The sequence below is a fragment of the Fusarium mangiferae genome (assembly GCF_900044065.1).
Source record: "Fusarium mangiferae strain MRC7560 genome assembly, contig: FMAN_scaffold003, whole genome shotgun sequence".
Lineage (NCBI taxonomy): Eukaryota > Fungi > Ascomycota > Sordariomycetes > Hypocreales > Nectriaceae > Fusarium > Fusarium mangiferae.
The window spans coordinates 945,354-997,407 of NW_024573923.1; the positions used below are offsets into that span (position 1 = coordinate 945,354).

The window sequence follows — 52,054 nt, forward strand, 5'->3', positions numbered from 1 at the left end:
AAGAGTGAGGAATGCGAGATTGTGCATCATGTGCTCTCTGTTTCAATCTGGGCATGGTGGTCTCTTTTCCATCATTGGTTGGCTGCCATCCCTTGATTTCTAGAATATCCGCCGGTAGCGCAAAGGGTCAGACGAGATGAGGGTGCAAAGTCGCCGATCCAATTACATGGTAAAGAGCACCATCTAATTGATGAGGCACACCAGAGGGACAGAAACTTCTGTTATTTGCCAGAAGAACGATGTATCTCTAACACACTTTCCAAGTTAGATCCTCTGTCCGCTAGCATCTGAGTAGATCGTCTCCAGTCTCCATAGTGGCGTGTGCTCAACATACATAAACAAATTCGAGACGGGCGATATTCATACTACAATGGAGCACTTGTTTCGCTTGTTGATCCCTTAAGGGTATGAGCGAGTCGTGACAGAACACACAATACGAAACCAGCGTTAACTGCTGCGGGTTCTAGGAATGAGTGAGGCAATTCAAGGCCATGCATTCATTGATTGCAAGTTTGAGGATGGATTCTTTTTGTCTGCTTCCAAGGACACTAGCTTCACTAGGCCGCGTCCAAGAGCTTAAATATGGAACGTGGCATGAGATGAGATATAAGGAATTTATATCTGACTCACAGTTTAAACTGTTTCCCCAGACTGAGGCTGTAAGGAATACGGTTCCTCAAGAATGTCTATCATCGGAAAAAGCAATTTTGAGACAACATGACTCGAACCAACAGTGTACATATACTCCATACAGATGCCTACACCAAGATCATGGTCAGTGCACGATAAGGATATCCTGGCTTTTAGACGCTGTGAACCCTTGTTTGTGTTGCTGGATCTTCCTGCCAGAAAGAGAGGAACATCTCCGAAAAGCGTTGAGATCTCGGCATATAGAGTTTGGGGCTTGTTGGTACGGATAACTACCTACTTCACGATAATTCTCGAAAATATGGCCAAGCATGGCCATCTGAGCTGCAATTGACGGCTGCATCCTGCTCAAACGCCGTCTGTGACCATGACTGCAGAAGGATATTCTCCTGCAGCAGCGGCTTATATGTCAAACGTATTATGCCCACCCAAGACATATTGCCGAATCGGGCAGGACGACTGATGTTGACTTGGGTTTCAATGGTCTAGACCGTTTCTCTGGCCGTAGATTCATCGGAGCTATCTTCAGAACATCTGAGTCTCGAGATGGGTATGGCGGTTTCGTGGTCTCGTTTGACTACTTTTCGACTTTGTTCGATAATATTCAATGGTGGACCAGTACCTATTGTTACGGACCGCGTTACGACTCTTGAAAGCGACACAGGATTTACTGGCGTCTTACTGGTAGCAAACAAAGCCATGCCGCCGAAATTCCACAGAGACTTGGCTTGCGTTTCTTGCGTAACAACACCATATTTGTTCCAGTCTCTGACATCGTAGGGTATCTACCACTGTAACGGGTATGCCGAACAAAGCAATACAGACAGCGAAGATGAAAGAGATCAACCGGTGTAGTTGTGGGCACCATAAGGTTTCTAGCAAACTGATACGACAAAAATTAAGCCGACGTAGCGATGATATAACACTGACCACCTCTTTAATTGTAGTTACGGCGATGCTCGTTAGCTTTGATTTTTTTTTTGTCTTGGCAAGTGTTGAGATTGTTTAAAGATCATCGTGAGTTTGAGCATTTTGAAATGGTTCAGCGGAGCGGGATGAGCATCCACTAATGGGCAGGGATGAAGAGAGCTAGCTCAACAGCCTGCAGGCCATAAGTATCCGCTACCTAGCATCGGGAGTGGAACTTGGACAAGGTACTCTCGAGGCCCTTCAAGCAAGATGACATTCGACTCCCAATCAGAGAATAATGTTAATGAGTTTTAGTGGAGGTATGACATAACCGCAGCGAAAACGCCAAGAGGATATGAAATGGCCAGAGGCTCCGCAAACTTCAAAGGCGCAGCAGAGATGTACAGTAGTAGAGGCGAGGATACCTAGTCGTGATGGACCATAACCTCGACAGATCAACCGCAAATGAGGAGAAGCAAGGAGTGCTTTGGCGGAAGAGGAACCATGTTGATAGAGAGAAAGCGTTGTTTTCCGCATGTTTAAACCTCATGACGGAGATGCGCGTGGCAGAAGCATAAGATGTTGAGGGAACTGTCCAGAATGTAGTCCGAGGTCTCGTGGCAGCGAATAGCTGTGCTGCGTGACGGCCGTGTCTTAGATGTGCCATCGATAGTCGTGACAGCCATCTGACCGTGACGCGTTGGGTTGCAGGTGGGTTCGGTGTTGATGTTCGTGTGATAGTGCTGCTGATAGCTACTGAATCAAGAAATGATGAAGCCATGGAATGGTCGAGTCGCTTGGTGGTGTGGGTGGTTGATCGACCATGATGTTTTCCCGGTGTTTGAAGTTGACAGCATCTTAACGATTGGCTAATCATTGCGATGTCCATCTAATATTATTATGAACCATATGCTGTTCCTTTGCATGCATTCACAGCAGTAATGGAAAAGTCATATCCGCCAGCAACATTGCTTGTTTGTTGCAACAGCGACCTGTATACATCGATATCGGGACTCTCGCTTCTTAAGGAGCCCGGCAGACATGGCGATATTTTAACGTGATGTGCGATGTCTTGTATCACAGCCGGGCCGTTATTGACCAGACAAGAGAGAAACACGCGTATCAGTTTAATCGGGCGCTGCATGTCATTCTTCTCCAGATGCTCGATGCATCATCTCTATCAAATGCCGGTGCTCCACTAGCAGGGAACCCCAAAACTTCGGTTGTCAAGGAACCATGATGCCATGTTGCAAAGAGAAAACGAAAAGTGCAGTAGTGTATTGCGAAGTTTCTGTTCATCTTGCAGATTTCTCATCTCTTTCTTAGGTAATGCTTTGTATGTTTGAGGACACCGCCGATATGAGCACAAGCTGTGTTGGATGATGGCGTGCCCGTCGCTAAGTAAACAACCAACGAAAACAACACAAAATCATGGTGTTGATGAGCCTGGTCGTCAATACCCATGGCCATGGTCCGTGAGACATTGGTCTCTGGTATGGAACGCAGGGCACAAGCAGTGGCTGATGTTCGTGCACGTACTTGATCTTTATCCTGACCATAGTGGCCAGTGTCCCTCTTATATCGTCGTAATGTTATTATCATGGTGGTTTGTTTACTGCTGAAAGGATTCAAGCCTGGACTGGTCCGCGCGGGCTGTTGGAAATGAAGGTCCAGCACTAAGAGCCCATCAGGGACTGGAGTCCCTACACTGCAACGTCCCTAGCCTCCCCTAAAGGAAATAAGCGGCTTGCGACTATCGCTGAAATGGCTATTTCAGCGGAACGGTTATCACCAATCTCAAGCGCAGCACTCGGATAGTCGTTTGTGACTCGTCCGAGTCCCTGTGCCTCTAGCCATGCCCTCCCTTATCCTGGTCAAACGCTAAGCACCCCCCACCAACGATAACCCCACCAAGACCTCCGAAGACTTGGCGGCGCGACTCGGTGATGCATGCTGTCTTCTGTCATTCACCACAAGATATCATGAGCTCGCTGCGTGCCCAGTACAACATCAACCTGACAGTCCTTATCCAGCCATGTTCTTCAGCCACTCCTGAACCTCAGCTAGAGTGAGGCATCAGATGAGGGGAGGCTTCAATTATGTCTTGCTCAGCTCTTCTTAAAACAAACCCCCAAATACGAAGGTGGCGGGGTTGAGTCAGACCTGAGGCCAGTATCGCATCATGGAAGATTAGACATGCTGCTGTTTGATGCGTGTGAAGTCGGCCATGATATAACCACGAGTCTTTTAGCTTGACCGACTTTGGCGATGAAGCATGTCAAGTATGAAGGAGGCGAATATGCAGAGTTGAGATCAGTGATCACAAAATTCCGGAGAGAAAAGTGATGAAGTTGATATGTGGTGGCACAGGGAATGGATTGGCTGAAAAGACCATTATAGACAGGCGAAAGGCTCTAAAGGCACGGACGGTGAGTGAAGACTGATGCGAGGGAAGCTAAGCAAGGTGTGAGGAAAGCCACGGCCGTTTTTTAGTCGATGTCGTTATCGTCGTTCTCATTGTAACCGGTATTACTTTCTCCATTTCAACCGCTGCCATATCCGTAAACTTCAATGCACAAAATCGATCGCTGATGACCTCACCTGCCAGCGCGTGCTGCGACTATAGCTGTGAAGAATGCATTCCCTCTATGAATCTGCAAGAGATCAAGATCCCAGAGCGCTGCATGTTGGAAAAATTTCAGGAACTGCTACTGGGCGATTCTTTGCTGAATGTGAATCCCTCGTCGCCGGCCTGGACCCTCGCTGGGATAAGTTGCAGAAGATCCATTCAAGGGTCCACCTCAATGGTCCACATCAACCAAAGAGGTCGCAATGTATAGGATACTTGCGCCCCTTGAACCAGTCAGCCGCCGTACGGGCCAGCCAGGGTACCAACCAGGGTGGTTAGAGGACAAACCCATTCTGCGAGAGGGTGTCCTGACTCCTGGGGTGGTGGAGGAAGGGTGTGCTGTGCTGCTCGCTGTACGTAGCGCCGCTATTAACGCTACCGAGAGTGAACCTGTGAGGTGAGGTGAGCGTGAGCCTCCCGTCGTGATGGAAATTGAAAACCCGGCCCCGTTCAATTGGCAACGAAAATCAGTGGGCGGGCGAGGTTCGTGAGGACGAGATTCCCATCTGATACACCCCTGTTGTTAGTTTCTATGGGTCTCTTCCCAGCACCCACACTTCACACTTACAAGGTAGGTACTTAGTTCTTAGACTCCCCTTCGTCTACTTCCTCTCTTACTTTCTTGGGTTCACGTCGACTTCCTTCCTCTACAACCTCGACCATTTCGTCGGTCCTTCGAATCCTCGAAGGTTATCGGACTCGCACTCGGATATCTCGAGTCGTAATAATCACCCCGTGTCTTTGGGTCGCCGAATTCCATTTCAACTGCTGCTGCTGCTGTGCTTGCGGCCGGTTCTCCTACATCAAACGAGGTGAGTACATGATGCTCCTGTGCCGGGTTTTTATTTTTGATCGCATTCCCATTGTGCCGGTATTTGCATCTTGATTTCGCTCAGCGTTCTTTTGCGTTTGAATTCTCCTGCTGTTCTGCGACAGTGATGGAGAGGGAAACGTGACGGTGATGAAAATGCGTCGCGGCTGCCTATCTTCCTCTGCATCACCCCGACTGCAACTGCCTGAGACAACCACCACTCCATCCATATTTGCATGGAACTTCCACCCGTTTGGCCCCTTCTGCACGCTTGCATTTACATCGATCCGCGCGTTCTAGTGCCTTGCTACAATTTACCGACAAAACTCTTGTGTCTTGATCCAAATCGACTTTATAATCGCTCCTTTGGCCGTCATCTCCCGCCCCATTGCGTGATTACTGCCACTAGCGATTTCTCAAATGCGTGTGACCATCCAGACTGCGATAGTGATCACGCCTAGCATTGCTACCTACGACGAGTGAAGAACGCGGCTCTGCTCAATCATTATTTGGCCTTCATACTAAACACAACCCTCATTTCTCCTTTGAGCCACTGGCAGTTGTCTTCCTGCTCGCTTGCATTTCACTTTGAGTGCTCGAGGACGACAGACATTGTGTTCTATTCGCCTCGCATCGGCTTTGCGTTTTGTACTTGGCCACCTTTTCAAACTTGACAAGTCACTAACTCGTTAGTGAAATAGGTCGACATTACAGCCCCTCGATATAATAGAAACGGTCCCTTTCCTATTCGGCATTGCTAATTCCACTCCTTCGTCCCCCGAACCACATATTCTTATCCTTCTCGGGCCTTTCATGTGTTGTGGGCAATAATCATGGATTCAGAAGACGGAGAACTGTTCATAAAGGTGGGCATTCAGCATATTTGCATTCTTGTTGATCACGTTAACTGACTGGTCATGATAGCAACTTGCCGGCTATGTTCGGACGCACGAGAAGGCTTTGGCCAACGCTCTTCAACTACGCCGCCAAGTCCGTCATAAGCCATCTCAGAGTACAGGCTCAGCGACCCTTCTCTCCCAAACTTCCACTTCGCTTCCCGAACGACCATCTACCTCCGCTTCCACATCGAGTTCGCTCGCAGCTGCATTGTCGCTCGGAACCCTAAACTTCACATCACATAATGCCAAATCTGTAAAATTGGCTCTCACGCCTCATCACCTATTTTACCTGCTCTCCCGCTTCGAAGAACTCGGCATCAGTGTCGGTCCTATGAAAGTCCGGCTTGAAAATCTCCACGACAGTTCATCCTCTGCCAACTATGTTTCTTTCCTCAGTAATACCCAGCGATCGAGGAGCAAAGGCTCGGATATTGATTCAATACACTCTGTCTCGAGTATACGAAGTGTCATGTCGGGCATGTCTGCATTATTGTCGAGTTTCGGCATCGGGGCCAGTATATCTGCTGCTCGGACCGAACGCCAAAAAGCCGCCCTGGAAGCTGACATGAAATACCTCTATTCTGCTTTTACCAAGATTCCTTGCTTGAGATTGGCTCCAGATTGGCGTGCCCGCCTGATTCGAGGTTATGAAGAGTTTCCATTTGATTCGGCTGTACCCCTATACGTTTTCAAGAACCTGCAGGCTCTCGAAGTTAGCAGCATCGACTTCAGGCAATTCTTTGGCTGGGATCGTCTGGCCGATCAGCTACGTTCTCTTACTCTGAAACGTGCTGGTATTGAGGACCCCGCGGACATCTTGATTGACATCGTCTTGGATGATATGGACAAACGCCGTCGACGAGTCTCCAAATCCCAGTCCTCGCCCACTTCAGTTTGGACGGGTAGTGGCAGTCCTCGTCGTAATATTGTCCACCCCGAGCTTCACCGAGCCGTGTCTGCTCCAAGCTCTCCTGGTGCACATGTCGACATGCGGGTCGGTTCGTTGACCCCAAGTGAACATGCTATCGAAGAGAGCAGCCGTAGGCAGTCTTTGAGCAAGGATGACGAGCAAGATGACACCCCACAAACTGTGCACAAATCTTCTCGTCCCAGGAGCAACTCACCTCCGCGCCCTACCAGCTCTCGAACGCAATCACATCCTGTTCGAGGTAACCATCACCGCATGAGGCGATCCGGATCTGGTAGCTCTCATTCCAGCCTTTCCGATTCTTGGACTGGTCATCACCATTCTCGAGGTAGCTCTGGTAACTTACTTGCCATGGGCGTCCTCCCCACTTCCAAGTGGCGCTTTTTACGACATTTGAGTCTGGCTGACAATTCCATGACCTCTATTCCGCAAAATAGTCTCTCACCCCTATCCAACACACTCTACTCACTGGATATTTCCTCCAACCTCTTCAGCCAGGTTCCAGACAGTCTGGCTACCTTGACCGCCCTCAGAGCTCTAAATTTGTCTCACTGTATGATCGACTCTCTCCAGTCATTGACCCGCAACCCTCTTCCTGCCATCACAGCTCTCAACCTTCGAGCCAACAGGCTCCAGAGCCTTGCTGGCGTTGAGAAGTTGGTTCCTCTTGAGAGACTCGATTTGAGAGATAACCGTCTAGTCGACCCAATGGAACTGGCGAGATTGACAGGTATCCCCGACATCCACGAGATTTGGGTTGAGGGCAATCCCTTCACTCGTACCCACAAGGATTATCGCATCACCATCTTTAACCTCTTCCGCAAAGCTCCAGGCTATACTGACGACGTGATTATTGATGGCAGTGGTCCAAGTTACGTTGAAAGACGATCACTGGTTGACCGCCCCCCTATCCCCGACTCCATCCCTGTCGTCAAGCCACAGGTCCCTGAGGTACCTACTGTCGATGTCAGCAAGCCTGCCATTATTTTCAACCCTCCCAAAGAGCCAGCTGTCCTCCGAAAGGAACGGCCTACGCCTAAGGCTGTCATGAGTGAAATCAACACCAGCTCGACACGTCGGCGAAAGACTCCAAAGAGGCGAATCGTGGATTTGGCCACTTCTGATACCCCATCCTTCCCAACCCCAGTCGAGGTTCAAGTAGCGAAGCCGGTCGGCAAGCAGCCCAAGTCTCCGCTCACTAACGACGGAAACTACCGGATATCCCAGCAACCTGAAGGCCAGGTTTTGTCGCCGCCCACATTATCGACCGACTCGCAAGTTGTCAGCTCACCTGAAGTACCACGAGTTGACACCAACATCTTCACCAACATCCCAGCTGCTTACTCATCTAACGATGACGCTTCCACTTGGAAGGAATCCCAGGACTGGGATGCCGGTGGTGAAATATACCGTCAGAAGATTGAGGCGTTGCGGAATACTGTCGGTAATAGCTACCTTTCTGTCTTGAGCGAGGAGACTTGGACTACCAGCCGCCCGGCAGACTTTTCGACACCTAGTGTCCCATCCGGTACAGCCATGCGCACAGCACATACTCCTATCCACGCCCCCCAGGCTCAAGCCATACATAGTGGTCGGACCTTGGGCTGAAATCGAAGATGCGATACCAGCAGAGTTAGACCTGGAAGACAACATCCATATGATACCCATATACCCTCTCTACTGTGGGAGCATGCTGGACTCCTCGGTATGATTCAATTCTTCTGTTGAGCTGAGTCTGAGGATTCAAGCTCGACCACTTCGTATTTTACTTTTTATTGGCATTTGCAACGATATCATGGAGCATAGCGAGGCGGCGTTTTGGGCAGATAATGCATCTGCATTTGTTTGAGTATAGGAACTCATCTTTACTTTTCATGGCTGCTTCTCCTTTCTGGAGCCTGCATGTTTCTCTCACCCTTGTTCTAGAGATATCACATCTTTCAGCGGCCTCTGATAGAGGGAAAGGGTTTGATATAAAGAATGCCTGTTGTTCTCATTCGAAATGAGATTGAACATGTACTGTTTTTTTTTTTTTTTTTTTTTTTTTTTTTTTTTTTGCTTTCACGTAGGAGTCTGGGCACGGCGTTGGAAGGTCAAGGGCATTTGCCCATATGCATTTTTGATTTACGGTATGGTTGGAAGAAAAAAAGACTTCACTTGGCTTGAAGGTTATGTGATCTGAGGCAATTATGCTGAAGAATTGGAGATTGTTGTAATACATGATATCCTCTATCTGTTCAAACCCTTGGTGCTTCTAGTTGTCCTCTTGTAACACTGTTGTGGTATCCTAATAATCAAGGATTGCCACTGTCCCAGAATATGGAATCCTTATCATGAATGTGCACAGATTGCAATGTTAACAAGGATCGTTTCAGAGGTCACTCGTCGTGGCTTATGAGCCCCTGGAGGGAAATGATATTTTTTTTTGCTCCCGATGATACCGTCGTGGAAGAAGCCAAGAGATGAGCAAGACTATTGGTTGACGTGACCAGGTCAGCCGGCTTTAGCCTGATGCCCTAAGTCACAGAGGGACCAAAGAGGCTTGGGATTAGTTTGGGTGTTAGGAGACTAGGAGTGTTGAAAGAGGACATGACCAGATGCTTATGGACGATTTGTTCCTGACACAGCTAGAACATTGAGATGGTGTGCTGGCTAAGCCGCCGGTATAAGGTACATAAGAACCTCAGTTGGTGTTGATGGAGGGGGCGGGCTGAGTGAGAGATTGAAGGGTTGGGAGGGTAAGTTTAAGGCTTGGCCAATATCTGAGCCATGAGGGGGCGTCATCATTCCTGGGCGAGGTGCGACATTGAATTTTGATGAAGCAGCATGGGCCAAGCTTAGTAGTGTTGGATGGCTGAGTCAATGCCCCAGATTCGAGGTCATTCGCATTCGTAGTTTCCATGCCAGTATCACGATGGCGACGAGGGTAGTGATAGCCTTCGAACTGGAGATTTCCAGACTGTGGCATGAGTTAGTAGTAGAGTCCTGGCTTTCTATTTGTGGTATTTCTCTCAGGTCGTTGGTATTGGTAGGGCATGTGATTATCCTTTTTAGTTTGTCGCTTCATGCTTCCCGCTACCCATGAGAGACGAAAGCAGATACTGAAAAGGTACATAAGACGATGTCCATAATATTGTTCCGGTGCAGTCAGAGAAGCCTCAACAAGTCAGAGCAAAGGGAGAGCCAAAAGCTACTATGCATAGTAGGTAACTCGGGCTGTAGACCAGGTCACCAGTATCAACCATAATGTCTGGAGATATCTTAGCCTGTGATACAAGGCTCTGATGTGGATTATCTATCAAGACAGGTAGTATCTATTCATCTGCGACCATTTGAATCGCCTGGCAAAGAAATGCCGTACTTCTTCGATGACATTTTATAGTGCTATCACCGTTATATGATGCAAGCTCTTAAGCTCAGAGCCACAGAGAACCATATAACGACACCACGTGGAACTGACGATGCATCAATAATCCTTGACTGCTCACAAAATCGCCAACGCCTGGATCCGCCCGAGTCGTGCCCGTTCTGGGGCCGCCGAGGCAACGGAGTGGATCGAAGCGGATGACCCCGCGGCCAGGGACAGGTACTAGGGTCGTTAGATCTGAGGCCATCGTGAATATGGATAAGCTCTCATGCACCTCAAGAGTCGGAGTAGTCCTCTGGGTGCGCTCAAATCAAGCTTTGCATTGCTATCGGCGATGTATATCTGGTGATATGGATGTTGCCAGGCGATGAATATTGTTCTCAACAATTAGGCATCTTGCAATCCTTTGACAGCCGATCATGAATGATAGATACTGCCATTGCATTGCATGTTAAGGAAAAGGCGGTAATGAGCTGCTGCACTGTCGACCCAGTTCGCTTACACAGACGTCAAAGTGTCAACAAGAGTGGGCATGAGGGGAGCGGAGCATATGATAGGATCTCAAATTAGACCCTGGGCAGATCTCTAGATCTTGTTTCGGCATTTGCTTCCATGATTTGCGGAGCCAAGAAGTCTTATTCAAAGTCCTTCTTTGCCATTGGAGTCACTAACAAGTCCCTGGTCGGGTGGGTGCAAGAGAGAGACAAAGCACTACCAACTGATGACTGACCTCTTTGGAAAGTTCTCAAGCAAATCATTGCAGGTATAGACAAGCTCAGGATCAGATAACATATGCTCATCATAAGGTCAGGCAGGAGATTACGGATGGTCTGGCCAAGTAAGGTAGTTATGTTTCAAGCGCCAGCAAGCAATGGTGATCTGCGACCTAGGGAAACCGATCTTGGCATTACTTGTAGTAAACAATAGGGACTTTTTTCCTCGGGGAGATCCTACGTCACTGGACGACAGCAGTGCCAGGAACAATAAGTCATGTCAGATCTGATCAAGCAATCCCACCAAAATGCTAGATCTACTTCCCCACGTTGCAGATGCGGCCCATGAGCTTAAGCCAGAAAGAGACAAACTGGCAGATGAGCTGCATAAACCAGTAACACTGCTGAAACATACTGAAAGTTTAATCCGAGCAACTCGCCGCTTGTATTGCCCGAGAAGTATCTTAGAGTCTGGTGACCTTTTTATGTCAGCCTTAACCCTGAACGCCGCTGACTAAACGGGGACCGTGCACGCCAACTTCACGCGTTCCTTGCCCGAGGCAGAACATCACCTCCTCTGCCGTCGCGAATTCCATCATCTTGTTCACCAAACAAGTCTTGCTTTGATCATCAACCCTACGGGAATAATAAAGAAAGCTCTTCTGGTGTGTATGGCGCCTTTCAAATGATTGGTGATTTCGCCAAGCTTCGGACCGAGCCTGCGCGCCACCTCCCCCTTGACGCGATTATCCATCTCAAGCTTGCGCCAGCGACGCTCCGATCTTCAAGTTTACATCGCCGTTAGTTTCGCTCAAGATGGCTCCGGCATCTCCGACTCCCAGGCGACCCGCTACCGGAAGACGTCGAGGTCGTCCTCCGGGTTCGACCAATGCTGCTCGTGCTGCAAGAGCAGCCCTCGCGGCAGCCTCCGCAACTGAACCACCACCGAAACGACGTCGATATATCCCAGGAGGGGCCGGTGGCGGTGGTCGCTTCGCTGATGCTGACTTGCTAACCACGCCGAATACCACTGGGCCTCCAACAGTCTCGAGGTCAAGAGCAGCTGCGCGCGAGGCCATCAATGGCCCTTCTCCATCCATAATGCCTCGGCGAGAGAGAGGCGCTCGCACGCGCGCTGCTGGCAATGATGGCTTGGAGGAAATGCAGTGGGGTTCAGCTGCAGCTATGGCGACTGCTGTGAAGCAGGCTGAAGACTACAAGCCCCGCGAGGAACGCAGCTGGGAGGACTTCCACCCTAACCTAGATATTGATGCTACATTCATGATCCTGCGATCTGAACAGGTTGATGGCATACCCCAAGAACAACCTGATTTATCAGTGGTTCAGGCATTCGGAACACCTTTGGACGAAACCCGAACCCCATCGAGACAACCCAACCCCGCATCAACTGGAAACACACCAAATCCTCAAGGCCGCTCAGACTCCAATGCCACCGATGTTCTTGGTGAAACACCTTTACGGCGCCCTCGTCGACCGACCCGAGATGTGGTCAGCTTTTACAGCAGCAAGCCTCTGGACTTTCTCTCAACACCGAAAACACCTAAAATCCTACCCATTCAGAACCAGACACCGAAAGAGAAATTGGATCTTAAACTACCGTCATATCGTAAAACCAACAGCATCGAATTATATGAGAGCAAAACTTTTGGCCAGGCTCGCTTTGTCGACAAGTCAATGAGTAATGTTGGCTATCAGGAGAGTGATCACTACCTGCGCCCGGAGCAAGCTTTAATCAAATCTTCTGATCTTACCATGGAAGATGATGCAGAATTGACCGATGCTGCTATGGCAGCATCTGACGGGCCGGTCCACCGTACCCGAATCGGTCGTGTCGAATATGATATGGATGAACAAGACGATATTTGGCTTGGGCGATACAATACCCACCGCAAGCAAAATGACGTTCCAGCTATAACCCGAGAAATTTTCGAAATCACTATGACAAAGATCGAAAAGGAGTGGCATGTGCTTGAGAAGAGAATTCCAAAACCCAACCCGAAGCCTCCACAAACACATCGCCCACGATCAAGCTCTGCCGCCGCCGTAAATGGTGAGCCGCAAGGTGGTGAAGAGCCTGACTCAAAATGCGCCATTTGCGACGACGGCGACTGCGAAAACACCAATGCGATTGTATTCTGCGATGGCTGTAACCTCGCAGTTCATCAAGAATGTTATGGTGTCCCATTTATCCCAGAAGGCCAGTGGCTCTGCCGCAAATGCCAGCTCTGCGGGCCTTCGGTTCCTGTAAGTCTAGCTCAGAACCTTTTCTCGAGTTGCCGTAATGACCCTAAGCAGACGTGTATCTTTTGCCCCAATACCGATGGTGCGTTCAAGCAAACAAATTCCTCGAAGTGGGCACATCTGCTTTGCGCTATGTGGATTCCTGAGGTTTCCTTGGGCAATCACACATTCATGGAACCAGTCATGGACGTGGAAAAGGTGCCGAAAAACCGGTGGAAATTGACGTGCTACATTTGTCGACAGCGAATGGGCGCCTGCATACAGTGTGGAAACAAGAACTGCTATCAAGCATTTCATGTCACATGTGCGCGGAGATCCCGGCTGTTTCTTAAGATGAAGACTAGCCAGGGTGCTCTCGCTGTGTTGGATGGCGGCATGGTACTCAAAGCCTTTTGTGACAAGCATTGCCCGCCTGACTATGTGCAAGAGCATAGTGTTCAACAGGCCACAAAGGCAGCTAAGAAATTCTATAAGAGAACCATGAGGAATCGTATTTGGGCTGATAACACCGCTGTTGCGAATGCTATTGCAGAGCAGCAGCGCAATGCCCTTTCAGAAAAGCCGTCGGATGAAACACAGCTTACTGGGACAAAGTCTGCAGCCGTTGGTGACAAAAAGAGAGGCCAGAATCCGAAAAACGTCTGGAAAACCCCTGCAGGTGCACCTATTATACCGCAGGCCGTGTTTGAAGTTGTAGACACTTCGATCCAAAGATTCGCATTACCCAAACGAAAGGAGTTCCTGAGCCAGGCATGCCGCTACTGGACCCTGAAGCGTGAGAACCGTCGAGGAGCGGCACTTCTAAAGCGCCTGCAGCTTCAAATGGAGTCCTTTTCCTCAATGGAACTTACGCGACGCGACTTCGCAGCTATGGGACCGAGCGGAAAGATCAGGCTTGCTAGACGCATTGAATTCGCCGAGAGTTTGATTATTGAGCTCGAGCAGCTCAAAGATCTTGCAGCCGAGCTTGTGGAACGGGAGCAGATCAAGGTTGCCGCGGGTGAACTTGAACAAGAATTTGTGGATGAGTGTTATTTCCCTGTCGCGAAACTTCTCAACCCTGCTGTTGACAGGGCAACATCGTAAGTGCATGTATTGGTCCGCTGATCTGACTTGGACTAATTGTTTCAGACTTGATAAAGATCTCTTCAAGGACGGCCTTGACAAGCTTCAAAGCCGCGTCAATGCCCGCTTTTATGTGACAGTAATGTCCTTCGCTTTGGATCTTTGCGATGTAATCAGTACTGGCATTTCTACAGCACCGCCTGAGTCATCTACCGTTGCAACTCATACTGAAGTTGTCGATGCATCACCTGCTAAAACCACTTTCTCGGATATACGAGAACGCCGAAAATTGGGAAAACGCATATTGAAGGCTGTTCAGCCACACCTTGAGACAGCCTTACGGATCGAGTCGGAGATCTCCCAAAAGCCTTTCGAGGGCTTGAAGAAGGAGCTGGAGAACATCATTGACAGAAGCGTAGACATCCGACCACTGACTGCGATGAGCCAAGATAAACCAACTGACCTCAGTGATGAAGCCAACGACACTATTATGGTTGATGCCGAGCTTCAAATTACTGTTAAGGCCAGTTCCACTGAGGGTGGAGATGCGATGGATACTACTTCTGATAATGGAAATATTGAGGTCAGCACCAATATTGATGTCGATACATCTGATCTCGCAGAGGCAGGTGCTGTCGGAAAACACGAATCTCTCCCCAACACTATCAACTCGTCCAATACACCCCCCGACACAGATGGTTATGTGTCGAAGCCTCAGCCGGCACAATCGGGGCCTCCCACACCGCCACAATCCAACGGCAGTCTTGGATTGGAACCCGCGGATCCTCTCACAGACGGAGGGATACTTTGGTACCTCAAGGGTCATGACCCCAAGGGAACATCCGTTCTCCAGGAGCGGTGGGCCGGGAGAGATGCCGTACGCATGCTCAGCGAGGACCTTACAGATTTAGATGACGAAGAGTTCAAAGGCTTGGGTATGGATGTTGACCACGCTGCAGCATCTGCCACAGTTGAGGCAGATGTGAAGGAGGAGGTAGAACCCGCGGGCGGTAAGACCAGAGCGAGTAAAGCAAAGAAGCGGAGGACATCAACAAGGAGAAGATGATCTTCAACGTATAGGCATATACCAAGCAAACGCTCACCACAACCGGCGCATTTTGATTGCTTGCCATTTTTGTCATGCGGGTTCATTTCAGAGAGTATACAGGGCCATACAGATGCACTAATGAGCTTGGCGTTCTGGGGAAGGACGGGAATCAAGTATTACAGGGTTAATACTTTTGAGAAGGAATTTATGGGATGGAAAAGGCGTTGGCGAAGGATTCCCAGATGGATTATGGGAATGAACAGACTTAGCTCAGCGATGGATTGCGGCTTGAGAATGTGTACGGCTAGTGGGATACGATACAAATGTATAAAATTAATGATGGTGGGATCTGAACCGAATAGTATGACCATGGGGCATAGTTTCACGAATACCGAGTCCAATAATATCTCGACCATGCTCTGACTGTTCCATGATGGCCCCTATGGAACCCCTTAGGATTAAAAGAAACCCGGAGCGGATATATTGAACTCGGTGACATGATTCGATCATGATATGTTGGAGTACACCTGTCATGATGGTGGAAAGCATTATCTTATAACTCTCCTTGGTGGCAGGCTGTAATGTCACGTGAATCACGGCCTGGATGTATGATGATGTAGCCACACTCGTCCATCCGTTTGCTTGCATCACCGTTTGTATTTGTACACTGGCTCCTGCGCGTCCTAGCGGGGCACGCGTACTGACGCAATAGACGAGAGAGAAATGAACGGTCGGTGAGTGATTTGAGGTCATTTTCTTCACCAGAAGGAGCTTGGGTAGCACAAAGATAGGCGTCTCGTTGTCTTTTCTGATATCTGGCTCGTCTCATCATTAAACAATAAAGCTGTGATACACATAATGTTGGCCGACATGCTCATCGAGCTTACGTGGGATGAAATGGTTAAATCGGAGCATCCAATGCTTCTTTTCACTCCCGGATGGAGCTGAGCTTAGCTTAGCTCTGCAGAGCTAGTTCTCTATGTGCACCAGGTTCCTGATTTTTGGTTGGTGTTTTTCGATCCTCCCTCCATACAAGACCTAGAAATGGATCAGCATCATGCAGCAGAAGAAGCACATGTGCTGTTGTGTGTTGCCTTGGGCATGAGTGGCAAGTTTCTTGCATGCGCAACTGAGAGATCCCATGGGGTTCATGGAGGAGTTGTTGAAGAGTGAATGAGGCGACTTTTGTGAAGCCTGAAGTCGGAGAGTGAGCTCTGCCGTAACCGTTGTCAACTGGAATGAAACGAGTGGATGTTACGTACTCGATCGCAATACGACTTTGCGGGCCTGTCTATCTTTGTACATATGTATCATATCCTGGTATTAAGGAACCCCTGTCCTCGATGCGCTTCATGTCGAACGAATCAGCTTCTCACATCGGCAACCTACACACGCGACAAGGTCTTCCTCATTCGTATGTACTTTGGGGTGATGAACTAATAAGGAAAGAGACTCTCTTCTCCGGGACTTGGGAACCGATGCTAATAAGAGAGCCGAGAGAGGCTGAGCCAGATGAAACTGATGTTTCCTTAACTTGGGCTCTATTACTTGGTACTTAGCCTTAAGCGCCGACGAATCCCGTCGCTAAAGCTATGCAGGAGCCTCTAGAGTCGAGACGCCCCCTTTTTTACTTCCTAGCGACAAGAGAGGAGCAATTTTCCCCTGGCGAAGCTGGCTTGTCAGAAAAAATCAAGGTTTTTGTTTAGTAGTTAGGGCTTCTTAAGACGCGATATGAGTGAGGGTATCCATACCTGGGCACCCAACGGGCAGCAAGCAAATGAGACTTACAGCGACAAGGAAATGAGACGGTGATTTGAGCCAAGCAAGCGAGACAAGAAACAAAGTCACCCAGGACGACAAGAAGCAAGTGAAGATGGGGCTCCGAAATGTCAAGATGAGTTACGTTCCAGTCTCTATTGTTGCATGGGTAAGCACAGATGCTATGTAGACAGGCACTGGATCAATGAGAAAAGCCAAGATTCTGTCTCTATCTATACCTAGGTAGGTCAGGTCACACTGAGGCATGAACAGGTGAGATCCAATGCAATTTATAGCGGCCTCCCACTAAAAATATAGCTACCCTCAGCAGCCCCATCACCGGAGTGCCACTGAGAGCCAGCTCCCCGAGTCCCGTACTTGTCCCAGCTCCATCCATTCCAGGTCCACATCCGGGCCCTGTGCTAGCGTTTTTCCAGACCATGGCAGGTACCGTTTAGTGTAGGCAGCCCAAAGCCCAAGCGTCCCGGTCGGGCCAGCTCTGTTTGGTGGTTGTGACGAGTCCACCTTCTCAGTGACTGAGCGAGTGTGAAAGCCCAGGAAAAATTGGAAAACTTCCCCCCCTTCCGTTCCCTCAGGTCAGAGAGGATAAACTTCAACCCTTCAACTCAACCCGACGACGACCGAGACGAAGACTCTATTCACGTGTTAGCCACATCGCCAACACTCTCTGCGAACATATTACAAACCGCTTGTCTCTGTGAAGAGCTGCTTTGCTTGTTACTTGATCCGCCATTTCCCTTTGGCCCCAGACGACGACTGACGAACCACCGTGTTCCGTCCCTGAACTCCAAATTCCCTGATCGCGCCCACTTTGGCTGCCCCAACAGACCAGACGACGATAACATCAATAAATAAAAAAGGCGAAGAGAACATCGTTTCTCATATCTCAAAGAAAATCATCATCAAAGTCGACGGTACAGAGGCCCTTTGCTGCACTCTGCTTATATACCCTACAAAGGCGACGAAGCGTCACATATTTGTCGACGCAATATTTACTCTTGCTTAACCAGAAGACGAGGATAGCAAAAACTCGCTCGCGCTGACGGTGTTTTTTGTCTCTCCCCTTCTGGCTTCTAGCATCTTGCTCGCCCCTCATTTTCTGACGCCCTGTACCTACCTGTCTCTTTCTGGTACAGCTATCAACAACCAAAGTCGGTGGCCCACTGCGGCAACCACGACGACGACTGTTTTCTCCCCATATCCAACGTGATCTGATTGCTTCTTTGTTGCAATTCAATATCGAACGACGACACAATTTGCTATTGCTGATCAACTTGCTCTTCTGCGCTTTCGATCTTCCGAAACGCAAAATCCTCCAATCGCTCGCTCCATTAGAGACGTGATCCCTTCACGGGTAAGTTCCCTTTTGGCGTTGGTACTGGTGTGCGCCCCATTCAATTCATTGCTCGCTCGCTCGCTCGCGCCGCGCCGTCTGTCTCCCCTCTTGTTCCCCTCCCGTACCCATTTCGCGCTCACAGCCCTCTCTCCATGCTTGTTCGGCTGCTTCCCCTCCAATTTTTCTAGACTTCTCTCGTTTCGTTGTTCCACCATCGCAACGCAACGCAACTCACCCGCAAAGCAAAGCAAAGCAACCTAACCCAAACTTGTCTTTTACCTCATATTTATCCATCCATTCATCGTCAAATTTTCACCCTCTTGTCGGTCGCGGCGTTTGCGAGTTTGGACACATTTTTCTTCGGCTTTTCTCTTTTTTTATTGCTCTGAATCTTCTTACTTCCCGGTTTCACCGGCTGACTCGGCCAGGTTTTGTGAAGTGTATTTATCTGGTATCATATTTCGGTCGACAAAGTTACCCCCGCAGTTGTTCTGATTAGCGATCTTGTCTGCCGCCTTCCTCCTCCCCCACGCGACCCTCCCTTAACTCTACTGCGGGCACCCTCTCGCCAGCAAATTCTCTCAAAATGGCAGACCAACACGAGGTCGATCTCGACTCCATAATCGACAGGCTACTCGAGGTACGAGGCAGCCGACCTGGCAAGCAAGTTCAGCTACTTGAGGCCGAGATCCGTTATCTCTGTACCAAGGCTCGTGAGATCTTCATCTCTCAGCCCATCCTCCTCGAACTCGAGGCTCCAATTAAGGTATGATCATTCGCGCTGCTTCGGTCTGAGAATTGGTGCTTGATACGGGCGCTTCTGCCCTGGGTCTTAAGCAGTCAAGAAAACCCATTTGCTGACTTGCCCGTGTCCTGATAGATCTGCGGTGATATCCACGGACAGTACTACGATCTCCTCCGACTCTTCGAGTACGGTGGCTTCCCTCCCGAGGCCAACTACCTCTTCCTCGGTGACTACGTCGACCGAGGTAAGCAGTCTCTTGAGACTATTTGCTTGCTCCTTGCCTACAAGATCAAGTACCCCGAAAACTTCTTCATCCTCCGAGGTAACCACGAGTGCGCCTCTATCAACCGAATCTATGGCTTCTATGACGAGTGCAAGCGTCGCTACAACATCAAACTTTGGAAGACCTTCACCGACTGCTTCAACTGCCTTCCTATCGCCGCTATCATCGACGAGAAGATTTTTACCATGCACGGTGGCCTCAGCCCTGACCTCAACTCTATGGAGCAAATTCGCCGTGTCATGCGACCTACTGATGTGAGTAGCATAGACTGCGCAAGATGGAGGCGCAGGTTGCTCCGAATGAGAGATACTGACAGATCTCTAGATCCCTGACTGCGGTCTTCTTTGCGATCTCTTGTGGTCTGATCCAGATAAGGATATTACTGGCTGGAGCGAAAACGACCGTGGTGTCTCATTCACATTCGGTCCCGATGTTGTCTCGCGCTTCCTGCAGAAACATGATATGGACCTGATCTGCCGAGCTCATCAGGTTGTTGAGGACGGCTATGAATTCTTCTCCAAGCGCCAGCTGGTCACGCTATTCAGTGCGCCCAACTACTGTGGTGAATTTGACAACGCCGGTGCGATGATGAGTGTCGACGAGAGCTTGCTGTGTTCTTTTCAGGTGAGATTGACAATGCTCACTATGGTACAAACATGCTGATTATGTTTTTACTAGATCTTGAAACCCGCTGAAAAGAAGCAAAAGTATGTTCCAACCACTCTTGGCAGCACTAGCACGCCAATCAACTCCCCTTGCAAGAATATTTGAAGAATTTATACCAACAATGTGCTTTCAACAGGTTCGGCCGACGTTAAACGATCATCTCACCTCGAATAAGGTGAAAGACAATCGCGACGAAGAAAGAACAACTCGACTCGGGACTTGTCTCGATCGAAGTGCACCCCCAATCTCCGCCGTCTCGCAGCTAGCCTTGCCACCGTTGGTGGCAGGGAATGTTGGTCCACTGGGAGGGTGACGGAACTTAAGAGGCGCCGGACGCGACGCTGACTTTTGCGAAACCCGAATCGTCTCTAATGCCTATATGCGAACTTGATAACGACAAACGGCTGTTTCTTAGCTCCACACACAGATAAAACATTGACAAAACTGTTTTTTTGAGTTGCACACGCGCACATACAGTTCTCGGATTCCATGCACACATGATCCACGGGACAGACGATATTGCTATGTCTGCTCTACGTAGGCTGCCCCGTGGACATAAGCAGTTCGAGAGGCTGGCATTCTCTCACTTGATTTCTTGTGATGACAAGGATAAGATAATTCATCCACTGCTAATCTGTCTGGTTGGGAGCGTTTTCTTTTACGGTCATGTTGCATTTCATGGACGAGCTTTGTGTGGTCTTATTCGTTGCTCAAGAGCGACCTCTGTATACGTTTTGTGCTTTTAGATGGGTTTAGGGAGAGTGGGCAGGGGGGGTAAAGCGTTGCTTAATTTTGGCAAGGGATAGCGAAGGTAGTGTAAGAGGAGAGGAATAAGTTGCTAGAGCGAACAGTAGTTTCTGTACGAATTGTGACGAAGATCGTGTCGTAGTATTATTGCGTGAGTAGTGAATGTGGTTAATAGTAATCGGAACTCGAGATACATCAAAGGTGAGGATATGAAATTACAAGAATACTCATCTCCTCAGACAACGACCACATAGGCGTATAAGCTTAACTATAGCTATTTATACCTACATAGGGAAGATTCTCCTTGGACAGCAAGCGGCGGTATCAATATGAATGCCGCACGTGAAAGCATTCGTTAAACCTGCCATAGGCCAGCCAGGTCATGACCGCAGATGCTTGAGAAACACTACTGGCAATCTTCGCATTTCTCCGTCTCAGCTGGCTTGTCTTTCGCTGCCTCCTCCTTCTTCCCACGATCCCTATCAACATGGCCTAAATCTCTTCCAGGTTCAATGACATCTCTCACCCTCCTCTTGAGCTCCTTCGTCTCAGGAAAGCCCCCATCTTCACGTCGATCCCAGAGGGTCTTTGTAGAAGAAATGTCTGCACCAGTGGCTTGATGCGTGATGGTCACTATGAAAGTCCCGCCTGTAGAAGGCTGAAGAGCGACCTCCCCGAGGCCTGTTGAGAATGTGGAGAGGAGTTCTTGAGCATACTGAGGTGTGTGAGCTTCTCGTCACATGCTAACATAAGGTAGCTAGCAGGCTGTGAATTCGGTCAACTTACATAGGCAGCTCGTAACATCCATTTACACTGCGTACAGAACTGGATAGAAACGCGGGGAAGAGGCGTTTGCGTCGACGCCTGGCTTGCCATGATTTTTTCTGGCCGTCTCTCAGTTGCTGGTTTTGCTATGCTATGCTATGCAGTCGTTTCCGGGAACGTCGTGGTCTATTCTTGGCTTGGCCGGGCTGGACTTTTGAGTTTTTAAACTCTGGGGCGTTGAGGGTTCAGAGCTTGAGGTGAGTTTGGCAACGAAATCTTTCCACTAAGGTGACCTTATCTTTGAGGTTTGAAGGGAACAATGGGGACAGTAAAAGTACAGGAATTTTGTCCTAATGGCTTGAGATGCCTAAGATCGATTGGTACTTGGTAGTAATTATAGACTACTATACTGTAGGTATGAGGGGATATTCTTCGCCCCTCCAGCTACAGCTAGGTAATGTGAATGCCCAGTCATATCTGTATATGCAAGCCCCGCGGTCGAGAACGCCTTAATTCGACCCAGGGATCCACTTTGTGATTTCTGCTTAGGTACTCCCATGATGTACTGTGAAGTACGTAGAGCGTGACATGCTGAGGAAGAGAGTTGATTTTGCCTGGAGACCTTGACATAGGATGTGATAGATCGCTGATACAGCTTAGAAGCGTAAGTCGCAGTACTTGTTATGGCGTAGCCAAAGTGGGAATATAACGATATTTAAGATCTGCTCCCGGTCGGTACGTTATGTAACACTTGTAGAATCCCAAGTACCTCTACTACCTAACAAAAAGGTAACAAGTGAGAATTGCCTGGGTCGGGTCGGATGGGCGTAAAGTTGAGTCCTGAAGACGTCAGAGTCTGCACTATGTGAAATAGCGATTTATTCTTGGGACAGAGATGGTTAAGTGAAAGTCATGACTTACAAAAACCGAGTATAACACTATTGAGACTCATATCTCAAAGTCTCAAGATCAACAGGTCCAAGGATTCAAGTCGTCAAATCATAGATATAGAAGTATATTTGCTTGGGGAACGTACACGACATTGGACGGAAATGACACCAAGATGATAACAGAAAAATGATAATAAAAAGGGGAATTATTACATTCGCGCAAGAGCCCGATCCATGAACCGTTTCCTAAGACCCAGACTCAGACCCAGACTCGTCGTAGTGGTGCTTCAACCTCTCCCCTTATTGTTGGTCTCATAGCAACATCCATATCTCTTCCAGCAGGAAGACAGACAAACGTGCGGAGACAGAAATATTAAATCGCTGTAGTCCAGTCCAGCCTTCATCTCATCAACTATGGCTCCCTTGCTCGCGCTGTTGGCTTTTGTGACCCGCTCAAATGGTATGGTATCTTGGGTATCTTGATCTGGGTCCATCTGGTACAGCTGGATCTTGTGTATGGGCTTTCTCCCTCTTTCTCGCGCTTCGCGTCGCTTCGTCAATAGCGCAAGTCGGTCCTGGTAGCCTCCCAAGTAGCCGTCGTGGTAGTGCTAGCAAGCGCTTCGGTATCCAGGGCCTAATTCGCCTCCATCATCCGAGTATCCTATACCCAGTTTCTCCTGGGTTTACTCCCCTTAAATGCGTCACAAACATATCAAAACCGACTGCGGTTCACCCCCTAATCGCTGAATCATTGCCGACATTGCGTAATTGTTGATTTTGGTAACCAGTAATAAGGAAAAATTATTATCACGGGTGGCATTACATGACCACACAGCAGCCGCCAGATTGTTGCGGCGCGTAAGGGTCCTCGCCCTTGGGAACAGCACCCCAGACGGAGGGGACCATGTAGTCCCGAGTGCCATTGCAGTAGGCAATGATGCTATTACGACATTAGTTACTGACGCGTTGGGTGGAATCAACACGATCAACTCACCTCTTTGATGCTGTGCTGACGGGAATGCGCTCTCGCTCAAGATCCTCGCGTAGACGATTGTTGAGCTCGGTTAGTCGTCGGAGCTTGAGATCGGCCATCGACTGCTTGTTCTTCTTGATTTGCGAAGGGTCGCCAACATCGCGAGAAGTGTACTGAGGCATCTTGGAACGGGGTGCCGAGGTGGGCGGGTGAGAGCGGTTTTGGAGGGAGAGTCACGGCAATGAGGCGCGCGAATGGGTTGAGAACTGTTAATCTTCAATGTTAGCGTGGTGTTGGAGTGACATCGTTGAGTTTGAAGTGCAATCGAGGCATCGCAAGATGGGCCAAAGACGGATCAGAAAAGGTCGGCAATCGCGTCAATCGAGTTTGTCTCGGGCAAATGTCATCGCAATCGGAATAAATGAGTCCAAGGGAACATCGTCCATCACTTGATTCATTCTGCCGATGCCCATTTCCATGTTGTAGCGCCTATATGCAATTGTTGCTTGCCCCTGGTTGATGGCGACGAGGATATAATCACTAAAAGGATATGACTTACGGAGCGTCGGACTCGAGTCAATAAATGACAGTCGGAGCTTGCGAAGCGGTTCAGTACGCAGACAAGAATGAGAGAATCGACGGTCGGGAGTGTATTCGGAAGTGATGATGGTTGGAACGGGTGTGTGAAGGAGAAGAAAAAAAGGGTCCGTCGTGAGAGGTCAGGGAAAGTGGAAGTGCAAGAGCAAGTGCAAGTGGAAAGGAAGGTAAGGTTTGGTGAAGTTGGTGGCAGAGAGCAGAGGAGGAGCGAGAATGTGATAGGAAGGACCTGGCCTGGGGGCATGGTAGGGGGGGAAACTGCACTGCAGTGGAAACCCTCGAGCTAGGTAGGTACGACGGTACGACCTACCTAACCCAAAGCCAGCAGCAGGTCCAAGTTGCGGGAAACACCAGCACCAGCATTAGGACAGGCTGGGTTTAGATCGCATAGTGGAGCCACTTTTCCGCGAAAATGAACCACTGAGTGCTCGATAACTCTTTGCGCGTCTGGGGGCATCCTTAGGCGGATTTGCTTGGTGGCTCGTGCACTAGAAGCTGTGGCTCCTCCTTCTGTTCCTGTGCTGCGGGAGCCCTGACATCGAAATTGGGGGGGTAGGGGGTAGCTGCTGGGGGCCCCGTTGACGGACCTTAGACCTTGCTAGGGGCTGATGTGATGATCAACGGGATAAGGAGACGAGACATTATCTTCAGGACGTTGGATGGAGCCAATTGATTCAGAAATGAACATGCCAACAGCTGATCTCTACAGTATCAAAATTGGCTTTGAGTTCCTACCTTCCAACAACCCGTTGAAAACAGCGAGTTCAGCCCAGCCCTTGATCTGCCTAATGTGGTATGCTCATAGCTAACGAGTTAATTATGTATGCTCCTCTTATTGCAGCAGACAAGCATCCATGGCAAAAAGGACTTTCAATTGAGCCATAGAACGCTTGTGGTTGGCTTTGGTGGGGCCTGCGGAACCGTATTTGGCCCCGAAGCCATCTTAGCTGCAAAGCTACAGGCACTTGATATTGCCTTTCAAATTATGAGGGGAGGAACCTGAATCAACAACCCTCCAAGCCAAGAAGCCAGAGCGAGTGAGGGAACCTCGTCAATCTCCTCGATTTTTGTTGATAGGGGAGGTTGAGTGACATTGACTTCCAACCTCTTGCGTCAAAACACACTACTACGTAGTACCTATGGTTACTTACCTACCCAACTACCTTAGGCTTATCTACCAGGTCTTCCATGAGATCATCCAAAGCCACCAAGGACGGATTTTGTCAAACTTTGGTCAATCGGTAAAAGCGGGAAGATCTGCGACCAGAACGCGAGAGTTGAAAGCAATACGCCCTTCATCTCAACAATGGGGCAGAGAGGAAACCATGGTGATCAAGTCCAAGCTCGAATGCACAGGTCCAGGTACGGAAACATTGCCCAACCTCGCTCGTTCTTGGTCACCCAAAAGCTCCCGTCGTCTCGTCTCGGCTGCTCGCAAGCTGTAGAACCGAATACCACTACAAAGGCTTGCGACACCACGTAGTTTTAATGCTCACAGATTTTGTGAGCCCCTTCCTCAACGCGTCCCTCCTCTCAAGTTTCCGTGGAGTTCGAGACGCTCAGGGTCTCTGTTCCTGCTACTGTCGCTTCCCGCTCTCGGAACGCTGCAGTAGTGGCCTGCATACATAAAGGGGTTCCTCTTCCTGGGCTGAGAGAAACTGTTGATTCTTGAGTCCTTTATACAAGTTACAGCCATCCAAGAAGTGGAGAATAAGAGCAAGTGCATTAAACAGAAATGATATGTTGCCTTCAAGATACAAACAATAGCGACACACGTTGAGTTGTTTATTCATAATTTCTGTTAAATTATTGATTCTTTTAGTATAGTATGGTCTACTACGGAGTAATGAAGCCAGGACTCTGCTAAGAGGAACCAACGAGATCCACCAATGCTGCTAGTCATTAAGATGAGACTCTGCAAATGGTTTGGGTAACGGCGCAGCAGTCACGATACCTAGCTTTCTCTCTGGGTTGCAGCCTCAAAAAGGGCTGCGTAGCCCTGTACGAAGTTGTTTTCTGTTTCGGATTGTTGTGAATTGTTGCATTGAAGCTGGAGCTTACGATAGCCTTGAATTCTCATCAGAGGGTGAAACAATTATGCATCAAGAGTGCACTTCGCCTTCTAGCTTCTACAATTCTGGTACAGAGAGTAATTGCCTCGACGAGTCCTCATCCAATTGGATCCCCCCTGGCTCTCTATTCCTCATGTCCAGCACCAACCAAGTTCCGCTTGTGGGCTGATAATTGCAAGTTGTGCAACTCTCCTATTGACATGGTTCGAGCCTGGTGCGTCGGCATTTTTTCCTACACGATCCCCGGCTCAGGTACCTGCTTTTAGTACCCCTGACCAGATTGCCATCCCATCTGTTCGTTATGTGCATCCGTACTGTTTGATGACTTCCGAGATGTCAGAACTCGTGAAACGAATGATCAACGCCATCCAGCTGGGACCGACTGACGCCATTCGCAAGGATTTATACGGATCGGGGTCTTGTAATCTATGTCGGGAAAACAAGAATCTCAGCTTCTATAGGGACGATGTTCATTCATGCCGGCCCTGCAAGCCGTTGGAGGATATTTTGCTATTTTGCACATAATCTCAATTGGAGTAACTGTTCTCTTTTGATTTGCTTGTGAAATGAAACCACGAACACGAACCGAAACGAACCTTCTTATCAAGAAGCTTGAACACAATTGATCACTTCAGCTATTATATTGAGGAAAAAACTACCGTGTTCTCATTCGTCACCTGTGTTTGCAGCCTCAAGGTTAACCTTCTAGGTGGCAGTCATCCCCATAGATCACTTCAGCTACTATGTTTAGATGTTTGGATGTCCGGTGTCAAGCCCCAGTGGGATTTCCAGTTTGCAAAGGACACAAGACTTTTAACTCTCTCGTAATCCTCTGGATGACTGGCTGTCTGACTGCTACTATCAATTAAGTCGGACAGCAAGATGGGTCTCGAAAAATCTCTCACATATATCTCTATCATACTCCAAAGTTTATCACTTTGAGGCGATGGCCTTCTCAAATTCGATAACTCAGAACTGGCAGATTATCAGCTAGTACACCAATCTCTCATCACTGTCAATGTCAACGGGCTGCGAATAAACCCTTCATCCAGTCGAGTCTGCTAACTGTATAACAAGGTTAAGCCTCCAACTACTTGTCCTCAGATTTCAACAGATCTCTAAGAAGTCGCGTCTTATCATGGCTTGTTCAAACAAGGTAACCAGAAATAACACTGCACGCTCTTGTTCGACTCCAGCGATGAGTGTCATTTATAACTTGCCTCGGCCAGTTCAAGGTCTGCCTTGACTCCTAGTCAACCAACGAAAGAAAGTATGTGGCTGACATCGTGCACGGCCACTGAACTTAGGTACCGCCACATCACAATCACAACAGCTGATGTAAGCTGCGAGATAGCCCCTCCTAAGCGTAGCGGCCACACACGAAAATCGAAAAATTCAACCTACGTCGTCGCAACACCATCACGAGTGCCGGTCGAATACCTCAGCACACCTCCCCACTGGCTGATCGATCTCGGATCATCATAAATAAATCTCCTCTCTTAGTCAAGTCATATACAGAGGAGGTTGCCCAGCATGGTACGTGGAATACTTGCCTTTCTTTGTCCCGGTTGTCGTGAACCTGAGCCCTATCTCTATTCGAACTTTACCCCTCCTCCACACTAAATCCGCCTTCGATGTTAACTTGAAGTCTTTTGATAGCCTCCTCCGCCGCACCAAAAGCCCGAGAATGTTCTCAAAAGGGCTCACGAACTCATCGGAGTCGGCCAGGCTCCCGCCGCCTTGACTCTGCTCCATGAGCATATCACCAACAAGCGCTCCCGAAATGTCCCAATTATGTCGCTGGAGCCTGTGATGCTCCTCCTCGTCGAGCTTTCTGTCGAACAAAAGAAGGGCAAGCTTGCCAAGGACGCCCTTTACCAATACAAGAATATTTCCCAGAACACAAATATTGCTACCATCGAGGTGCGTACATCATAACAAAGTCGATGCTGTTGAGATTTCCGATATTAATATATACATCACAGCTGGTCCTTAAGAAGTTCATTGAGCTCGCGGTTGAGAAGGTTACTGCTGCCCAGCAAAAGGCCGACGAAGTTCAGGAGAGCATTGACGCTACTGCCGGTGCCTCCAACATCGACGATCTCGAGGCCACCGAGACCCCGGAGTCCATACTCCTTGCTACCGTCTCCGGTGAGCAGTCCCGAGACCGTACCGACCGGGCTATCGTCACTCCTTGGCTCAAGTTCCTCTGGGAGGCCTACCGAACTGTCCTCGACATTCTCCGAAACAATGCTCGTCTCGAGATCCTCTACCAGAGCACCGCCACCCAGGCATTTGACTTTTGTCTCAAGTACACTCGCAAGACCGAGTTCCGTCGCCTCTGCGAGCTCCTCCGAAACCATGTGCAGACCGCTGCCAAGTACTCCTCTCAGATGCACGCCATCAATCTGAGCGACCCCGACACTCTCCAGCGACACCTTGAGACACGTTTCCAGCAGCTCAATGTCGCGGTAGAGCTCGAGCTCTGGCAGGAGGCTTTCCGAAGTGTCGAGGATGTTCACACTCTCCTTAGCCTCAGCAAGCGACCTCCCAAGAATGTCATGATGGCCAACTACTACGAGAAGCTTACGCGGATTTTCCTTGTTGGCGAGAACTACCTCTTCCACGCTGCGGCTTGGTCGCGATACTACACTCTTCTCCGCCAGTCCTCTGTCCTGGTTGCCACTGGCCAGGGCAAGAAGGCTGACAATCCCCCTGCCTCCGATGCTGAGCTTCAGAAGGCCGCCTCTTTCGTTGTACTATCCGCCCTTGCCATCCCTGTCATCAGCACATCCCGATCTCGAGGGGCCATGGTTGACTTCGACGAGGCCAGAAAGAACAAGAACTCTCGTTTGACTCACCTCCTTGGAATGTCTCAAGCCCCTACTCGTGCCAGACTGTTCCGGGATGCTCTCTCAAAGTCCCTTCTTCAGCGCGCTCGCCCTGAGATTCGGGAGCTTTACGAGATCCTTGAGGTCGACTTCCACCCTCTGTCCATTTGCCAAAAGATCTCTCCTATCCTGACCAAGATTGGCGCCGATTCTGAGATGGAGAAATACATTCTTCCCCTGCAGCAGGTCATCCTTACCCGTCTGTTCCAGCAGCTTTCCCAAGTCTACGAAACCGTCGACCTGTCTTTCGTCGAGAGCCTGGCTCAATTCCCGGAGCCCTACCAGGTCACTCGTGGAACTATCGAGAAATTCATCATGAATGGTAACAAGAAGGGTGATCTTTCTGTCCGAATGGCCCATGCCACAGGGGTTCTGAGCTTCGATAACGATGTCTTCTCATCCTCCAAGGCTAGCCACGGCGGGTCCTCTGCTGGTTCTGCAGAGTCTGAGACCGGTACCGTCCAGCGTCTTCAGAGCACTCCCTCTGAGATTGTCCGCTCCCAGCTTACCCGCCTCGCCAAGTCTCTCTTCACCACCTGCCATTACGTTGACCCCGGCTTCAACAAGGGGCGCCTCGAGGCTCGTGAAGCTGCTCTCGCTCGCGCCAAGGCTGGCGCTGAGGAGGAGCATCTCGCCATTCTTTCACGAAAGGACCTTATCCAGAAGCGCAAGGAGGTTGCTTCTGAGATCCAAGCCAAGAAGGAGAAGGAGAATGCCCGCCAGAAGAGACTTCGTGAGCAAGCCCTTCAAGAAGCTGAGGATCTTCGTCTCGCCAATGAGCAAAAGGAGCGCGAGGCCAAGCGCCTCAAGGCTGAACGCGACCGAGTTCGCAAGGAGGAACTCAAGAAGCAGATCGCCGATCTCAAAATTGGCGACAAGGCTATCGATATTGATCTGGAGGATCTCGACAACCTTGACAGCAACCGCCTACGCGCAATGAAGCTGGCTCAGCTCGAGCGTGAAAAGAATGATGTCAACGAGCGTCTCCGCATCACTGGCAAGCGCCTCGATCATCTTGAACGTGCTTTCCGTAAGGAGGAAGCCAAGAAACTACACGAGGACTATGCCAAGCAAATTGAGCAGGACCGCAAGATCTATGAGACTGTCAAGGCCCAAACCCTCAAGGATGCTGAGCAGAAACACAAGGAGAGTGTTGAACTCAAACACCGACTCAGTCGACTGGTGCCTCAGTACGAGGAGTTCCGTGACTCCCTCCATGAACGCCGTCGTGATGAGTTCGAGAAGCGCCGTCGCGACGCTGAGCGTGAGCTTGAGAAGCAGATCGCGCAGCGCAAGAAGGAGGTCCGAGACCGACGTCTTCGTGAGAAGCGTGAGCGCGAGGAGAAAGAGCGTGAGCTACGTGAGGCTGAAGAGCGCGCTGCTCGTGAGAAGGAGGAGCAGCGCATTCGGGATGAAGCTCGTAAGGAAGAGCTTGCCAAGCTCAAAGAGCAGCGGGAGAAGGAACGTCAAGAGATGCTGGAGAAGGCTGCCCTTCAACAGCGACGCGAAGAAGAAGCACTGGCTCGTCGCAAGGCGGAGAAGGCCCAAGGGGCTGGTAGCTTCTCTCGTGGACCAGAGCGCACAGATTCGTCCGAGGGCCGAAGACCACCGGTCTTTGGTGCCGGCAAATGGCGAGAACGTGAGGCGGCCAGCCGTGAAGCTGGTGATGCTCCTCCTTCTCGAGCACCTCCTGCCGAGAGGTCTGATTCCAACGACCGACCTTCTGCTGGTGGTCCTCCCAAGCTTAATCTCACTGGTGGCAAGCCCAGCTGGCGAGAGCGTGAGGCTGCAAAGCAAGCCGCTGGTGGCGGAGCTGATGCTGGATCTTCCGCCCCTCCCCCTCGCTTCGCGCCTCGGGGTGGTGCGCCACCTATGGACCGAAGCGGCTCCGGCCGTGCTGAGGAGGATCGAAAGCAGTCTCCCGCTCCTCCTGCGGAATCCCTACCTGCTTCACGAACAGCCGGCAAGTGGGTTCCTCCTCACATGAGGAACAAATAAGTGGTACAGACAGTGGGGAGAGATCGCAGTCGGGCATGCATAGTTTGCGATTCAGGCGTTCAGGATTTGGTTTCTTGTTCTCCGTAGCATGGAAGGAAAAGTAGTAGTAGTATGAATCAATTCAAGACTAAGCGCATACGAGCACCATGTTACAATCGTTTTTTCAACAGTCAAGCTCATTGGTTATCTAAGGGACAGGATAGATCATGAGGTAGACGAATGATGACTTCTTACAACTTGAACAAGCAATCAGGTGTCACAGCCTTTCTAGACCTGCTGTTTATTAGTTTGCATTCCTCGTGCCTGGGCGCTGGATGAATTTTATCGATAGTCAACGTGGCTGTCAAGTTTGAAAAGTTAACTAGCGTAGCAGACGGCCTTCTATCCTGCCCAGTGAGTCACTGTTTCGTCATATGGCATTCTGTCATTTGATGCCGGTTTTTGTCGGCTTGCAAAGTCCGCTATGTAAAACACATGCTTTATTCACGAGTCAGTTGAGAGGCGGGCATCTATTGCTTGAGAGGGTAAGATTCGGTTAGACGATTAGGACTGGAAGGACTTACTTGCAACAGAAACATGACATGAGTATGCTTTTAAAGTCATGAAATGTCATCGATCGGTGAGCTTGAATCCGCTCTACCCGATCGGATGACTGAGTCTCGAACTGAGTTTGGTTCCTGGATCGTCGTGATCGTTTAGTAAATCCCAACGGTTGGTTCTGAAACTGCAGTGCCAGAATCGAGACCAGTCCTCTCTAACAGGTCAGAAGTTTCACTGATGGAGGCTTGTTTTGAACGTGATCAGAAAAGTTTATACGAGGTGCAGACGGTAGTGGTGCTCTCATGAGGCGTCAGACTGTTTGCCAATGGAAGAAAGTCGAATGTTCATCACGAGTTGTGGGTGTGATCGAATGAACTCAAGAACCTTCGGTAACGTTGGATGCCAATCATCACCCTAACCTATCACCGAATCTCTTTAGATACACTCTTATTTGCAGTCTTAATGTCCTGGGTTCTGCGTTTGTCACCCAGGTTGTTGGTTGATGACACCTGTTAGTAAGGTGCTAGTAGTTTAAGGTAGTCGTATCAGTGATGATCACGTGCAAACGAACTAGCATCTGGAACAACCAACTTCAACTTTACCATTGAGGACAACTTTTTCCGAACGATACCAGACACAAATGATTTTTTGCTTCTGCTTTTCCTGTGACTGGAAAATTGATGGTATGTTCAGCCCTCTCGTGGCTGAATGACTAAATAAGATCGTTCCCTGAGGCTGCCAAACTAGAATTGTTCGATATCCTTCAATCTTGGCCAAATCCGGCGATCAGAGAGGACGGCCAGACCGGAGCTCAGCCATCTAGATTCTCATGGCATGGATCTTCCGGCAATTAAAAATGGATTAGAATCCAATTGTGGCTTTACATAGCAAAGGCTAGTAGCGTTGAAGAGGCCTGTTGTCCAAATATGATCGACCAACACAACACCAGCAAGTGCTGAACCCACATAGCCACAGGTATGTTGGGCTAGAGCCACGATACCACTATTTGTGGTGTTTGTCCTCCATCGTGGATCCGATCGAAAGGCAAAGCTTTCTCGGGGTATTTGGAATACAATCTTGTGGTAGATCCAGTTTATCTGGTTTGGAGGATTGAGATCTCCCACAGGGATCAACTAGAATCTTCTCAAGATACCTTCACTTGGATGATTCTGGAAGGTCGCTTTTGCTCCTGCTTTCTTCTTGTTAGACTCTACATGTTCTGTCACTCAAGGTTGGCATGTCACGAGTTTATGGCAATTCGGGATCTGTATCAACATCATCATGGTCACAGGTGATATGAGTGTGTCATACCTCGGCCTCGCCTCGTTACTGACTCTTTAACTAGGACCTAGGACCTCATTGTACCTGCATCAGAAGCTGCAGGAACAGGCGGGAGAGCTACAGGCCCCTAAACGCCTCCAAATCCATTCCGAGAGCCGACCGCCATCGGTCACGTCTGGGCCCTTGGCGTCCCCACGTGTATTAAGATTCACCTCTGGAAGTCTGTTACGCTCGAGTGATTGTCGTAAATCGGCGTCCCACGCCCCTTCGTCTCTTACTCTGCCGACTAGTCTTAAAAGATCGATCCACTATAAGGGACTCAACTCATCCACTTCTCGATCTACGCCCGAAATAGCAATAGAGGAGCTTACCCAGTTGAGCTGTTTTGGATAGTCTCGTCCTCTTAGAAGGCCAATTGATACTACATTCAAGTTTGGCGTGTGCTAGGCGCTTAGTGGCGTCTGTCTACGACTCCTGCTTTGGGAAGGGTTGTTCTTGTTGTGCCACGAGCTCATCGGCGGCCACTGGCGTCTTTTGCATCATGAGGTTATTCAGTAGATTTGTGGCATTGTGGATGGGCACGGGGCTTCCGGTTCCTGAGTCTATGTCTGACATGGCTGAGTTGGCTAAGTTGATTGAGAGGCGAGGAGATTTGCCTTGGTAGCCATGGAGCAGTCACAAAGGATAAATATCCTCGAAGCCCCCGTTCCATAACCAGGCTTTCCTCATCATCCAACAGCAGCTTCTCAAGCAATCAGCTTACTCTCACACTCTCTTCTTCGGATCACATTCCTTCTTTTATTTGCCCTGGGGCACCACTCTCTTTAAACATCAAGACTGCTTGCAACGTCACCGAGGCACCGGATACCCGATCTCACTTACAACAACCTCGACAGTTATTTGCAACTTTCTATCCTCTCATTTGATAACAACAACAAAATCATGTTCTCTCTTAGAACCATTGTCGCTGGTGCGACTATCGCCTTGGCTGGCATGGCCCAGGCCACCCACATCGACTACCCACCTTGTCTTGACCCTTTTCAGCCCTATGTTTCATCTGGATGTTACATGGATGGTGTTGAGGGCCATATGGGTGGTGCACTCATCTACCGCTCCGGTCAGAACCAGTACAATATGACTGTCGAGAAGTGTGTTGCCGAGTGCAAGGGCAACGGCTTCCGGTATGCTGGTCTCAAGTACTATGGTGTTTGTTACTGCGGTTCCACCGTTGGTGGCATTCAGCTTCCTGATAGCCAGTGCAACTATCCCTGCACTGGTGATAACACCGAAACTTGCGGTAGTGACAATGCCTTCTCCATCTGGCAGGATCCCACTTTCAAGCTCACCAACCTTGGAGGAGTTGTTACTCAACTCCAAGGAACTGTCCAGTCTATCGCCGGTTATAAGCCCAACGGTTGCTACACTGACAACTCCTCAAAGGGCCGCGCCCTGACATGGCCCATGGATATTGATGGTTCTCAGATGACCCCCACCAGTTGCTTGACTGCCTGCGCTGACCAGGGCTTCCCTTTCGCTGGTCTTGAATATGGTGGTGAATGCTACTGCGGTAACGTCCTGGCTAACGACACTGTCAAGGCAGATGTTGGTGACTGCAACGTTCCTTGCAACGGTGACAAGACCCTGCTCTGCGGTGGAGCTAGTCGTTTGAGTGTCTATGTTGCTGAGGATCTGCTTTCTCTTCAGCCATGTGGCTGGAAGCCCAGCAACTCTGCCTCTGCCTCGGCTTCCGTTTCTCTCTGGTCATCTACCTCTACCACTTCCGCTACTACCTCAAATGTTGCTACTTCCAGCTCTTCAACCACTATTCCTGTCGTTAGCTCCGGATCGAGTGTCACCAGCTCTTCCACAACCTTGAGCACTTTGACTAGCACTACTGGAAACGGACAGTCTTCTACCACGGGTCAACCTTCTGGTCCTTCTGGTCCTTCTGGCCCTTCTGGCCCTTCTGGCCCCTCTGGTCCTTCTTCCACCACCAACAAACCTCCGGGCCCCTCCAACCCTTCGTCCACCAACGGTAATGGCCAGTCTACCACCAACAAGCCTTCCACTACAACCACTACGTCCTGCAGCACCACTACTGGTCCTGCTATGTGTACTTCCACCGTTGTCGTGCCCAACACCTGCGAGTACAAGTGTGGTAACTGGTGTGCGCCGTCTGTCCCTGACTTCCAGGATCAAAACAGTTGCCAGACCGCCTACAACAACTGCGCCAAGAACATTGCTGCTTGCTTCCAGAACGCTGGCTGGCCCGGCGCTCTGAACTGCTTCGACTTCTCTAAGTGGTGTGATGGTGTCCAGGGCTACTGTGCTTCTTCCTGCTCCCGTGGTCGTAGCTGCAACAAGCTTGGCTGCATCAAGAACAACGCTCCCACTGGCGGAAACAGTGCCTCGACTACTACCAGCGTCTATCCCTGCGCCGTCACCAGCACTTCCACCACTTCTTCGGCTGCTGTCACCTCTTGCGCTCCTCAGCCCACCAACATTTGCCAGCAGCCCAGCTCTAACATCTGGGGCTACGGTCCCGGCAACCCTGTCGGTGGTATTGAGCTGCCTCTTGTTGCCTGTAACGACTTGAAGAGCGACTTTTCTCAGAACCCCTTCAAGCTTTACACCAATACCAACTCCAATTCTTGCTCTTCTTATCGCCGCAACCAGCAGTCCAGCGCTTGTGCCGACGCCTGCAAGGCTCAGTACAACGCTTGTGTCGGTACATATGTCCAGAGCTGCAAGAAGCTTAACACTCGCAGTGATAACAGCAACTACTTCGACAAGAGATCTCACTCCCACTTCCACAAGCGCGCCCTCGAGAAGTCTGGCATTGAGCCTCGCTTCTTCAACCTATTCGGTAACGACCAGTGGCAGAGCGCTCAGAATAAGTGCTCCATCCAGTATGCTGACTGTCTCTGGGAGAACGCCAATGTCAACTTCAGCAGCCGCTGCCAGAACTTCGGCACTGGTATGTAAGGGGTGCTCGCTCAGTGATCCGGAGTTTCGGAGATTGGTGGTCAAAAGCGGTGGCGGTGTTTGGGTTCGAGCATGGGATGGGAGATCTGGGTTGTACTTTTCGGTCAGGTGTTTACTGTTTCCACATACACTCGCTTGGTTGTCGTTTTATTGATTAGACTATCGTTCGCTAAACAGAAGCTGCTTTGTTTTGATACGCCAACTCCTTATCTTCTCTTTGCTTTGTGAGTTTGATTATTACTCTCAGCAAAAGTATGTGTCTATGCTCTCCGTCCCCATTGTCACAAGCTTTGAGAGGCTATATGCTCGAATTTAGAGAATACTTATGTAATAACTTGCTAGAGTGGGTAAGTGTCCTTTGGTTGCAAGATACGATGTCATAAGTAACTTATAGCACTCTGTTCTATCGGCTTATAGCATTATTTAAAATATAAAAGTCTATTCAATATACCGTTTTTACCAATACGGTATAGATATCCCCCCAAACCTGCGAAGCTCGGATCTCGTCTCTCTAGGGTAGACGATGACAATATCTGAGGGCCGCTCATCTTTGATGTCATATTAATTGACAGAAACTGCACAACTGGAAACAAATAGGTTACTCTATATGGCCTTGCAAACAAGAAGGAATTCTTGGTTGGCCAATGTTTTCATTACTTGTCCACATAATTTTCCGAAAACTGTATGAATGTTCAACCCCAGCTCCTAGTTAAACGCCACAGCGTAACATAGGTAAATTGGCCTCAAGTCAACCATCGACGTATTACTTCAAGATATGGCTTCACCCCACAGTTTAATAATATAATGTAATTTACATACTAAGTAATCATGAGAATTACCTTACCTAAGGTAAGTACCTCGCGTATATTCAACATGGGGGACATATGCACAGTGTAAAATGTATGTACGAGAGAAATTGATACTGTACACACCACGCGTCAGATAAGGTAAAGAAGGGTAACCAAAAGCCAACAAACGTGCTATGAAGAACCTCACCTTGACCTTATAGCTCAAAAAAATCAGCGACCTGAAAAAACCAAAGGTAATGGAGGAGATTCTAAATAAAGTGGCAGATTTGGTGTCGACTTTATCTCCAGCTCAATGGTGCCAGAGTTTCTTCACACTTTCTGCCGCTCTCATTTTAGCTCTACAGATTCTCCCTCAAGATGTTCGTAGGGCTATGATGGACTATGGTCCTCGAAGACCTAAAGACGGAAAGTCCAAGAGCAAGAAAGAAGACGACGAGAAGCAAGGCTTCGCGGTATTGAGATCATTCTTGAAAGATCTTACAGAATATGGACAAGTGCCTCACTCGTGGTTTATGCACTTCTACATCACCTCAGTATCTCTGTCAGGCTTCTGGGCTTGGCAATATTTAACGAGGGGATCGGTGTTGAGGAGCATTGCTACTTGGCAGGATAGGGCTGGCAGATCATCGATGAGCCTAGAGCAAGTATATATCGCGTGGCTGCTCATGGCGCTGCAGGGTTCAAGGCGGTTATATGAGAGTTTGTTTGTATTCAAGCCAGGCTCGTCACCCATGTGGTTCATTCATTGGGCGCTTGGTGTTGCATTCTATGCTGTTATAAGCCTCGCTGTCTGGATCGAGGGTTCCAGTACGCTACAAACCTGCCACAATTGGTCACCAGAGACACTGACAAGTCATAGGTGCAATTTTGTCATGTTGGGATTCTCCTAACCAGTCCCTTAATATCCCACGGAGGTTGCTATCGGCTGTCCTGTTCTACTCTGTTGCATACTTCAAGCAAAATCAATGCCACAGACATCTGGCCAGCCTCAAGAAGTACACACTACCAACAGAAGGGTGGTTCAAATACCTCATCTGCCCCCACTATACTGCCGAGTGCATTCTGTATCTTGCAATTGCTTGGATTGCTGCGCCTCCAGGTGAGCTATTCAACAAGAGTATCCTGACTGCTGTGGCGTTTGTAGCCGTGAACCTGGGCGCTACGGCAAAGGGCACAAAAGCATGGTATGAGAACAAGTTCGGCTCAGACAAGGTAGCCGACCGATGGATCATGATCCCACCTGTCTACTAGCTTTCTAGTCACACCTGAATCTTTTATCGTTTGAGGAAAATACCGAGCTTGTTCGCGACTTTTGATACCTGAAGAACATCTCGATAAGTCAGGCTTGTGCGAGTTTGACGAATATTCCGGCCATTAGCGTATACACCGGGAGAACCGAGAAGATCCCAGTTGGCAACAGTTTTGGCACTCAAGTCAACGTCCTCTTCGATATCAGCAATTCCATGGAGATAGTCGGTATACAGCTCGCCAGTTGTAATGAGTAAACTACGGGGTTCTTGGAGGATTCTCCAAGCAGGTTCGGGATCAAGAGCGCCGTCCTCCTTGCTGCGATGCAGGTTCAGGCATAAGCTAGCTCCAAGGCTGACGGTGGCTACAACTGGCCAGTACGCCGCACCATCCTGTATAATATAAGTACGAAAGAGAAAATAGGGTGTCACTCGATGAAAACTCAACTTATGTGGCATGATACCTATACCAGGTGGATACTCATTGATGAGGACATGATTCGGCTTCTTGTGAGGACTTCTTTCGAATATGTTCGCTGATGAGGAGTCCTGGAATGGCATGGAGAGCAGACGGGGTATGACTGGGTCTTGAAGCCAGAGAGGGAGGGGAGCTTCAAGGAGTTTGTTGTGGACGAGATCTGAAGGCCAGGTCTGAAGACGCCGTTTTGTAAGCTGTTTCCACCTTGGTTTGGGAGCGCTTGATATCTAGAGATGGTTGAGTCGTGATCGGTTATTGCTTGTATTGCTGAATGCACACCTTGTCCAGAATGTTCTGTTCTTCTTGCTCGGTTATGAAGTTAGGAATATAGTACGCCGTCTGAGGTAGAGTGTTAATCCTCGCGTTTTCCAGCGATGAGACATCGTCTTTATCCGTGCTTGGTAAGGCAGAGCTTAACGAATCCATCACGGCCTTCTTGTGACTACAGCAAATAAAAGGTCAGGCGCGATTCTTTGACTTTGATGAGCGGTGATTCCACACGTCAAGAGTTTGATGTTGTGCTAGGGCCAAGATCAGCGAGGGAGGGAATTGTTAGTGGTTGAAGTTGCTTGGAGTGTGTATCCAGGCAGAGACAGTGGGGATCCCGGTACTGTTAAATATGGGGCAAAGGGACTGATGAAACCAAGCCTAGCTTCAGTGAAGTCTCCATACACGGAACCTTGAATATCTGCGAATGATTGCTTGTCCAGAGCTATAGTGCAGCAGTCAGTTCCGAGCGAGTAAAATCATGAAGAGGGATTGAACATTATGCGCTACTGATGCGGCAAGCTAACATTATAAGTCTTTACTGGTAAGTCAATGGTATTGGATCAAGGTGTCATCTTGGAGTTCCTTGCCGCAGGGGGGGGATAAGCTAAGGTTAGTAGACTACAATAGGTGTCTACCTTGGCTTCATTGCCTAATTGCCTTGACGGATAGTGGATGGTTAATTGCATGAAAAGTACATACGGTGGTACAAGTACGGATACTGTCGTAGGTAGGTACCGTACCATTGTCTCAACGTGAGAGAACAATACCTGAGTTACTTCTTATTACACTGCGCACAGACTCAACATACAAGTCACACGGTCCAAAAGAAAAGCGCATCTCTTTTCTGTCCTGTTCAAATTAAATAAAGCCAGTCGTTTCTTTTTGGCTGTGCTAGTCCAGATTGCGGTCTGGGTGTTTATGTCTGGCCGGACAAGACTAAAAGACAGTACGAAATGGGGCTCAGCCAATCATGTTTCATATTCGAGACCGGGAGCCTTGCTCGGGCATTTGCCATGGAGTTTCCAAATCCAATTCTTCCACTCTTCTCTTCCACTTCGCACTCATCCTCCCCGTCCCGTTTCAATCTCAATTTGGGTAAAACTAAAGGCCCGCTTAAAGACGCCGTGGTCTATCATCCTTCTCCCAAAACTGCCATTGCTACACTGTAACTATCCCCATAAACAGGCTTTCTGGCCAGACTTAGCCCAGGCTAGGTGCCTACAATTCATTATCGATCTCCCCTTCTAAATCAACGGATACCGAACTCAACTTCTACTGGACTTACCTAAACTCAACCTGGCTTAATCTAACCCACCTGAGCTGAGCCTCCACTCCCAATCCCAATTCTATCTCCAATCCGAAACCAACCACTCACTCACTCGCTCTCGCTCTCTCTCTTCTTCACCTTTACTCACCTACCATATTCTATTGCTAAACGCCTCCGACCGCCCGATTTCTAGATACTCCAAATCGCTCCTCACGAATCAATCCTTCGCCTTTTCGCGTAGCCTTGTTTTTTTCTTCTTCTTTTTTTGCCCCCATATCGCCTCTGTTGATTGACTGCGCTCTCCTTCGCCTCTTTGGTTCTTGTCTTTCTCGCGCCCGACCGTTGCATTTCTTCTTGGCTAAGTTCATAGGCATCAACGCCAGCGCGAGTTCATCGCCCCGTCAACTTCTGCCTATACCATCATCACCAGAATGGTGGTAGTCGCTAGTCGTCCTCGCAGGTAAATGTCATGGATGCGCAGAATGCTGCCCAGTCCGACCAGACGAGGCCTGCTGGCGACACACCTCAGCGGCCTGACTCGAAACCCGACACTTCAAAGTCGACTCCGCCGCCAGTAAGCCCCAAGCCTTCTGAGCCCGTTAAAAAGGAGAAGGACAAGGATAAAGACACACGACGGAATGCGAATTCTTCATCTGCTGTCGACCCAGATGCGTTGGAAGACCGCGATTCAGATGCCGAAACCATCGTATTGCCTGGCAAGGATGGCCATTCCCCTTCAAAGGCTCGGAAGGTGAGACAGGAAGACAGAAGCGACGGTGATGCCGATGGCGACGCACCCAAATCTTCAATCAAGGCTGCTGGTTATCGTCCAGAGCTTGAAAAGAGTTCATCGTCAATCCACGCTCGAGGTGACCCTGTCAAGAAGAAGCGCATTTCGTCGGCCCACATCGAACGCGAGAAGCTGTCACGGGGTAAAGATGCGGCTGCCTCCAGTGGCTTGAGCTCTGCACCAGCGTCTCCACCTCATCACCGGCAGCAGCAGCGTCGTCGATTTGCGGATGACACACATTCATCTTCCGACTCTGAACAATCTCATCCCCGACCCGCCAAGTCTATTCGCGAGAAATTGAAATCCGACGAAAACACGGCATCACATAAGCGCAAGAGTCTTAAAGTCGAGTCCGACGACGAAGGCGAGAGCCGCAAAGTCAGGCGGCAACGAACGACTAGCACTAGCATCGATTCAGGTCGTCCGCAGAAGGAGCACAAGCCTCTCTCAGCAAAGTCACACCATGATTCACAGAACCGATCCATCTCACCACAGCCTCGATCTCACCGAAGGAGTGCATCCTCCCAGTTACCTGCCTACTCCTCCAACGGCCTCGGCCACAAGAAGAGGCGACTACCTCCTCCGTTGCACGCCACTGACTATCACTCTGACGACTCTTCAGCAAGTGGCAGTCCTCATCCTCGCAGTTCTAAATTACGTAACCTGGCAACGCCTGCTGCCGACACAAATGCCTCCCCTGCAAGGATGGCTCCCCATAAGAAGCATCTCGATGCCCACGGTCAGACATTACTCGCTCGCGCCTGTGCTCGAGGAGAGTACGAAGGGGCCAAGACACGTCTTACCGAGAGACCTGAGGATCTAAACGTAGCCGACTACGCGGGAAACACACCTCTTCAGATTGCAGCAATTAATGGATGCGAAGACATCGTCAAACTTCTGATCGACGCTGGATGCAATTTGGATTGTGTCAACTACGACAAGGACACACCACTTCTCGATGCGGTCGACAACGGCCATCTGGGCGTTGTCAAGTTATTACTAGACGCAGGCGTCAATCCTAGGAAGGCCAACGTGAACGGGGAAGAGCCAATCGACCGGGTGAGCGACGAAACAGATAACGCCGAGGAGATTCGAGCTGCACTCATGGCTGCAAGGAAGCGAGCAGGAGACCGGAGGCGCACATCAGAAGAACATCACTCACACCAAGATCAAGATACGAGGGACTCGCATGCGCCAGATAGCCCACGCCATTCCCCCGCTACAAATCCCGGAACAAGTCGAAGAACAGGAACTGTACGCGCAACAAAGACGAGAAACGATCTACTGTATATGCCCCTCGATGATAAGACACTTCGACAGGCTGCGGGGCGAGGCGACGAGGAAACTGTCGCACGCATCTTGCAGGTAAAGGAAGGATATAATGACCCCGCTGCTATGGTTGCCGCGGCTCGAGGTGGCCATGACTTGGTGATTCAGCTGCTCCTAGGCCTTGGAGGCGCCAATCCTGATCCTCGGCCTATTTTCAACGCTCAGCCCGAATTCGCTACGCCAATACTAGCAGCAATCGGGCAAGAGAATATCAAAGTCATAGAGTTACTTTTGGAACAAGCTGGATTCGATCCCACACGAAGGTACAGAGGAGAAACATATTACGAGATTGCCCGACACCGGGCAGGTCCAAACTGGAAGGAGGAGGAGCATATGCTGAAGAATGCCTACGATGAGTTTAAGAGGAGTGGAAAGAAGGCAAACTCTCGCCAGGAACAACAAGATGAGGCTTTGCGTGCCCGAAGAGCAAAGGAGGAGGCCCGACAGCATAAAAGGAGCCTCTCTAGTCCCGAGCCAAAGAAGAAGTCAACCACTTCCAAGCATACCAGCCCCAAAGAGAAACGAAGGTCCAACTCGATTACAAATCAGGGAGACGAGGGTTCAAAGCGTGGCCCAGGACGACCTCGTAAAGATGACCCCGTACCGTCTATTAATATCTCAGACCGCGAACAATCCCCAACTATCTCTCAGAAACAGCTTAAAGCTAAACATGCCGATTCAGATGCTGCTGGTGTATCTTCGGAGGGGGAAACACATAAACCGAGGAGGAAGCTTGTGTCCAAGGGGGAGCTTCGAGGGGAACGAGAGCGGCAACGACGCGCCAGTATGGCTTCGAACGCTTCATCTTTCAAAGATCACCCAAGTAGCCCCCATGAGTCGAGGCATGAGGAGTCAGGTGACAAACACGATAAACACGAAAAGAACAGGGTCGAGAAACTATCTGAAAAGTACCATGATCGTACCAAGGCTCTCAAAAGGGACGAATCCCGGGATCGCTTGTCGGTGTCTGGCGACGGGTCGACTAAGAGACATCGTGCCAGTATCACACCTGACCGACCCAGTAATGGTGACAAGGATGATAGCGAGATTCCACCCAAGCGACGACGACTTGATAGCGAGACAAAGGAGAAACGGTCCAAACAAGCTTTATCATCTGACGAAAGACCTCGAAAATCCAGCAATCTTCAAGACTCTTCCAAATCATCCTCAAAACCCAGTCATAAAAAGTACGACGAGGAGAAACGTGATAGGCATGCCGACTCCCACCGTGCAGACACCGACCGAGCCAGTAGTGTCGAAAAACAGATTCATGTCAAGTCAGAAGAGACTGACGTGGAGATGAAAGATGCCGATTCTATCAAGGCCGTGTCCGAGTCGGAACTGCAAGCGGCTCGAGCTAAGGAAGTCGAACAAGAGAAACAAAAGCAAGCCGATGAGGAAGCCAGGAAGAAGGATGAGCTTCGGAAGAAGCATGAAGCACGCAAGAAAGAAGAGGAACGTAAGCGGGCTGAGGCTGAGGCCTTGAGGAAACGTGAAGAGGAAGAGGAAAAGAAGCGAAAGGAGGAGGCTGCCGAAGAGGAGAGACTGCAAAAGGAATTAGAGGAGCGTGAAGCCGAGCGCAAACGCAAGGAGGAAGAAGAACGCCAGCGACGAGAGGAGGAGGAGAAGAAGAAGAAGCAACAGCGCGAAGCCGAGGAGAAGGCGCGTCGAGAAGAGGCAGAAAAGCAACGCATCGAAGAAGAGCGAAAGAAGAAGGAGGAAGAGGAGCAGAAACAACGAGAGGAAGACGAGAGGCTGCACCGTGAGCAACTCGAGCGAGAAGCGGCCGAGGAAGCTCGCCGTCAACGCGAGGAAGAAGAGCGCAAAGAACGTGAGCGACGAGAACGTGCGCATCGTGAGGATATGGAACGCAAACGAGCGGCACGCGAAGCGGAACAGCGACGATTCCGTGAGGAGCAAGAACGCATTCGCCTCGATAAACTGCCTCCCCTCCTACGGTGGCTCGATACATGTCCAAACCCCAAGCTTCCGGTCCTTGCCGAGAAATTCAAGCGGATTCAAGGCTGCCGATACGACACAATTCGACGCGAAGCCAACGGCACACCCGAGGGTCGTGAGCAGTGGGTACTTAACACACATGCAGCTCTCCTTCTTGGCGAGAAGGATCTCGACCTCTCTCGGTGTAAGTCCATTAATCAAACTCATTGAGGTAGCCACTGATTGTTTTCTGTAGATACTGCATGGGAACGGGCTCCTGTAACCGAATTAGCAAAGTTGTCTTTGTGGCGCGTTGAATGGCGTCTTTATTCTCTTCTCGATGACAAGCTTTGGGATCTCGGTCGACAACTACCCGAATATTACGGTGACGAGGATCCCATCGAATTGGGTTATGGGACAAAGCAACGACTAAAAGCAGAGGCTTGGGAGAAATTCCTCAATATGGACATGTTCTTTGTTAAGGTAACTACCAGCCACTCAAATATGCAAAAATACGAAAAGCTAACATGGTACAGGTGTCGGATCTCATGTATACTGTCCCTCACATACCACATCTTCGTCATATTCGTCTCGAAGTTGAATACCGGGAACTTCTGGAGACAGAAGCACAAAGCAGGGGATGGGGAACATGTCAGAAGTGGAAGCAGGATCCGGATTCTGCTCGGTACAACAGACTTGCTCCACGATGCAAGTACTACCACAATGGCGCTTTCGTTGGCGAGGATAAACCCCAACTCGCACAAACAAGCAGTACACCTTTCCTCGACAAGAAAGTTCCTCGACGGGGACTGGTGCAAGTGTTGCCAGACGACCCAGATTATACTAGAATATGCCTAGAACAAGGTCTAGAGCATCTCATCAACGGCCACCTCAGCCCGCCTGTTGTCAATGGCATTCATTCATCACCAATGAGCCAGAAATCAATGACATCGGTTGGACCCCCTATGAATGGAATGATCAAAGCTTTGACGCCTGGTTCAACTTCAGAAAGCTTGACGATATCGAATGCTGGGCGCGAGACTCTTGTAAACGGCATCAATGGGAGCACAAACGGAAACCCAGCCCACTGACAGTTAATGTCTCCAACAAGCAGCTGAACATACTTTGTTACATTATTGCGCCGAGTTTTCTTTGTTAGCATAATGACCATGGGTGGCGCAGATACAGTGTAGGGCTATGGCATGGATTGTCACTTTCCTCATGAGCATTGGATCGGAATACTATACAGGCCTATTGCACGAAGAGTTGGCCGGCGGTCGGTTGGATGATTGTCTTTGAAAGATTAGCAAATGACGTTGGGAGATGTGCAAGGAGTATTGCGCTGTTGCTGATATGAATGAAGCATGACTGATATCTATAGAGAAGCAAGGGGAGGGATATTCGGGGTAAAGTCTTGAATTGTCCTGTTGGTAGACAGACTCTGGTCACTACATTTGACAGGCTGTAATCAACAATCAACAAAACCTTTTTTAAAAACACCAAAGACCATCTTTTTGTGAGAAGAATGCCGATTGATTAATTAATTCCATGCCGAGCGTTCAACGTATTGCAATGGTGGATTCTGATTGGCTGTAAGAGAGCCAAACTGGCTGACGTAGGTGTGGAGCAGGTTTTTCTGTCGTGCCCCGCCATTTTCAACTTTCTTTGCAATTTATCACCAAAAGTGCTTTTACCAGTACACCACGAATTGGGCCACGAACCCAAGATCTGAGGCCAGACAACAACCGAACATCGACTCGAGACAGCTTCTGTAACCGCAACCGCAACCGTAACCATGGCGACTACAGTGGACAAGGTATGTTGCTTTCCCACCAAAAAGATCATGTCTGCCACGATTTGGCTAACCCCGGTTCCCCTACCAGATCAAAGATATTGAGGCCGAAGTACGTGATATTCCAATCGAACCCTTCCCTAAACGATGCTATCGGAGAAGATCATTGTCAAAAACCCACGATGGGGGACTCTATATCGTATAGATAACCGGGATCAGCTCTGACTTGTGTAACCAGATGGCCAAAACCCAGAAGAACAAAGCGACTTCGTACCATTTGGGTCAGCTTAAGGCCAAGCTGGCCAAGCTCAAGCGCGAGCTGTTGACTCCCAGCGGCGGAGGTGGTGGCGGAGGTGCTGGTTTCGATGTGGCCAGAACAGGCGTAGCCAGTATTGGCTTCATCGGCTTCCCTTCAGTGGGCAAGAGTACACTCATGAGCAGACTCACAGGCCAACACTCGGAGGCTGCCGCCTACGAATTCACCACCTTGACCTCTGTGCCTGGTCAAGTTGTCTATAACGGTTAGTCGTTTGTGATATCATCCCCCCTCGCCTTCTCCATCTCCACCTCCACTTCGATCAACGGATGCGGTGCGGCGCGGCTATTTTCTTGTTCTCGGCTTGATGCCCAATCTCCAATTCCACCACCACCACCATGATCATCAGAAGGCGGCTCCTTTGTGCGTCAACAAGTGTGGCTGACATGGATTTCTCCAGGTGCCCCCTTGCAGATTATTGACCTTCCCGGTATCATTGAGGGTGCCAAGGATGGCCGAGGTCGAGGTCGACAAGTCATCGCCGTCGCTAAGACATGCCATCTGATCTTCATTGTGCTGGATGTCAATAAGCCTCTGACGGATAAGCGGGTGATTGAGGCGGAACTCGAGGGTTTCGGAATCCGCATCAATAAGGAACCCCCCAACATCACCTTCAGGAAGAAGGACAAGGGTGGCCTCAATATCACCAGCACCGTACCCCTGACACATATCGACCACGGCGAGATTAAGGCTGTCATGAGCGAATATCGCATCAATTCTGCGGACATTACAATCCGGTGTGACGCTACCGTTGATGACCTGATCGACGTTCTTGAGGCGAAGAGCAGAAGGTAAGGCTGAGGTGTAGAAGTGTGGCAAACACAGCTGCTTCCAAAGTCGAGATAAGTTTAGTTTGCTAACGATCCAACTCAACAGTTATATTCCAGTTGTCTACTGCCTGAACAAGATTGATTCCATTAGCATTGAGGAGCTTGACCTTCTCTATCGAATTCCCAATGCTGTCCCCATCAGTTCCGAGCACGGATGGAACATTGATGAGCTGATGGAGGCCATGTGGGACAAGCTAAACCTTGTCCGCGTGTACACAAAGCCCAAGGGCAAGCAGCCTGATTACTCTCAGCCTGTCGTGCTCCGATCTACGCGCTGCACTGTTGAAGATTTTGTAAGTCAGATCAGTCTCATGTGGCGGGCACCCTTTTGGCCGTCCCCTGCGGAGCCTCACGTCCAAAATCCAGATTAGGAATCCTGGATTGCTAATCGAGCGTCCAAATAGTGTAACGCCATTCACCGAAGCATTACGGAAGTGTTCAAGACGGCCATTGTTTATGGCAAGTCAGTCAAGCATCAGCCTCAACGTGTTGGCCTGGCTCATGAACTGTGTGATGAGGATGTTGGTAGGTTACCCCCGGAGTCTCCGACAACGACCCTCTACCCCGGCAGCAGCCTAAAGACAGATTGAGAATGGGGGAGACAAGTACTTAATTAGGCCGCAGTGAGCTTGATCTACCCGATGCAGTCGGGATCTTGCTTCGTTGATGAGCCAGGGCGCCCATGATCCCAGTCTCAGTCTGATCTGTTGCACCAAGGCGGCTAGGGTTGCATTGTACCAAGCTCATAGCAACGCTAACCATTGTAACAGTAACCATTGTCAAGCGATGAAGAGAAACCTTGGAGAGATTGAAGGGGATGATCCCGCGGCAACGCCAGAGGCTTGGTGAGCAAGCGAGACATCGCCAGATAGCTTGGACCGCCGCTTCGCATCAGATTGTAACTGCAGCCATGCCACCCACCCACCAGTTTGCGACTCTGATTTAGCTCCGAGTGGCTGACGGAGAGAGAGGAGGAAACTTCACTGACCAGGGGAGCACTGAGTGGGATGGATGGGATGCTGATTACTACTACGATAACAACAACAGCAGTAGCAGCACAATGTTCAATATGAACAGGGCTGACAATGGATGCACGGCTACGAGCACGTCTGGTTGACAAGAAGTATCGACTTGGCTTGACCAGGCACGATAATGATCGGCACAATAGTTTCCGGGGAAAGTCAGAAGTGGCGTGCACACTCACAGGGTAGGCTGATGGGTCTAGAGCAGGGGAGAGAAAATTTTGGGTCAACGGCAGACGACGATGAGCAAGGAAGGGCGAAATTTAAGATGAAGATGGGGAGCAACACGGAACGGAGTAACTACGGACGTGGATGTTATACGAAAGCTATGCCCGGGTTAGTTTTCCGGGATGAAAGAAAAAGCAACGTGAGGTATCGCGCAAGCAGGAGTAAGCTCGGCAGTTACTATCGTTGGCTGTTCAGTACATAAGGAGTTACAATCGGGTTGCTCGAAAGATGAAACAAAATGAATGATTCTCGATGATAAAAGTGCAGTCAGTCATCATCAATTGATGGATGGTTACAACGCCTTGGCGCGTTGCCACTCATCCAGGCGGCTGAAATGCACAAAGGCTTGACCGAGCGGAGATATTTCCAAGAACAAACCCGAGCAAGGTTTTTGATACCGATTGTCGTAACATGAGAGAGCTGACAGATAATAAATCAGCACTTCCCCTGGGGGCGAGACTCAGCCGAATTGAAAGCTATTGTTACAGCAGCAACAGCAGCAGCAACAGGTCAATTGACAGGTATAATTACGGTAACGGTGACATTCAGATGGACAAAACGCCACCATCTGATGTCAACGAGCAGAAGCAGAGCGGGAATGGGATGCAGTTGGGAGTGGTTCGACCTGCATAGCCGAGGGCCTCTTGATCTGCGGCCGGATTGCCCAGCAGAAGCGTGGGATATGCAGCTGCAGCTACAGATGCAGACGCAGACGCAGACGCAGGGGTTTGAGGCCTACGAATCAGGTTATGCGTAGATTCTTTCACGGCGCTTAAAGTCGAGATGGGAGACGAGACAGAAAGAAAAAGAGTAAAAAAGCGGTTGACTCTTAGGGCATTTCTAGGAGATTGTTCGTCTTTATCGAGACAAGTGAAACAGACCATCAGTTGCCAAGGCGATTAGCTGTACCTGAACCAGCCAAGGTAGGGTACCTAGTAGCTACTAAAGGTGCTTACAGAATGAGAGGGAGAGAGAGACAGAGAGAGAGGAGGTATGGAGTAGCATCAGAGGGATAGGGCACTAAGGTAAATTCATGTACTGTACTGTACACCTACACCTACACCTACCTACAGTAGAGCATCAAACATGCGCTCCGTTCCGTCCACACCCCAGCTAGCTTACTTCTTACTGATTAAGGGAACTTAGTGCTGCACCCGACCCTTACTCTTAGCCTTTCTTGATGGCGGCGGTAAGAGACGATTCGTGAAAGGCGGAGAGCTCAAGCCTCTTTGGCGAGAAAAACGTCCCGAAGCCCACACCAGGCTTAAACAAGGTTAGTGGGGAGCAAAGGGCCAGGGGGAGTTGAGCAGCCCGTACTCTGTAAACCAACAGTCAGTCTCTAGACTCTTGGTTATCTCCACAATAAACTAAGGTAAGGTAGGTTCTTAAGGTTGGTGATGAGGTACCTAAGGTAGTGCACCAGAAAGTCACACCCATAACAACATCACCAGCAGCAGGTAGAGTGGGTGCAGAACAGGGGAAATCCTTAAACTTGTTTTCTTTTCTTCTTTAAAATCTTTTTTTTGATGAGATTCAAGGTTTATGGGCCATGCTTACCCCACAAGTGTCTGTGTCTATCAATTTTCATTCAATAAAATATGTAGTGAGTTCGCGTAGGTATACTGAATAGGTGCAGCCTGCTGCGGATGTATAAGTAACAGCCCAGGCAGTTGGCTGTTCGCAGCAGCAAGCTCAACAAATCCCAGATAAGGTTGAACCCGCTATAAAAGCACAACATTAAGTCTAATAGTTACCTGCGGCATCACTATACGTGAAAGAATTATAAGCATCATCATGTGCAGAGCAACTGCAGTGTTGATGAGATCACAATCCAAGCACAAGGGGTAGATGGCGCCTAGGAAGAGTCCACTCATCCTCAACCTACAACATGAACAAGGAACACCCTTGAGAGAGCATCAATTGATTGATTGATTGACTGACTGAATAAAAGACCCCTGACAGCGCCTGACTAGCAAACATTGGACCAAACACTATGCGAGGCACACAGTTAATATCGATATCAAAGCAGAGAATTGCAGAGCGATTGGTTGGTTTCGGCCACTTATTCGCGAGTTTCTACACCGGGCGTTCAGTCTGTACATGGCAATGGATGCTAAGTTAGCGCACCGGCATGATACTTCTGTCATGAGATGAGATGAGATGAGACGAGACTGCGTGAGTAGGTATACATCGTACCTAGGTAACCTAGTAGATCTCTCCCGAGCGGCCGCAATCCTTTCTCGTCATCATCTTCCCACTTGGAAGGCCTCGTTTTTTTTCTGTGTGTGTTTTGTCTGCTTACGGTCAAGCTTGGCTGCTTTATACAGGGGCATCCGGAGCTCAGAATATCCCGGTGAGTCCAGATCGATGTGGGCATATGAGGTAGGTAGGTAAGCAGGTCGTACCTGCCTTGATTATAGGTTCATTCAGGTACCTTTGCAAGTGCCGTCGTTGTGAGCTCCTTCAATTCCTCACCAGACTTCAAACTCGACATCAAGGCATGAGAGTAGGTATGCTACCTTACCTCGACTACATACACATTGAGCTGGGCTAGAAGCAGACAGGATATCAGCTGTATCCTCCTTTCTGTCTAGCTGCATCATTGACTCACTCCTGTCTTCTATCACTCTGTCAAAGTCAACCTCAAAGCAAACATATGCTAGACACCATCAGATTAATTCGGCCTACCTACCTATGTACTAAAGCCCGGCGCCAGGGATCTTGATCAAACTGGCCAACTGGAACAACACCCGGAAGACGACGGATTGGACCGTCTATGGCGCGCCACAGCTTCTCTCCCCCTCCTTCACTAGGTACCTACTGTACTCCGTACCTCTCTGCATCTTCCTCTGCCCGCTCATCATCCGTGCATTCGTCTGCCGCATTGTATTGCAGCTCTGATCAGGATTAATAACCAGGGACAAACGAACATTGATTCATTAGAATAGGTACGGACACATTTGCTGCCCAATGACAAAATATCTGGGGCAAGCTTATAATGGTGGCCGTATCTGCATGTCCATTGATTGAACCCTCCGGAGATTGCGCTAACCGTCCCCATCAGGATCCAGCCAAGACGTTGATCCCTCATCCCGACTCTGTTGCTTGGATACGAAAGTTGAAGAAATGAGAATGCTACTCAAGCAATCACCATCCCTCTCACAACTTACCATCAGTCGCTCAGAAAAGCAGGACCACGACAAAAGACCGTAACGTGGACAAGGGAACGTACTCCAGTGCCATGGATGCCAGACATGGATGCTGATGGGATGGACTAGGGGCGGAATGGTAACTGGCCATGCTATGGGCGGCAGGCGGCGGCTGTCAAACTGGCTCCAGAAAGGGCCGTCCCACTAGCCTGCCTCTGTCCTTGACCTGTCCTGTCCATACCTAGTGCCTGGCAAGCCCCGGTTCGACCTTGCTCAGAGTAGCGGTCGATCTTCGTCTTTCATCCACAGTGAAGCCATGGCAAAACAACGCGACGCATCAAAATGCTACTGGGCACCGTGCCATGGCACCTTCAGTCCATCTATGTATGTCCTTCAAGATATTAGGATAGGATGGCATGGCTGGGAATTCTTGACCCACCGACATTCCAGTTGCGGCATCCCGAGCACAATGTCATCATGGTGCCGAGTAAGGTGTGAGCGAGGAAGGGGGTTTGATAATGGTGGTAGAGGTAGTCTTCATTCGACATGGTTGCTCATCCGCATAAAGCGAACAAGACACACGAAACTATCAGCGATATGAACTAAACTACAATCGATAAGATCAAACAGAAAGGAGCATCGTGAACTGGGCTCACAATCAACATTGCAACTGGTCAGGATGAGATCAACATGCATCTGACATCTTTTTGTCAGCTCCATCACACACCTGATACGTCAAGATGAAAAAGAAGGAAGGAAAAA

General features: G+C 49.5%; 12 protein-coding genes across 12 annotated transcripts; 8 read left to right on the top strand and 4 right to left on the bottom strand.

Moving 5' to 3' along the window:
- Window positions 1–5,830: 5,830 nt before the first annotated feature.
- On the top strand, window positions 5,831–8,432 carry FMAN_04783 (uncharacterized protein; the record flags this gene model as incomplete). Its single annotated transcript, XM_041828469.1, has 2 exons — window positions 5,831–5,863; window positions 5,922–8,432. The coding sequence occupies 2 exons, from the start codon at window positions 5,831–5,833 to the stop codon at window positions 8,430–8,432; spliced, it is 2,544 nt and encodes an 847-aa protein (XP_041679329.1).
- Window positions 8,433–11,720: 3,288 nt separating this feature from the next.
- FMAN_04782 (uncharacterized protein) lies at window positions 11,721–15,297 on the top strand (the record flags this gene model as incomplete). The annotated part of the gene is made up of 3 exons (XM_041828470.1): window positions 11,721–13,169; window positions 13,221–14,248; window positions 14,298–15,297. 3 exons carry the CDS (start codon window positions 11,721–11,723, stop codon window positions 15,295–15,297), a joined length of 3,477 nt encoding a protein of 1,158 aa, XP_041679330.1.
- Window positions 15,298–18,980: 3,683 nt separating this feature from the next.
- On the top strand, window positions 18,981–20,193 carry FMAN_04781 (putative serine/threonine protein phosphatase PP1; the record flags this gene model as incomplete). The annotated part of the gene is made up of 4 exons (XM_041828471.1): window positions 18,981–19,160; window positions 19,275–19,676; window positions 19,747–20,046; window positions 20,101–20,193. 4 exons carry the CDS (start codon window positions 18,981–18,983, stop codon window positions 20,191–20,193), a joined length of 975 nt encoding a protein of 324 aa, XP_041679331.1.
- A 1,048-nt stretch (window positions 20,194–21,241) lies between these two features.
- FMAN_04780 (uncharacterized protein) lies at window positions 21,242–21,711 on the bottom strand (the record flags this gene model as incomplete). Its single annotated transcript, XM_041828472.1, has 2 exons — window positions 21,242–21,550; window positions 21,622–21,711. The coding sequence occupies 2 exons, from the start codon at window positions 21,709–21,711 to the stop codon at window positions 21,242–21,244; spliced, it is 399 nt and encodes a 132-aa protein (XP_041679332.1).
- A 1,598-nt stretch (window positions 21,712–23,309) lies between these two features.
- Window positions 23,310–23,645, bottom strand: FMAN_04779 (putative G protein gamma subunit; the record flags this gene model as incomplete). Its single annotated transcript, XM_041828473.1, has 2 exons — window positions 23,310–23,430; window positions 23,485–23,645. The coding sequence occupies 2 exons, from the start codon at window positions 23,643–23,645 to the stop codon at window positions 23,310–23,312; spliced, it is 282 nt and encodes a 93-aa protein (XP_041679333.1).
- Window positions 23,646–23,696: 51 nt separating this feature from the next.
- Window positions 23,697–24,304, bottom strand: FMAN_04778 (uncharacterized protein; the record flags this gene model as incomplete). Its single annotated transcript, XM_041828474.1, has 2 exons — window positions 23,697–23,729; window positions 24,023–24,304. The coding sequence occupies 2 exons, from the start codon at window positions 24,302–24,304 to the stop codon at window positions 23,697–23,699; spliced, it is 315 nt and encodes a 104-aa protein (XP_041679334.1).
- A 3,361-nt stretch (window positions 24,305–27,665) lies between these two features.
- Window positions 27,666–31,021, top strand: FMAN_04777 (uncharacterized protein; the record flags this gene model as incomplete). Its single annotated transcript, XM_041828476.1, has 3 exons — window positions 27,666–27,668; window positions 27,792–28,055; window positions 28,118–31,021. The coding sequence occupies 3 exons, from the start codon at window positions 27,666–27,668 to the stop codon at window positions 31,019–31,021; spliced, it is 3,171 nt and encodes a 1,056-aa protein (XP_041679335.1).
- A 2,763-nt stretch (window positions 31,022–33,784) lies between these two features.
- On the top strand, window positions 33,785–35,827 carry FMAN_04776 (uncharacterized protein; the record flags this gene model as incomplete). The annotated part of the gene is made up of 1 exon (XM_041828477.1): window positions 33,785–35,827. The coding sequence occupies one exon, from the start codon at window positions 33,785–33,787 to the stop codon at window positions 35,825–35,827; it is 2,043 nt and encodes a 680-aa protein (XP_041679336.1).
- A 1,045-nt stretch (window positions 35,828–36,872) lies between these two features.
- Window positions 36,873–37,887, top strand: FMAN_16069 (uncharacterized protein; the record flags this gene model as incomplete). Its single annotated transcript, XM_041828478.1, has 2 exons — window positions 36,873–37,443; window positions 37,496–37,887. The coding sequence occupies 2 exons, from the start codon at window positions 36,873–36,875 to the stop codon at window positions 37,885–37,887; spliced, it is 963 nt and encodes a 320-aa protein (XP_041679337.1).
- A 23-nt stretch (window positions 37,888–37,910) lies between these two features.
- FMAN_04775 (uncharacterized protein) lies at window positions 37,911–38,787 on the bottom strand (the record flags this gene model as incomplete). The annotated part of the gene is made up of 2 exons (XM_041828479.1): window positions 37,911–38,588; window positions 38,641–38,787. The coding sequence occupies 2 exons, from the start codon at window positions 38,785–38,787 to the stop codon at window positions 37,911–37,913; spliced, it is 825 nt and encodes a 274-aa protein (XP_041679338.1).
- A 1,580-nt stretch (window positions 38,788–40,367) lies between these two features.
- Window positions 40,368–45,046, top strand: FMAN_04774 (uncharacterized protein; the record flags this gene model as incomplete). The annotated part of the gene is made up of 3 exons (XM_041828480.1): window positions 40,368–44,160; window positions 44,212–44,438; window positions 44,492–45,046. The coding sequence occupies 3 exons, from the start codon at window positions 40,368–40,370 to the stop codon at window positions 45,044–45,046; spliced, it is 4,575 nt and encodes a 1,524-aa protein (XP_041679339.1).
- Window positions 45,047–45,750: 704 nt separating this feature from the next.
- On the top strand, window positions 45,751–47,683 carry FMAN_04773 (putative developmentally regulated GTP-binding protein; the record flags this gene model as incomplete). Its single annotated transcript, XM_041828481.1, has 7 exons — window positions 45,751–45,771; window positions 45,839–45,859; window positions 45,986–46,268; window positions 46,464–46,854; window positions 46,940–47,186; window positions 47,298–47,418; window positions 47,664–47,683. The coding sequence occupies 7 exons, from the start codon at window positions 45,751–45,753 to the stop codon at window positions 47,681–47,683; spliced, it is 1,104 nt and encodes a 367-aa protein (XP_041679340.1).
- Window positions 47,684–52,054: the final 4,371 nt, after the last annotated feature.